The following is a 69,275-nucleotide window of genomic DNA, read 5'->3' on the forward strand; positions in this document are numbered from 1 at the left end:
TCTCATCCCCTCTCCTTTCCTTTTCTATTCCCCCCCCCCCCAACTGTTTGGCCTTACTCCCCCCCATCCTCCCTCTTCTCCCCTTCTATATTTCCCCTCTCCCCCCATTTGTCTCTCTACTCCCCGAACCCCCTTTCCCTTCCCCTCTCTCCTTCTGTCTCTCATCCCCTCTCCTTTCCTTTTCTATTCCCCCCCCCAACTGTTTGGCCTTACTCCCCCCCATCCTCCCTCTTCTCCCCCCTTCTATATTTCCCCTCTCCCCCCATTTGTCTCTCTACTCCCCGAACCCCCTTTCCCTTCCCCTCTCTCCTTCTGTCTCTCATCCCCTCTCCTTTCCTTTTCTATTCCCCCCCCCCCCCAACTGTTTGGCCTTACTCCCCCCCCCATCCTCCCTCTTCTCTCCCCTCTTCTATATTTCCCCTCTCCCCCCATTTGTCTCTACTCCCCGAACCCCCTTTCCCTTTCCCTCTCTCCTTCTGTCTCTCATCCCCTCTCCTTTCCTTTTCTATTCCCCCCCCAACTGTTTGGCCTTACTCCCCCCCATCCTCCCCCTTCTCCCCCCTTCTATATTTCCCCTCTCCCCCCATTTGTCTCTCTACTCCCCGAACCCCCTTTCCCTTCCCCTCTCTCCTTCTGTCTCTCATCCCCTCTCCTTTCCTTTTCTATTCCCCCCCCCCAACTGTTTGGCCTTACCCCCCCCCATCCCCCCTCTTCTCCCCCCTTCTATATTTCCCCTCTCCCCCCATTTGTCTCTCTACTCCCCGAACCCCCTTTCCCTTCCCCTCTCTCCTTCTGTCTCTCATCCCCTCTCCTTTCCTTTTCTATTCCCCCCCCCAACTGTTAGGCCTTACTCCCCCCCATCCTCCCCCTTCTCCCCCCTTCTATATTTCCCCTCTCCCCCCATTGGACTTGTCCAATGACAGTTCAGTGAAGTCCTGAATTTGGTCCCAATCAGAAACCCAATTAAGGGGGTCTCAGACCCGATTCTCACCCCCCCCTCTAACATGGCTATTTGCAGAGCTCTGTTGGAGGTTGCTGGTGTTACTGCCCCCTGCTGGACTTGGTCCCAGTACCTGTTGTGCTAAAGAGGCAGAAATGAAAAGTCTGTGTATTGAGGTTTTTTTCATTAGGGAAAAGGTTTACTTCCCCTTTAAACAATAACAAAGACATTGGGGAAAATAAAAACGAGAATCTTCTCTCCAAAGAGATTGATCGGCGCAGGTCGTACAAACGCTTTTACCCTCGCAGCCCCCATCACTCTCAGCGCCCGCGGAATGGGGGGGGGGAATATACCATTTTTAGGAGGTGGGAGGTCGGTCGCTCTCATTCTGTTCTGCCGCTCGGTACAAAAACAATTTATTGATCAGAAACAGAAACACAACAGAGAAGCTCAGCGAATCCGCCGTCTCCATTTACTCCCAGCACTTAGTCCCATACAGATAGATATTTCTATAGATTGTTCCGCAGGTCAGTGTAGGAGTCATTATCTGATGGAACATCCTTAGATCTTCTGCCTCAATTGGTCTCCCTCTGTGGAACTGGGGTCTTAAACAAAGGGCAAATATTCCTTTTTTTATTAAAAAAAAACCAAACAGTTTTTGTTAACCTTTTTTGTTTCTGTAACTCAAGCAGTGGGTGGGACTAGAACACTCTGATGGAAGCTTTAGGGGGAGGGGCAGGGAGTCTGTGACTCAAGCAGTGGGTGGGACTAGAACTCTCTGATGGAAGCTTTAGGGGGAGGGGCAGGGAGTCTGTAACTCAAGCAGTGGGTGGGACTAGAACACTCTGATGGAAGCTTTAGGGGGAGGGACAGGGAGTCTGTGACTCAAGCAGTGGGTGGGACTAGAACTCTCTGATGGAAGCTTTAGGGGGAGGGGCAGGGAGTCTGTAACTCAAGCATTGGGTGGGACTAGAACACTCTGATGGCAGCTTACAGGGGGAGGGGCAGGGAGTCTGTAACTCAAGCAGTGGGTGGGACTAGAACACTCTGATGGCAGCTTACAGGGGGAGGGGCAAGGAGTCTGTGGCTCAAGCAGTGGGTGGGACTAGAACACTCTGATGGAAGCTTTAGGGGGAGGGACAGGGAGTCTGTAACTCAAGCAGTGGGTGGGACTAGAACACTCTGATGGAAGCTTTATGGGGAGGGGCAGGGAGTCTGTAACTCAAGCAGTGGGTGGGACTAGAACACTCTGATGGAAGCTTACAGGGGGAGGGGCAGAGAGTCTGTAGCTCAAGCAGTGGGTGGGACTTGAACACTCTGATGGAAGCTTACAGGGGGAGGGGCAGGGAGTCTGTGACTCAAGCAGTGGGTGGGACTAGAACGCTCTGATGGATGCTTACAGGGGGAGGGGCAGGGAGTCTGTAACTCAAGCAGTGGGTGGGGCTAGAACACTCTGATGGAAGCTTACAGGGGGAGGGGCAGGGAGTCTGTAACTCAAGCAGTGGGTGGGGCTAGAAAGCTCTTATGGAAGCTTACAGGGGGAGGGGCAGGGAGTCTGTAACTCAAGCAGTGGGTGGGGCTAGAACACTCTGATGGAAGCTTACAGGGGGAGGGGCAGGGAGTCTGTAGCTCAAGCAGTGGGTGGGGCTAGAACACTCTGATGGAAGCTTACAGGGGGAGGGGCAGGGAGTCTGTAACTCAAGCAGTGGGTGGGGCTATAACACTCTGATGGAAGCTTACAGGGGGAGGGGCAGGGAGTCTGTAGCTCAAGCAGTGGGTGGGGCTAGAACACTCTGATGGAAGCTTACAGGGGGAGGGGCAGGGAGTCTGTAACTCAAGCAGTGGGTGGGGCTAGAACACTCTGAGAGAAGCTTACAGGGGGAGGGGCAGGGAGTCTGTAACTCAAGCAGTGGGTGGGGCTAGAACACTCTGATGGAAGCTTACAGGGGAGGGGCAGGGAGTCTGTAACTCAAGCAGTGGGTGGGACTAGAACACTCTGATGGCAGTTTACAGGGGGAGGGGCAGGGAGTCTGTGACTCAAGCAGTGGGTGGGACTAGAACACTCTGATTGCAGCTTACAGGGGGAGGGGCAGGGAGTCTGTAACTCAAGCAGTGGGTGGGACTAGAACACTCTGATGGCAGCTTACAGGGGGAGGGGCAGGGAGTCTGTAACTCAAGCAGTGGGTGGGACTAGAACACTCTGATTGCAGCTTACAGGGGGAGGGGCAGGGAGTCTGTAACTCAAGCAGTGGGTGGGACTAGAACACTCTGATTGCAGCTTACAGGGGGAGGGGCAGGGAGTCTGTAACTCAAGCAGTGGGTGGGACTAGAACACTCTGATGGAAGCTTACAGGGGGAGGGGCAGGGAGTCTGTAACTCAAGCAGTGGGTGGGACTAGAACACTCTGATTACAGCTTACAGGGGGAGGGGCAGGGAGTCTGTAACTCAAGCAGTGGGTGGGACTAGAACACTCTGATGGAAGCTTACAGGGGGAGGGGCAGGGAGTCTGTAACTCAAGCAGTGGGTGGGACTAGAATGCTCTGATGGAAGCTTACAGGGGGAGGGGCAGGGAGTCTGTAACTCAAGCAGTGGGTGGAGCTAGAACACTCTGATGGCAGCTTACAGGGGGAGGGGCAGGGAGTCTGTGGCTCAAGCAGTGGGTGGGACTAGAACACTCTGATGGCAGCTTACAGGGGAGGGGCAGGGAGTCTGTAACTCAAGCAGTGGGTGGGACTAGAACACTCTGATGGAAGCTTACAGGGGGAAGGACAGGGAGTCTGTAACTCAAGCAGTGGGTGGGACTAGAACACTCTGATGGAAGCTTACAGGGGGAGGGGCAGGGAGTCTGTAACTCAAGCAGTGGGTGGGACTAGCATGGCAGCTTATAACGGGGGGGCGGGGTCTGGGCAAGTTAGTACTTGAGACCCAAGGTGGTTCTGATACTGGTACAGGTTCTGCTCAGGGAGGGAAAGGGATCAGACCGTCGGCTCGTTGGAAGTCTGTGACTGACGCAGCTTTCAATCAAGATACTAAAATCGACAGAAACAATTACTTTCTCCAAGGGTGAAGGGGGGGGGGAGACATCTGGCCAATCAGATTCCTTGTGTACGTCGGATTTTATTATAAGGGCCATCAATAGCAGCTGGTATAGCTGGGGGGGTTCGTTAATTAGCAAAAGGCCCAAGAGCCCCCCTATATGTGACCTTCAGGCACGTGGGGAAATGTGTCGGCTCAGCAGCCAATGGGTTGTTCCAAGGGCATCACATTAGTGGGAGGAGAAAGCAAAGGCTCATGGGAAATGTACTGAGTCTATAGACATTTATTGGCTACTGGCTATAGGATAAAGCATCGGAGGTAAAGGGGAAGCGCAACCAAACACTGATTCTTGGGAAATAAAATCTAATTTTAAGCAGCTTCCCAATAACCATTCACTGTGTCTGTCCCTTTCCCTTCCCTGCACTGCTGGTTCTGACTCCTGATACAACTCCCCAATATCCATTCATTCCTCATTCTCACTGGGTTTATAGTTATGTGTAACTGTCACTGTGTCTGTCCCTTTCCCTTCCCTGCACTGCTGGTTCTGACTCCTGATACAACTCCCCGATACCCATTCATCCCTCATTCTCACTGGGTTTATAGTTATGTGTAACTGTCACTGTGTCTGTCCCTTTCCCTTCCCTGCACTGCTGGTTCTGACTCCTGATACAACTCCCCAATATCCATTCATCCCTCATTCTCACTGGGTTTATAGTTATGTGTAACTGTCACTGTGTCTGTCCCTTTCCCTTCCCTGCACTGCTGGTTCTGACTCCTGATACAACTCCCCAATATCCATTCATCCCTCATTCTCACTGGGTTTATAGTTATGTGTAACTGTCACTGTGTCTGTCCCTTTCCCTTCCCTGCACTGCTGGTTCTGACTCCTGATACAACTCCCCAATATCCATTCATCCCTCATTCTCACTGGGTTTATAGTTATGTGTAACTGTCACTGTGTCTGTCCCTTTCCCTTCCCTGCACTGCTGGTTCTGACTCCTGATACAACTCCCCAATACCCATTCATCCCTCATTCTCACTGGGTTTATAGTTATGTGTAACTGTCACTGTGTCTGTCCCTTTCCCTTCCCTGCACTGCTGGTTCTGACTCCTGATACAACTCCCCAATATCCATTCATTCCTCATTCTCACTGGGTTTATAGTTATGTGTAACTGTCACTGTGTCTGTCCCTTTCCCTTCCCTGCACTGCTGGTTCTGACTCCTGATACAACTCCCCAATATCCATTCATTCCTCATTCTCACTGGGTTTATAGTTATGTGTAACTGTCACTGTGTCTGTCCCTTTCCCTTCTCTGCACTGCTGGTTCTGACTCCTGATACAACTCCCCAATATCCATTCATTCCTCATTCTCACTGGGTTTATAGTTATGTGTAACTGTCACTGTGTCTGTCCCTTTCCCTTCTCTGCACTGCTGGTTCTGACTCCTGATACAACTCCCCAATATCCATTCATTCCTCATTCTCACTGGGTTTATAGTTATGTGTAACTGTCACTGTGTCTGTCCCTTTCCCTTCCCTGCACTGCTGGTTCTGACTCCTGATACAACTCCCCAATATCCATTCATTCCTCATTCTCACTGGGTTTATAGTTATGTGTAACTGTCACTGTCCCTTTCCCTTCCCTGCACTGCTGGTTCTGACTCCTGATACAACTCCCCAATATCCATTCATTCCTCATTCTCACTGGGTTTATAGTTATGTGTAACTGTCACTGTGTCTGTCCCTTTCCCTTCCCTGCACTGCTGGTTCTGACTCCTGATACAACTCCCCAATATCCATTAGAGAGAGAGGGGGGGAAGGACTAATGATCCAGTCGGACTATACTAATAATGTAATTAAGCAGTTAATAGAGCCACAGCCGGGGCAGTATATTGAGGGCAGCTGATTTCATTAACTAGCGAAAGCCCAGTCCCATTAGCGCAGAGACCCAGACGCACTTTCCCCCCAGTTCCGCTTTATTTCCGTTCTGACATTGAAATCCTGACAGAGGATGAGATCAAAGAACAATCAATCCCTTTAATCAATGGGGGAAATACAGTAGGAGAATGCGCTGCTGGGGCTCTACGGCCCGACAATGGCGACTATTGATGGCGTTTTGTGCCTGCGGGGGGGGGGGGGGGGGGGAGTGGCAATAATGGGATCTGTGGGGTAGGGGGTCATTAGAACGAGGGACCCTGCTGCTTTATAGCATCATTTAATTAATCCTCCAGCCCCAGCACTATGGCAACTCCAGCCTCCAGCACCGCGTCCTGAATTGGCCCCAAACTGCTCTGCTGGCGAACACGGGTTCAACTTGTATCTCCTTGTTATGCGCCGTGACACCAACTGGGGCAATAATGATAGAAACAAAATGGCTGCAGGCTGAGTTATACAGGGAACTCTGAGTATCACTCATGTATTATAAGGGATAATGTACCCCCTACTGTAAATGATAAGGATATTAGCAGTCACTGAGGGGTTCTGTGCCCATATAAAGGCACAAGGCTGCAGGCTGAGTTATACAGGGAACTCTGAGTATCACTCATGTATTATAAGGGATAATGTACCCCCTACTGTAAATGATAAGGATATTAGCAGTCACTGAGGGGTTCTGTGCCCCCTATATAAAGGCACAAGGCTGCAGGCTGAGTTATACAGGGAACTCTGAGTATCACTCATGTATTATAAGGGATAATGTACCCCCTACTGTAAATGATAAGGATATTAGCAGTCACTGAGGGGTTCTGTGCCCATATAAAGGCACAAGGCTGCAGGCTGAGTTATACAGGGAACTCTGAGTATCACTCATGTATTATAAGGGATAATGTACCCCCTACTGTAAATGATAAGGATATTAGCAGTCACTGAGGGGTTCTGTGCCCCCCATATAAAGGCACAAGGCTGCAGGCTGAGTTATACAGGGAACTCTGAGTATCACTCATGTATTATAAGGGATAATGTACCCCCTACTGTAAATGATAAGGATATTAGCAGTCACTGAGGGGTTCTGTGCCCCCCATATAAAGGCACAAGGCTGCAGGCTGAGTTATACAGGGAACTCCGAGTATCACTCATGTATTATAAGGGATAATGTACCCCCTACTGTAAATGATAAGGATATTAGCAGTCACTGAGGGGTTCTGTGCCCCCCATATAAAGGCACAAGGCTGCAGGCTGAGTTATACAGGGAACTCTGAGTATCACTCATGTATTATAAGGGATAATGTACCCCCTACTGTAAATGATAAGGATATTAGCAGTCACTGAGGGGTTCTGTGCCCCCCATATAAAGGCACAAGGCTGCAGGCTGAGTTATACAGGGAACTCTGAGTATCACTCATGTATTATAAGGGATAATGTACCCCCTACTGTAAATGATAAGGATATTAGCAGTCACTGAGGGGTTCTGTGCCCCCCATATAAAGGCACAAGGCTGCAGGCTGAGTTATACAGGGAACTCTGAGTATCACTCATGTATTATAAGGGATACTGTACCCCCTACTGTAAATGATAAGGATATTAGACACCATGTCACCGACACCAGAAAACAAGCAGAAAACATTCATAATCTTTAATTTCACACCAGTAATAAAATTGCATTACATTTTCATAAAATAAATGTTCCGGTTTATATACATAAAACAGACTGTACAGGAGCTTTCCGGAGCCCACCCCCGCGGACCCTCACAGACAGACAGGCGAATGCAGTGCTCAGCTAAGCGCTCACAACTGTACATCGTCGATAGCAACTGCTTGTGTTGTACGGGGAGGGGGGGTACTACATTGTATACAGTCCTCTGGGGAGGGGGGGCCGAGAAGTTAAAAAAATATTGCAGGCAAAGCCGACAGAACATCCATTCCTTTGCGCTTCCGCCGGGCCCGAGCCCCTGTGCTATTGGACTTGGGAGTCAAAACTTCCATTCAACTGGCCCTCCTCATAGTCCATCTGGCACAGAATCATGTTGTTCTTCAGGAAAAACTTGTCCCCAACGCAAAATCTGAAAGAGAATCAAAGGGTAAATAAATACAGGAGCCACATCCCTCAGGAGTCAGAACCAGCAGTGCAGGGAAGGGAAAGGGACAGACACAGTGACAGTTACACATAACTATAAACCCAGTGAGAATGAGGGATGAATGGATATTGGGGAGTTGTATCAGGAGTCAGAACCAGCAGTGCAGGGAAGGGAAAGGGACAGACACAGTGACAGTTACACATAACTATAAACCCAGTGAGAATGAGGAATGAATGGATATTGGGGAGTTGTATCAGGAGTCAGAACCAGCAGTGCAGGGAAGGGAAAGGGACAGTGACAGTTACACATAACTATAAACCCAGTGAGAATGAGGAATGAATGGATATTGGGGAGTTGTATCAGGAGTCAGAACCAGCAGTGCAGGGAAGGGAAAGGGACAGACACAGTGACAGTTACACATAACTATAAACCCAGTGAGAATGAGGGATGAATGGGTATTGGGGAGTTGTATCAGGAGTCAGAACCAGCAGTGCAGGGAAGGGAAAGGGACAGACACAGTGACAGTTACACATAACTATAAACCCAGTGAGAATGAGGGATGAATGGGTATTGGGGAGTTGTATCAGGAGTCAGAACCAGCAGTGCAGGGAAGGGAAAGGGACAGACACAGTGACAGTTACACATAACTATAAACCCAGTGAGAATGAGGAATGAATGGATATTGGGGAGTTGTATCAGGAGTCAGAACCAGCAGTGCAGGGAAGGGAAAGGGACAGACACAGTGACAGTTACACATAACTATAAACCCAGTGAGAATGAGGGATGAATGGATATTGGGGAGTTGTATCAGGAGTCAGAACCAGCAGTGCAGGGAAGGGAAAGGGACAGACACAGTGACATTCTCACTGGGTTTATAGTTATGTGTAACTGTCACTGTGTCTGTCCCTTTCCCTTCCCTGCACTGCTGGTTCTGACTCCTGATACAACTCCCCAATATCCATTCATCCCTCATTCTCACTGGGTTTATAGTTATGTGTAACTGTCACTGTGTCTGTCCCTTTCCCTTCCCTGCACTGCTGGTTCTGACTCCTGATACAACTCCCCAATATCCATTCATTCCTCATTCTCACTGGGTTTATAGTTATGTGTAACTGTCACTGTGTCTGTCCCTTTCCCTTCCCTGCACTGCTGGTTCTGACTCCTGATACAACTCCCCAATATCCATTCATTCCTCATTCTCACTGGGTTTATAGTTATGTGTAACTGAGGAATGAATGGATATTGGGGAGTTGTATCAGGAGTCAGAACCAGCAGTGCAGGGAAGGGAAAGGGACAGACACAGTGACAGTTACACATAACTATAAACCCAGTGAGAATGAGGAATGAATGGATATTGGGGAGTTGTATCAGGAGTCAGAGACACCAGTGTCAATCAATGTACCGGCCACTAGGTGTCACTGTAGCTCTAAAGTGCAGCAAAGCAATACAACAAGCAGATTGATTTGTATATCTTTATGTTGATTGAACAGTGTGTGTTTGGAGCTTGGTACTCATATTTTTGAAATACTTAATGGCCTATCATTCAATAATCCATAATAATTATGGCAAAATGCTCTGTTATACATATAGCTAGAATCTCAGCCATAAAGCAGGGCAGGACTGCTGCTTACAATGGGGGGATCAGATAGGATCTGTGCCACTGTGACAGAATGCTCTGTTATACAGATAGCTAGAATCTCAGCCATAAAGCAGGGCAGGACTGCTGCTTACAATGGGGGGATCAGATAGGATCTGTGCCACTGTGACAGAATGCTCTGTTATACAGATAGCTAGAATCTCAGCCATAAAGCAGGGCAGGACTGCTGCTTACAATGGGGGGATCAGATAGGATCTGTGCCACTGTGACAGAATGCTCTGTTATACAGATAGCTAGAATCTCAGCCATAAAGCAGGGCAGTACCCATGATTCTACGTGAGTCACATGGTATAACTGAATGAGTGAAGGTGACACTTGGGCCCCCGGGTCTCACCGCTGGTTACAGAGCTGACAGGCGAAACAGTCGAGGTGATACACATTATCTCGGGCTCTCATCACCATCTCAAACGCAGGGATCAGTTTACTGCAAGCGGCACAATTTCCCGTGGTGCCAAACAGCCTGTAGAGAGAGACGTATTGGTGAGGAATCATTTTAATTAAATAGAGCGTGGACTAATTACATGTAATTAGCTAAATCAAATATTGCACTTTGTGCAAATATTCAAGGCCAAATTAAAGGGAAACAGTCACTATAATCCATTTCTCCTTCTGCCGAGTCAGGAATGTGATGTTCCCCCCGATATCCCCCCCCCCTCTACTTCTGTCTCTCATCCCCTCTCCTTTCCTTTTCTATTCCCCCCCCCCCAACTGTTTGGCCTTACTCCCCCCCATCCTCCCTCTTCCCCCCCCTTCTATATTTCCCCTCTCCCCCCATTTGTCTCTCTACTCCCCGAACCCCCTTTCCCTTCCCCTCTCTCCTTCTGTCTCTCATCCCCTCTCCTTTCCTTTTCTATTCCCCCCCCCAACTGTTTGGCCTTACTCCCCCCATCCTCCCTCTTCTCCCCCCTTCTATATTTCCCCTCTCCCCCCATTTGTCTCTCTACTCCCCGAACCCCCTTTCCCTTCCTGGAATGCCACGGGGGGGCTGTAAGGTGCCACAGACAGTCACTATTTATTGGGCTGGGGGGGGGCTGTTTGTGCCTCTGGGTACTGGGAATGCCAGGGGGGCTGTAAGGTGCCACAGACAGTCACTATTTATTGGGCTGGGGGGGGCTGTTTGTGCCTCTGGGTACTGGGAATGCCGGGGCTGTAAGGTGCCACAGACAGTCACTATTTATTGGGCTGGGGGGGCTGTTTGTGCCTCTGGGTACTGGGAATGCCAGGGTGGCTGTAAGGTGCCACAGACAGTCACTATTTATTGGGCTGGGGGGGGGGGCTGTTTGTGCCTCTGGGTACTGGGAATGCCGGGGGGGCTGTAAGGTGCCACAGACAGTCACTATTTATTGGGCTGGGGGGCTGTTTGTGCCTCTGGGTACTGGGAATGCCAGGGTGGCTGTAAGGTGCCACAGACAGTCACTATTTATTGGGCTGGGGGGGGGGCTGTTTGTGCCTCTGGGTACTGGGAATGCCGGGGGGCTGTAAGGTGCCACAGACAGTCACTATTTATTGGGCTGGGGGGGGGGGCTGTTTGTGCCTCTGGGTACTGGGAATGCCAGGGTGGCTGTAAGGTGCCACAGACAGTCACTATTTATTGGGCTGGGGGGGGGGGCTGTTTGTGCCTCTGGGTACTGGGAATGCCGGGGGGGCTGTAAGGTGCCACAGACAGTCACTATTTATTGGGCTGGGGGGGGGCTGTTTGTGCCTCTGGGTACTGGGAATGCCAGGGGGCTGTAAGGTGCCACAGACAGTCACTATTTATTGGGCTGGGGGGGGCTGTTTGTGCCTCTGGGTACTGGGAATGCCAGGGGGGCTGTAAGGTGCCACAGACAGTCACTATTTATTGGGCTGGGGGGCTGTTTGTGCCTCTGGGTACTGGGAATGCCAGGGGGCTGTAAGGTGCCACAGACAGTCACTATTTATTGGGCTGGGGGGGCTGTTTGTGCCTCTGGGTACTGGGAATGCCAGGGTGGCTGTAAGGTGCCACAGACAGTCACTATTTATTGGGCTGGGGGGGCTGTTTGTGCCTCTGGGTACTGGGAATGCCAGGGGGGCTGTAAGGTGCCACAGACAGTCACTATTTATTGGGCTGGGGGGGGCTGTTTGTGCCTCTGGGTACTGGGAATGCCAGGGGGGCTGTAAGGTGCCACAGACAGTCACTATTTATTGGGCTGGGGGGGCTGTTTGTGCCTCTGGGTACTGGGAATGCCAGGGGGGCTGTAAGGTGCCACAGACAGTCACTATTTATTGGGCTGGGGGGGGGCTGTTTGTACCTCTGGGTACTGGGAATGCCAGGGTGGCTGTAAGGTGCCACAGACAGTCACTATTTATTGGGCTGGGGGGGCTGTTTGTGCCTCTGGGTACTGGGAATGCCAGGGGGGCTGTAAGGTGCCACAGACAGTCACTATTTATTGGGCTGGGGGGGCTGTTTGTGCCTCTGGTACTGGGAATGCCAGGGGGGCTGTAAGGTGCCACAGACAGTCACTATTTATTGGGCTGGGGGGGGGCTGTTTGTACCTCTGGGTACTGGGAATGCCGGGGGGGCTGTAAGGTGCCACAGACAGTCACTATTTATTGGGCTGGGGGGGGGCTGTTTGTGCCTCTGGGTACTGGGAATGCCAGGGGGGCTGTAAGGTGCCACAGACAGTCACTATTTATTGGGCTGGGGGGGCTGTTTGTGCCTCTGGGTACTGGGAATGCCAGGGTGGCTGTAAGGTGCCACAGACAGTCACTATTTATTGGGCTGGGGGGGCTGTTTGTGCCTCTGGGTACTGGGAATGCCAGGGGGGCTGTAAGGTGCCACAGACAGTCACTATTTATTGGGCTGGGGGGGGGCTGTTTGTGCCTCTGGGTACTGGGAATGCCAGGGGGGCTGTAAGGTGCCACAGACAGTCACTATTTATTGGGCTGGGGGGGGGGGGCTGTTTGTGCCTCTGGGTACTGGGAATGCCGGGGGGGCTGTAAGGTGCCACAGACAGTCACTATTTATTGGGCTGGGGGGGGGGGCTGTAAGATATTACAATTATAAAGGTAAAAACCTGCAAATGAGGCAGAAAATAGCAGCGATGTTGCTGTATAAAGAGAAATAATAAATGGAAGATGAACCCATTAGTGGGGGCCGTCTCTATACTGAGCCTCTGCCTGATAAATGGGCTCCGTCTGATTCTCTTCTACCTCTGGGGGCAGCAATATGGCGGCCAACCCCCCCCCCCCCCCCCCACGGGATCATTTCTTAAGGACACAAGTAATATTGCTAAATTCCCACTCCCCTCCCAGCCCCCCGTAATTCTATTATCTGGCACCAAATGGATCGCTGAGCAGATTTAGACGGGAAAAAAAAAAACAATTTTATAAATGTTTTTACATTCTGGGCCCCGAGCAGCTTCTCTCCTCGTAGTTATTGTTTCTGTCTCAAATCATTGTGGGAGAAATGAATCTGAGTCTCCAAAATGTGAGCGGATAAGGGACGGGATTGTCATATTAAAGAGCTTTTATTTGTGTCTGAAAGTCTGTTATACAGATAGCTGGAATGTCAGCCATAAAGCAGGGCAGGACTGCTGCTTACAATGGGGGGATCAGATAGGATCTGTGCCACTGTGACAGAATGCTCTGTTATACAGATAGCTAGAATCTCAGCCATAAAGCAGGGCAGGACTGCTGCTTACAATGGGGGGGGGGGATCAGATAGGATCTGTGCCACTGTGACAGAATGCTCTGTTATACAGATAGCTAGAATCTCAGCCATAAAGCAGGGCAGGACTGCTGCTTACAATGGGGGGATCAGATAGGATCTGTGCCACTGTGACAGAATGCTCTGTTATACAGATAGCTAGAATCTCAGCCATAAAGCAGGGCAGGACTGCTGCTTACAATGGGGGGATCAGATAGGATCTGTGCCACTGTGACAGAATGCTCTGTTATACAGATAGCTAGAATCTCAGCCATAAAGCAGGGCAGGACTGCTGCTTACAATGGGGGGGACAGATAGGATCTGTGCCACTGTGACAGAATGCTCTGTTATACAGATAGCTAGAATCTCAGCCATAAAGCAGGGCAGGACTGCTGCTTACAATGGGGGGGATCAGATAGGATCTGTGCCACTGTGACAGAATGCTCTGTTATACAGATAGCTAGAATCTCAGCCATAAAGCAGGGCACGACTGCTGCTTACAATGGGGGGATCAGATAGGATCTGTGCCACTGTGACAGAATGCTCTGTTATACAGATAGCTAGAATCTCAGCCATAAAGCAGGGCAGGACTGCTGCTTACAATGGGGGGGGATCAGATAGGATCTGTGCCACTGTGACAGAATGCTCTGTTATACAGATAGCTAGAATCTCAGCCATAAAGCAGGGCAGGACTGCTGCTTACAATGGGGGGGATAGGATCTGTGCCACTGTGACAGAATGCTCTGTTATACAGATAGCTAGAATCTCAGCCATAAAGCAGGGCAGGACTGCTGCTTACAATGGGGGGATCAGATAGGATCTGTGCCACTGTGACAGAATGCTCTGTTATACAGATAGCTAGAATCTCAGCCATAAAGCAGGGCAGGACTGCTGCTTACAATGGGGGGATCAGATAGGATCTGTGCCACTGTGACAGAATGCTCTGTTATACAGATAGCTAGAATCTCAGCCATAAAGCAGGGCAGGACTGCTGCTTACAATGGGGGGATCAGATAGGATCTGTGCCACTGTGACAGAATGCTCTGTTATACAGATAGCTAGAATCTCAGCCATAAAGCAGGGCAGGACTGCTGCTTACAATGGGGGGATCAGATAGGATCTGTGCCACTGTGACAGAATGCTCTGTTATACAGATAGCTAGAATCTCAGCCATAAAGCAGGGCAGGACTGCTGCTCATACCTCAGATAATCCCTGCGGCACAGGATGAGATTTGCTTTCGTATAGAGAGTAGATCCGACCTCCCCGAGGCGGCAGTCGCAGCAGGCGCATTTCAGACAGTCCTCGTGCCAGTATTTATCCAGCGCTTTGAGCAGGTAACGGTCCTTAATCTTGCGGTTGCACCCGGCGCAGCCTTTCTGTTTGCCCTTGGGCTGCACTGAGAGCATCGGGACCCCTGGGGGGGGGGGGGGGGGGGGGGGGAGAGAAGAACAAACAGAAAAATAAGTCCAATATTGTGTCACATACTGGGAAAAAAACAAAATATATATACAGTATTATTATCTGTTATAGAAATATGAAATAGTGAATAAGGGATATTTATCAGGGTGGGGGCCAAACACAGACTGAGGGGTGGGGGGGTGGGGGGGTTTTAAACAGAGTTTTGGCCAAAGGGGCAAATTAGGGGTACGGCTAAGCATGTACGGGGCTTCTTTCGATTGGGGCCCCATTGTGATTGGCCAGTGCCCTGATGACTAATGGGGATCATGGGGGAAAAGGACCTTGTAGTATCGGGCCCTATGATTAGTGATGGGGCCACAGCGATGCCATTGGGGGGTACAGGGGGCACCGCTGTCAGGGACCCAAGAGAAGTTTGGGGGCATTATGGGTGAGGTTGTTCCTACATGGGGGCCCCATTCTATGGTAGGAAGTTTCCTTGACCTATGGGTTAATAACTGGGGGCCCCTGGGGGGCGGAACCTGCTAACTTAACAGTATGGGGCCCCTTGACTCCTGATTGGCCAGAAATGATGGTCTAGTTGACCCAAGCCCTGGTCAGATATCTATTGAGAATGTGAGTAAATCCCATCAGGTGGGGGCCACGGCAGGCAGTTAATGTGTTCCCCACCCAATGGGGCCGCACAGGTTTCTATTCCAATCCATATGGGGCCTGAACCCTGCAGCTTTCAAATGGGGGTCACTGACCCCGGCAGCCAAACCCTATTGCTCTGTGAGGCTCCAGTTTTATTGTTACTTTTTATAACTTGTTTTTTCTATTCAGCCCCTCCCCTATTCATATACCTGTATCTCACCCAAACCACTCCCTGGTTGCTAAGGTAACTTGGACCCTAGCAACCAAATAGTTTCTAAGCTCCTGAACGGAAAATGAAATAACTAAAAAACTACAAGAAATAAAAAAATGAAGACCAATTGCAAACTGTCTCAGAGTATCACTCTCTAGGTCATACTAAATGTAAACTCAAAGGTGAACAACCCCCTTCAAAAGTACAATTGGTTCATCGTTTACATTGGGGGGGGGGGTGTGTGGCCCTTACATTCCCATGTGTGGCCCCTACATTCCTATGAGTTGCCCCTACATTCCTATGAGTTGCCCCTACATTCCTATGAGTTGCCCCTACATTCCTATGAGTTGCCCCTACATTCCTATGAGTTGCCCCTACATTCCTATGAGTTGCCCCTACATTCCTATGAGTTGCCCCTACATTCCTATGAGTTGCCCCTACATTCCTATGAGTTGCCCCTACATTCCTATAAGTTGCCCCTACATTCCTATGAGTTGCCCCTACATTCCTATAAGTTGCCCCTACATTCCTATGAGTTGCCCCTACATTCCTATGAGTTGCCCCTACATTCCTATGAGTTGCCCCTACATTCCTATGAGTTGCCCCTACATTCCTATAAGTTGCCCCTACATTCCTATGAGTTGCCCATACATTCCTATGAGTTGCCCCTACATTCCTATGAGTTGCCCCTACATTCCTATGAGTTGCCCCTACATTCCTATGAGTTGCCCCTACATTCCTATGAGTTGCCCCTACATTCCTTTAAGTTGCCCCTACATTCCTATAAGTTGCCCCTACATTCCTATGAGTTGCCCCTACATTCCTATGAGTTGCCCCTACATTCCTGAGTTGCCCCTACATTCCTATGAGTTGCCCATACATTCCTATGAGTTGCCCCTACATTCCTATGAGTTGCCCATACATTCCTATGAGTTGCCCCTACATTCCTATGAGTTGCCCCTACATTCCTAAGTTGCCCCTACATTCCTATAAGTTGCCCCTACATTCCTATGAGTTGCCCCTACATTCCTATGATTTGCCCCTACATTGCTATGATTTGCCCCTACATTCCTATGAGTTGCCCCTGACCAACATTGGCCTCAGACATTGGACACCCCCCCCTGCTGGAGAGGCAGAAGAAGAGAAAAGGGAAAGGGTCGGACGATAACAGAAGGAATAGGAGCCATTTACTGTGTTATTTCTCCCCCCCCCCCCCAAGCCTTCGCCCCCCTAATGATTATATAAAAGCCCCCCTTCACTTCTATACAAGCGCCTTCCAGCTGCTAAAGGGCAAATAAAGCGCAGTTAATGAGCGCACTTAGCGCTATCGCACTTGACATTTGGTAGATGGACTAAGAGCCGCCAGAGCGCAGACGGCGCTTCCCGGGGGGAGGAGGAGGGGGGATGCCCTACAGGAATATCGGCCGACCCGACTGCCCGGGGAACACATGACAAAGGCACAAGCAGCGACAAAACGATCCGCACGGAAGAAAACGCCGCGATTTGGCGCATTAAGAACCTAAAAGTTGCTTTTATTATTACTATAAACAGCGGCGGCGCAGTTAGTGAATCCCAACCCGGTAAGTGTCTCTGAGCCTCGGCCGCCAGTCCGCTAATGTGCTGAATTAATGTATTTGCGCTTAGGCGCATTAACAAGCGATAACTTTGATGTGTGGCCCTTTCCCATGAGCCTCTGGGAGACAAAGTTCTTTGGTTGCTACTCCTATGGGTGCTTGGTTATGTAAAGGGGAACTGAACCTAAATAGCGATCCCCCCCCCTCTGCTTGTACCCTAGTGGCCCTTCAGATCCGCCCCCTTGTAATGAGGACACGCCCACCTTCCACAAAGAAGGCTGTAGATTGGATAGGTCAGGGGGACTGGAGGAAAGTGGCTTATGGGTGGGGGGTGGGCCTGAGAAAGTTTTTTGGTGGGGGTGTGGCCTGGTTATGTGCAATAGGCAAAAACCCTGCCCATGACAAACACAAGCCCCACCCAATCTCCTGCAAGCTCCGCCTCTTTATCTGAATTAGGCACCCACATCTCTGGAGCCCCCCTCTGCATGGGACCCCTGATTGTAATACCCCCCATGGGGCCCCTGATTGTAATACCCCCTGTACCCCACATGGGGCCCCTGTTTCCCAATACAATAGGAGTGCAGTAAAATGTTTAGGCCCCCTCAATGAACAAGACCATGGCCATCCTCAAACCCCCTCAAAAGTCCCACCCCCCTCATAAGTCCCACCCCCCCCCCTCTGCAGCCACAGGGTCTGCTCCCTCTATAGTTACCCCACAGTAGCTGTGTGTGTAGCGGATTCCATCTCTATTCCCCACATTTAATGTATTAGGACAATTTCCCCTTTAAAGCTGGGACTGGCGCTGCCATAGTGTCTGAACGTTAGCAATAAAATTAGATTGCTAGCAAAAGGGCACAGCTGGGGGGGGGGACACAGGGCCCATTAAAAGAGTTGTTCACCTTTGAGTTAACTTTTAATAGAAAGTAGAGTAATATTCTGAGACAATTTGCAGTTGGTCTTCATTTTTTTTTATCATCAGGAGTTTTTTAATTATGTCAATAATTGATCAGCAGGTCTCCAGTTTCGTGTAATAACCATTATCTGGTTGCTAGGGTCCAAGTTACCTTAGCAACCAGGGAGAGGGACTGAATAGAAAAAGATTTCCATTTCCTTTTGGGTTTACATCCCCCTTTAAATCTTTTCGGGGAGAGTATTTTATACAAAGGCCCTTATGTGCCGACTCCAACGAGAATCTGAAACACAATCTGCTCAGCCGACATCAACGGAACATTATCGGGATTAATGGAGCCGAGAAACCGACTGTCACGACCAGAACTCTCCTAATGACTCCTGTAGTCACATTACCCCTAGTACGTCTACTTGGTGCAGAGCATCGCAGGGCAGGCAGTAACCCTTCCAACACTTTCCCCTGTCTCTGCCCCTATATATTAGGTACCTACCTAGTGCTACCAACCCCTATTTCTGTAGGGAAATGAGAGCAGGGCAGGCAGTAACCCTTCCAACACTTTCCCCTGTCTCTGCCCCTATATATTAGGTACCTACCTAGTGCTACCAACCCCTATTTCTGTAGGGAAATGAGAGCAGGGCAGGCAGTAACCCTTCCAACACTTTCCCCTGTCTCTGCCCCTATATATTAGGTACCTACCTAGTGCTACCAACCCCTATTTCTGTAGGGAAATGAGAGCAGGGCAGGCAGTAACCCTTCCAACACTTTCCCCTGTCTCTGCCCCTATATATTAGGTACCTACCTAGTGCTACCAACCCCTATTTCTGTAGGGAAATGAGAGCAGGGCAGGCAGTAACCCTTCCAACACTTTCCCCTGTCTCTGCCCCTATATATTAGGTACCTACCTAGTGCTACCAACCCCTATTTCTGTAGGGAAATGAGAGCAGGGCAGGCAGTAACCCTTCCAACACTTTCCCCTGTCTCTGCCCCTATATATTAGGTACCTACCTAGTGCTACCAACCCCTATTTCTGTAGGGAAATGAGAGCAGGGCAGGCAGTAACCCTTCCAACACTTTCCCCTGTCTCTGCCCCTATATATTAGGTACCTACCTAGTGCTACCAACCCCTATTTCTGTAGGGAAATGAGAGCAGGGCAGGCAGTAACCCTTCCAACACTTTCCCCTGTCTCTGCCCCAATATATTAGGTACCTACCTAGTGCTACCAACCCCTATTTCTGTAGGGAAATGAGAGCAGGGCAGGCAGTAACCCTTCCAACACTTTCCCCTGTCTCTGCCCCAATATATATATAAGCCAATGACAGTCTCCGGGTGCAGAAGTCGCTCTCCGCTGGCGTCACAGGCTTTTAACTGGAAAGTGAGGGGAATTAATTGGCTTAGGAATGGCCGGGGCGGCTGTTGGCTAATGAGGAGTCCATGCCGCAGGGCTCGGTGCCACTTATCGCATTACAGACGGGCGACTGGCGCGGCTGGGGGGGGCACATAAAGTCTCCGGGAAAAGCTCCTTATTAAAGGCTGGAGGCGGCTCAGCTCCCCCCGCATTTCATACCCAGTTAGGGGCCTGCGAGCGGGTAAGTGGGCTCCTTATTACCGGGGCTACAAACAGGCTCTAATGAGGGGAACGTCCCCGGCCGAACAAAGTGAGAGGCAGAAAAGCGACGGTTTTACATTCCCCGAGGGATCGGCGCCAAACCCGCCTTTACTTTCCCTTTATAAACGCTAATTGGTTGCTCTGCTGAGAATCTTTGCTTTAAATAAAAGAGCTAATTAGGTACAAAGGTCGGTCCCGCCCCCCCACTAAGTGCCCATAATTGGCTCATTCCCCCCAACACTTCTATATGAGATTTAACCGGAGCTGCCCTACTGGTTTGGGCTTTAAAGGGGAACTAACCCTTGTTTTTAGTTGACACTTGAACATCCATGAGCTACTCCTGGCCTCCAATTATAAGGCTACAGCTTCAGACCCCAAGAGACTTTATAATAGGGGTGTAAGTTATTATCCCATGGACCACAAGACATTGGGCACCGCTGGCCAAACCTTCCTAGAACCCCTTTTCCAAAACAAGGTCAAACCATTTATCTCAAAGATCCATTAACACTTACAGTACTGCTGGCCGGAGATGCCTGTGTGTGATTTAACTAGAAGAATGGGAGCGATAAGGAATATACTGATATATATATATATATATAAAGGGGAAATTGCACCACGGCCTTCTGTCTGTCAGTCAATAAAGGGGAGGTTCTGCAGCAGCTGAGAGTCAGGTGGTTGTTCAATTCTCTCCTGGAACTAAAGGGGTTAAATCACAGAGCCCCCCCCCCCCCCCCCAGATCAATTCCTGTACTTGTTATAATGGAATCAGACAAAGTAACTGGAAACACAAATCCTGTTTGCCCGTCGCACCTCAGTAATGTGCTTTTTGGAAGAAAGAGAGGAAACGAGGGCACATAATGGGCAGCCGAGGGGGCAGATGGGTATTAGAGTTGCCCGGGGGGCAGAGAGGTCACTAATGTACCGATTGGAAGGGCGTCCGGACACTCAACCTGATCCCTGGGGGGGGGGGATAAATATCTGCTGGTCCGGAGATAAACAGGCTCCACCCTCTTGTCTGTGGTGGGAGGGGCCACAGAGACTGCACCGGGCCCCTGGTGTCTATAGGGCCCCACAGGTGCATTTATTTCTGTTAGTTTTTATGGCAACAAATAGGGTAAGATTTGGGGTGAGTGACTAACTGCCCCCTCCTCTTACATCACTATGGTAAATATTTATATAATAATATGAACTTGTCCCAACTGTAACCTCCCCATGGGGAGAGGGGAGAGAGGGGAAGGGAAAGGGGGTTCGGGGAGTAGAGAGACAAATGGGGGGAGAGGGGAAATATAGAAGGGGGGAGAAGAGGGAGGATGGGGGGGGAGTAAGGCCAAACAGTTGGGGGGGAATAGAAAAGGAAAGGAGAGGGGATGAGAGACAGAAGGAGAGAGGGGAAGGGAAAGGGGGTTCGGGGAGTAGAGAGACAAATGGGGGGAGAGGGGAAATATAGAAGGGGGGAGAAGAGGGAGGATGGGGGGGGAGTAAGGCCAAACAGTTGGGGGGGGAATAGAAAAGGAAAGGAGAGGGGATGAGAGACAGAAGGAGAGAGGGGAAGGGAAAGGGGGTTCGGGGAGTAGAGAGACAAATGGGGGGAGAGGGGAAATATAGAAGGGGGGAGAAGAGGGAGGATGGGGGGGAGTAAGGCCAAACAGTTGGGGGGGGAAATAGAAAAGGAAAGGAGAGGGGATGAGAGACAGAAGGAGAGAGGGGAAGGGAAAGGGGGTTCGGGGAGTAGAGAGACAAATGGGGGGAGAGGGGAAATATAGAAGGGGGGAGAAGAGGGAGGATGGGGGGGAGTAAGGCCAAACAGTTGGGGGGGGGGGGAAGAGAAAAGGAAAGGAGAGGGGATGAGAGACAGAAGGAGAGAGGGGAAGGGAAAGGGGGTTCGGGGAGTAGAGAGACAAATGGGGGGAGAGGGGAAATATAGAAGGGGGGGAAGAGGGAGGATGGGGGGAGTAAGGCCAAACAGTTGGGGGGGGGGAATAGAAAAGGAAAGGAGAGGGGATGAGAGACAGAAGGAGAGAGGGGAAGGGAAAGGGGGTTCGGGGAGTAGAGAGACAAATGGGGGGAGAGGGGAAATATAGAAGGGGGGAGAAGAGGGAGGATGGGGGGGAGTAAGGCCAAACAGTTGGGGGGGGGAATAGAAAAGGAAAGGAGAGGGGATGAGAGACAGAAGGAGAGAGGGGAAGGGAAAGGGGGTTCGGGGAGTAGAGAGACAAATGGGGGGAGAGGGGAAATATAGAAGGGGGGAGAAGAGGGGGGATGGGGGGGAGTAAGGCCAAACAGTTGGGGGGGGAATAGAAAAGGAAAGGAGAGGGGATGAGAGACAGAAGGAGAGAGGGGAAGGGAAAGGGGGTTCGGGGAGTAGAGAGACAAATGGGGGGAGAGGGGAAATATAGAAGGGGGGAGAAGAGGGAGGATGGGGGGAGTAAGGCCAAACAGTTGGGGGGGGGGGGACACAATCTATTCTGTTTGCAAATCCAGTAAATAAAATCTCCCTTCCCCGGCGCCGGGTTCTGACGGCCCAGGGTGAGAGCATTGGGCTCATTAGAAATGACACTTTTGGGGAAACTATAAATTTCATTATTTCCTGTCATGGACCCGGCCGGGGGTTTATCTCCTTATGAATGGAGAGCGGCTCCTGTCAGAAAGTCTTTCGCTCGAATCCCATTACAGGCCGAGCCCTGGGCCGTCTCATGTTGGGAATTTAAAGGGGAAGTTCACCTGTGAGTTAACTTTCAGTAGGTTATACAATGGCCTACTCTTACCAACATTTCAATTGGTCCTTTTCTGCCTCTTTTAAGCTCTCATATGGGGGTCACTGTACATATGGTAGGAGGTGCCATAGTGTTTCCCTTAGACAGTACAGTATGGGGGTACAGCTTATTATATGCCCAGAACATTCCTTCTCTGTATATTTGTATTTATACATATGGGTAGGGGGTGCCATAGTGTTTCCCTTAGACAGTACAGTATGGGGGTACAGCTTATTGTGTGCCCAGAACATTCCCTCACTGTATATTTGTATTTATACATATGGGTAGGGGGTGCCATAGTGTTTCCCTTAGACAGTACAGTATGGGGGTACAGCTTATTGTGTGCCCAGAACATTCCCTCTCTGTATATTTGTATTTATACATATGGGTAGGGGGTGCCATAGTGTTTCCCTTAGACAGTACAGTATGGGGGTACAGCTTATTGTGTGCCCAGAACATTCCTTCTCTGTATATTTGTATTTATACATATGGGTAGGGGGTGCCATAGTGTTTCCCTTAGACAGTACAGTATGGGGGTACAGCTTATTGTGTGCCCAGAACATTCCTTCTCTGTATATTTGTATTTATACATATGGGTAGGAGGTGCCATAGTGTTTCCCTTAGACAGTACAGTATGGGGGTACAGCTTATTGTGTGCCCAGAACATTCCTTCTCTGTATATTTGTATTTATACATATGGGTAGGGGGTGCCATAGTGTTTCCCTTAGACAGTACAGTATGGGGGTACAGCTTATTGTGTGCCCAGAACATTCCTTCTCTGTATATTTGTATTTATACATATGGGTAGGGGGTGCCATAGTGTTTCCCTTAGACAGTACAGTATGGGGGTACAGCTTATTGTGTGCCCAGAACATGCCTTCTCTGTATATTTGTATTTATACATATGGGTAGGAGGTGCCATAGTGTTTCCCTTAGACAGTACAGTATGGGGGTACAGCTTATTGTGTGCCCAGAACATTCCTTCTCTGTATATTTGTATTTATACATATGGGTAGGAGGTGCCATAGTGTTTCCCTTAGACAGTACAGTATGGGGGTACAGCTTATTGTGTGCCCAGAACATTCCTTCTCTGTATATTTGTATTTATACATATGGGTAGGAGGTGCCATAGTGTTTCCCTTAGACAGTACAGTATGGGGGTACAGCTTATTGTGTGCCCAGAACATTCCTTCTCTGTATATTTGTATTTATACATATGGGTAGGAGGTGCCATAGTGTTTCCCTTAGACAGTACAGTATGGGGGTACAGCTTATTGTGTGCCCAGAACATTCCTTCTCTGTATATTTGTATTTATACATATGGGTAGGAGGTGCCATAGTGTTTCCCTTAGACAGTACAGTATGGGGGTACAGCTTATTGTGTGCCCAGAACATTCCTTCTCTGTATATTTGTATTTATACATATGGGTAGGAGGTGCCATAGTGCTTCCCTTCCCTGTGTTTATGGCAAAGCTTTTAGCCGACAGGCTGCCGGGTCACATGTTCCCATTAAAGAGACAGCGTCCCCCCTTTTTTCTCAAACAAATCCATTTGGGATGCATTTACCATTATCTAAGAATCAAACCGACATGATAATGCAGTTAATGTAGTGCCGCTCTCTATCCCGGCAGGAAATGTTTTAACCATTAACCAGTAATTACTATTTCACCCATGAAAACACAACGTGAGTCGCTATCGTATATAATCAGCTCGCTGTCTTAAGCCGAGAGCGTCTGGAGGAATAAAATAAAGGGGGGGGGGTGGAACGTTCTGCTCCAAAATGCAAAAAAATCAGGGAGCTCTAATAGATTGATGGGCCCCGGTTCTGCCGCAGCCCGTAATGGGCCGGTGAGGGCCCCGCTGCGCTCACTTAATGATTTCCCACTGGGCTTTAAGCACTGACAGAATCACCGTCGGTTCCGAGACTTCACTCAGAGTCTGTTGTAGTTACAGGGGCCCAAATGGATCAGGAGGGGGTAGCGGGGTACTGGCCCAGTCAGTGCAGGTATCCCAAAAAAAAAAATGGCTGTCCAGCCCCCCTTATCTATATGAGGGCTATCTAGCAAGCTACTCAGGCTCACTTACAGACTGGGCCGGCAGAAAACCCATTGGGCAACCCCAGAGCCAGACCCGATTTCCACCCTTCACTCCCCCAAGCATGGCAAAAGTTGAGGGGGTTGGGGGAAATAGGGATGCCAGTGGGTGGGCAGTGGGGGCCCCAGAGGGGGTGTGGGGGTAGCAGCCCTGGGAGGCCCCACCCCCCAGGCAACCCTGCCCACTTACATCTCCATGGGGCAGTTTTTTTGCCCTTTGCCATAAAATGACCCCCTCCTATGTTTTGGCTTCAGTACCTGCCAAGAGACCCGATGCACCCCAGTCTGGGAAATTTCCCATCAGCCCTTCTTATCCCCATATACAATTTCTGACAGGTACCCAGTTGGGCCCTAGGGCCTCAGCCCAACCCTGCTCACCTACATCTCCATGGGGCAGTTTTTTTGCCCTTTGCCCCCCAGCCTTAGTAGCCATAAAATGACCCCCTCCTATGTTTTGGCTTCGGTACCTGCCCAGAGACCCAATGTGCCCCAGTCTGGGAAATTTCCCATCAGCCCTTCTTATCCCTATATACAATTTCTGACAGGTACCCAGTTGGGCCCTAGGGCCTCAGTCCAACGCTGCTCACCTACATCTCCATGGGGCAGTTTTTTTGCCCTTTGCCCCCACCGCCTTAGTAGCCATAAATTACCCCTCCTATGTTTTGGCTTCAGTCCCTGCACCCCAGTCTGGGAAATTTCCCATCAGCCCCAGTCCAACCCTGCTCACCTACATTTCCATGGGGCAGTTTTTTTGCCCTATGTTTTGGCTTCAGTACCTGCCCAGAGTACCATAGGGGGTCCCGATGCACCCCAGTCTGGGAAATTTCCCATCAGCCCTTCTTATCCCCATATACAATTTCCGACAGGTACCCAGTTGGGCCCTAGGGCCCCAGTCCAACCCTGGCCATACAGTCCCGTCCATTCTCCTTATAGAAAACCCCAATAAATCCGCCCAAGTGTCATTTTGTTTCACTCGCTCATCTTATTCCTTCCCAAAAAAAAAAAAAAAAAAAAGGGAAAGCGCAATAATAATTGAAAAGCCGCATTAGCCGAGCCAATAATTCATGTGTGCAGTTAAACACTCAAATGGACTATGGCAGAATCTAATAAAGAATTTAGCATCGTTAAGTACATTTTATCTAATCCGCGGGCCGCGCCAGCTCATAGTGTAACGCGCGAACGCAATTATCTGAAATTACTCAGACGGAGGAAAATAATAAACAGTCGGATCTCCTTGAAGGGAAGGTTCCCCGGTAACGGCACAAGGAATTCGCTGAGAACTCAATCCCCGCGGCTGAAAGGAAGGGGGTTCGGCCGAGGGCTGTTCCTCCTCGACTGGGGCCTACAAACTGCAGGAATGCGCCAAGCCAAGGCCAAGCCAATCAGATCTTTCTCCCCCCTGTGGGGGTAAAACCTTCACCATCTGATTCGTTCTGCTTCCCTCCCAATAGGACTTGGGGTTTAAAGGGAGATGCCCCGGCCAGTCACTACGGCCATTATTGGCCAGTCCTGGTACCTTTGAGTTAACTCTTAGTATGATGTAGAGAGTGATATTCTGTGACAATTTGCAATTGGTCTTCATTTTTTATTATTTGTAGTTTTTTAATTATTTAGCTTTTTGTTCCGCAGCTCTCCAATTTGGAATTTCACCAGCTATCCGGTTGCTAGGGTCCAAATTACCTTAGTAACCAGGGAGTGGTTTTACAGAGAAACTGATGCATGCCTAGTACAGGGGCTGAATATAAAGATAAGGAATAAAAAGTAACAATAACAATAAAACTGGAGCCTCACAGAGCAATAGGGTTTGGCTGCCGGGGTCAGTGACCCCCATTTGAAAGCTGGAAAGAGGCTGAAGAAAAAGGCAAATAATTAAAAAACCATAGAAGATTAAAAAGGAAGACCAATTGAAAAGTTGCTTAGAATGAGTCTTCCCATAACATATTAAAAGTTAACTTAAAAGTTCTTAATAAGGACAGCCGCCAGGAATCATGGGACCCCATACTACTAAGTTAACTGGGGGGCCACGCTAATAGACCATTGGTCAGCTGGGCGTGAAATGATTGGCAAATAATTACGGCCACTGATTGGCTGATACTAATCAGAAGCTGAACATAGTAAAACAATCAGACAGGGTTGGCCGAATGCCTGCAGGGAACCCCAATAATCAGGGGTTCAGGTCAGGCCCTAGAGAGAATCTGACAAACTGTACTGACAGCCGGGAGGGGTCCTTTTTGTGCTTTATACTTCTATGGGCTCTAATATGGCATTAAAGGGGAACTTAACTCTAAACCATTTAGTACAATTCACACAGTTTATTCTATGCCAAAGGGGAAATGAAGGGAGAGTAAGAGGTCGTTGGAGAAGGGAAAGGGGGTTCGGGGAGTAGAGGGACAAATGGGGGGAGAGGGGAAATATAGAAGGGGGGAGAAGAGGGAGGATGGGGGGGAGTAAGGCCAAACAGTTGGGGGGGGGGGGATAGAAAAGGAAAGGAGAGGGGATGAGAGACAGAAGGAGAGAGGGGAAGGGAAAGGGGGTTCGGGGAGTAGAGAGACAAATGGGGGGAGAGGGGAAATATAGAAGGGGGGAGAAGAGGGAGGATGGGGGGAGTAAGGCCAAACAGTTGGGGGGGGGGAATAGAAAAGGAAAGGAGAGGGGATGAGAGACAGAAGGAGAGAGGGGAAGGGAAAGGGGGTTCGGGGAGTAGAGAGACAAATGGGGGGAGAGGGGAAATATAGAAGGGGGGGAGAGAAGAGGGAGGATGGGGGGGAGTAAGGCCAAACAGTTGGGGGGGGGAATAGAAAAGGAAAGGAGAGGGGATGAGAGACAGAAGGAGAGAGGGGAAGGGAAAGGGGGTTCGGGGAGTAGAGAGACAAATGGGGGGAGAGGGGAAATATAGAAGGGGGGAGAAGAGGGAGGATGGGGGGGGAGTAAGGCCAAACAGTTGGGGGGGGGGAATAGAAAAGGAAAGGAGAGGGGATGAGAGACAGAAGGAGAGAGGGGAAGGGAAAGGGGGTTCGGGGAGTAGAGAGACAAATGGGGGGAGAGGGGAAATATAGAAGGGGGGAGAAGAGGGAGGATGGGGGGGAGTAAGACCAAACAGTTGGGGGGGGGGGGGGGAATAGAAAAGGAAAGGAGAGGGGATGAGAGACAGAAGGAGAGAGGGGAAGGGAAAGGGGGTTCGGGGAGTAGAGAGACAAATGGGGGGAGAGGGGAAATATAGAAGGGGGGAGAAGAGGGAGGATGGGGGGGAGTAAGGCCAAACAGTTGGGGGGGGGGGAATAGAAAAGGAAAGGAGAGGGGATGAGAGACAGAAGGAGAGAGGGGAAGGGAAAGGGGGTTCGGGGAGTAGAGAGACAAATGGGGGGAGAGGGGAAATATAGAAGGGGGGAGAAGAGGGAGGATGGGGGGGAGTAAGACCAAACAGTTGGGGGGGGGGGGGGAATAGAAAAGGAAAGGAGAGGGGATGAGAGACAGAAGGAGAGAGGAGAAGGGAAAGGGGGTTCGGGGAGTAGAGAGACAAATGGGGGGAGATAATGAAAGGGAGAATGAGAAGGTAAAGACAGAGAGGGGAGGGGGGGGGAGGCAGTTAGTGGGGAACTACAAATCCCAGCAGCCACTGGAAGGGGGCCCCTTTCCTGCCCTGTTTATTCTGGGAGCATTTACAGAAAAGTGTGTAACTAACCTCTGTTTATGAAGCAAGGATGCATCTTGGTCGCGAGAGGCAAATTACGCAGACAACACGAGCCCTAAAAAGGAACAATACACTTTGGCCATTACTATTCCAACTGAAAGTATTCACAGAAATCTCACATACAGCAAAACGGTGAAAAAATCATCTGCAATGGGGCAAAACCCAAAAGTTCTGGTGCCGAGAGAACGTTCTCTGCTGGTCTCACAGTCTGAGGTAGGAATGAAAATTACATTAAAAGTGCAACTTTCCTTTTATTCTGAATTCACAGCAGTCCTGCCCTGCTTTATGGCTGAGATTCTAGCTATCTGTATAACAGAGCATTCTGTCACAGTGGCACAGATCCTATCTGATCCCCCCCCCATTGTAAGCAGCAGTCCTGCCCTGCTTTATGGCTGAGATTCTAGCTATCTGTATAACAGAGCATTCTGTCACAGTGGCACAGATCCTATCTGATCCCCCCATTGTAAGCAGCAGTCCTGCCCTGCTTTATGGCTGAGATTCTAGCTATCTGTATAACAGAGCATTCTGTCACAGTGGCACAGATCCTATCTGATCCCCCCCATTGTAAGCAGCAGTCCTGCCCTGCTTTATGGCTGAGATTCTAGCTATCTGTATAACAGAGCATTCTGTCACAGTGGCAGAGATCCTATCTGATCCCCCCATTGTAAGCAGCAGTCCTGCCCTGCTTTATGGCTGAGATTCTAGCTATCTGTATAACAGAGCATTCTGTCACAGTGGCACAGATCCTATCTGATCCCCCCCATTGTAAGCAGCAGTCCTGCCCTGCTTTATGGCTGAGATTCTAGCTATCTGTATAACAGAGCATTCTGTCACAGTGGCACAGATCCTAACTGATCCCCCCCCCCTGAACTATCTATGCACTCACATATACAATTTTATATACGGATACCAATGCCTTGTTATGCCAGACAGCCCTTTATTTGCTTTAGTAGACACTAAGTGCCACTGCCTAGAGTTACACAGTCTGTTATCCACAAATCCCCCCAACCCACTATCATTCCGTTTACACCTTGAGTATATGTTATTTCTATAAAAGTGCATAACCTTCAATTTATCAACATGGAACCTCATTTGCCAGTTTGCTGCCCAGTTCTCCAGCCCAAGCGGAACTCATAGTTTTGCCCAATTTGGGTCGGGTCGATCCAGTAACGATTCAGCAATAGAATTAAACAAGGAGACAAATGTATCCAGAAATAAAATCTAGGGATAAAGTGAGAATAAAGTTCTTTTTCATCTTGAGACTCTCCTCTCCGTGACCGGCCCTTTTGGTCGCGCTATGGGGGCCGCGGGGGTAACAGACGCCAGGAGACCAATAGAAGCGAATCCAATTGATCCGCAGAGTTCAAAGGCGACTCGTAGGTTTGACATAAACTCTCATCTCCTCCAAATAAAGGGAAAGAGGAGCCCCGGGAGCTCGAGATGAGGACGGTAAATTAATGAACAATAAAGAAATAAAGTGACTTCGGAGAGATCTGAGCGCCTCATTATAAGTGGGGGAAATAATTCCGAATCGGTCGCTTCCATCACGCTTGGCGGCAACAGCGTGAGGTTCTTCTTATTTCCCAAGGAAAGAGAATAGTGAGATCCAATTTGTACTAATAAAAGCCAATATGTCTTTGTGCCTGGATGATAGATAAACCCTGACCTGCATACGGCCGCAGCGGTTTGGGCAGGCTCTGAGCAGTAGGCAACGGTTGCCATGGGATTTTTAACAGCATGGGGGGGGGTAAAACCCAATTGGGTCAAAATGATTTGTAAATGATTTTATAGACATTTCTGAAGCCAACCAATTTTCCTAAATGTCCTGTACTTGGCCGGGCAGATCACGTGACTATGAGTTTTCGTCATGGAGATTTCAGCGGTTCTATCGGGAGTATCTGTCCCCGGGTCGGTTTTCGGCAGCTGCTACCGTTTAATTACTATGAAAGACGCCTAAAACCAGCGTTCATGGGGCTTATTACTGAAAGTAGGCCGCCGGCTTGGGGAATTGAGAGGAAATTCGCAGTTATATTTCTTTAGCGCTTGTTATCAAATGAGGGAAGGAAAGAGACATATTGTTTCAATTGCAACAGGAACAGGTTTGGTCGTGGTGGGGCCCCTGGAAGCCCTACTTTACTCCCTTCTTGCCCTACTGTCTCCATCTTGTCCTACTGTCTCCATCTTGCCCTACTTTACTCCCATCTTGCTCTACTGTCCCCATCTTGCCCTACTGTCCCCATCTTGCCCTACTTTACTCCCATCTTGCCCTACTGTCCCCATCTTGCCCTACTGTCTCCATCTTGTCCTACTGTCTCCATCTTGCCCTACTTTACTCCCATCTTGCTCTACTGTCCCCATCTTGCCCTACTGTCCCCATCTTGCCCTACTTTACTCCCATCTTGCCCTACTGTCCCCATCTTGCCCTACTGTCCCCATCTTGCCCTACTGTCCCCATCTTGCCCTACTGTCCCCATCTTGCCCTACTGTCCCCATCTTTTTGAACCATCTCCAACCTCTTCTGATGTCTACATATTCTCAGAGACATCATATTGCTCTACTGTCTCCATCTTGCCCAACTGTCTTCTTCTTCCCATACAGTCATAACTTGTCCTACTCTTTCCATCTGATGAGCCCCAAGGATTTGTAATTGTAAAAACCCAGCAGATGAGCTTTAGCCCATAGGATAAACCCATGTAAATGGGATTTTCTTGGAGCTCTTTGGGATTAGTTCCCAGAATACCTTTTTTACCATATTCTACTTTCTTTACCCCTTTGAGCTATCTTGAACTACTGCCTCCACCTTGTCTTTTTATGTCCACCTTGCCCTATGGTTACCCTACTGTTGCCCTGTGTTCTTATTGTTTCAGCTGAACCTGCCCCCACCTTGCCCAACCATCACACACTTGCCCTACTGTCCCCATCTTGCCCTACTGTCCCACCTTGCCCTACTGTCCCCATCTTGCCCTACTGTCCCACCTTACCCATCTGTTCCACCTTACCCATCTGTTCCACCTTGCCCTACTGTCCCCACCTTGCCCTACTGTCCCCACCTTGCCCTACTGTCCCCACCTTGCCCTACTGTCCCCACCTTGCCCTACGATACCTGATATTAGCCAGTCTTAATGCCCATAACTGCCATTAGGGGGGACCCACATACAGTTAATATGAGGGCTCATTGCGGTTATTCAGCTCTCAAACTGCAAAAAGATCACTGTTGGGTTCTAGTGTTCAGGTCTAAACACCTCCCATGATACATTGTGCCTAATTTGTGTATCACAAACCCGTCACCCCTTGCTCACTTGGGTTGGTAAGTAAATGTCAGCAAATCCCATTTCCCACCACTTCCATCAAACTGTATAGTTCGGAACATCCAATCTGCCACCTTCCAACTGCCAATAAACTACAAATCCCAGAATTCTTTGCTGCTAAAACAAGAACATAAACATTGGCCCATTCTGCACAGAGGCACCTACATGCCTTTCTGTCACATGATATCGTAATCGGTCCGAAAATATATTTAATGAGATTCTAATTGTTGCCATGGAAATGAACTTCCTATTTAAGTGCTATAAACGCCGAGCCGAGAGCCTCGGGAAATACAGTTATTTGGTGCTTAATAAGTTTAAAGTGGGGACTAATGGGCTCAGTGTGGGTTTATTCTTCTATTGGGAACATTCTGTTTTATGGTGGTCCGGCGGGGGGGGGGGGGGGGGGTATCCACGCAACACTGGTCGGCAGACAGTACAACACACGTATATATATATATATTATGTTTTCACATTGCAATAACACAAAAGGCTGATCGGCAATTACAAAACCATCTCAGTTCCCTCTGAAGGAATCGAATGATCTCTTTCCACTCTCCGTGCAGCAAAGTAATTGGAGTGCAATGGGCTGGCGCGCAACAACCCGGAGCTTTAACCCCCACCGACAGATTTTATTGGCATTTTCTTACAGACGGATTGGGGGTCATGTACTGTTCAGTGCACCGAGGGGGGATTTCTGGGTAAAGTTTAGCAATGAGCTCTCTAGGGTCTTCTGCTTGGTGCCCCAGCCATAAAGCAGGGCAGGACTGCTGCTTACAATGGGGGGGATCAGATAGGATCTGTGCCACTGTGACAGAATGCTCTGTTATACAGATAGCTAGAATCTCAGCCATAAAGCAGGGCAGGACTGCTGCTTACAATGGGGGGGATCAGATAGGATCTGTGCCACTGTGACAGAATGCTCTGTTATACAGATAGCTAGAATCTCAGCCATAAAGCAGGGCAGGACTGCTGCTTACAATGGGGGGGATCAGATAGGATCTGTGCCACTGTGACAGAATGTTCTGTTATACAGATAGCTAGAATCTCAGCCATAAAGCAGGGCAGGACTGCTGCTTACAATGGGGGGATCAGATAGGATCTGTGCCACTGTGACAGAATGCTCTGTTATACAGATAGCTAGAATCTCAGCCATAAAGCAGGGCAGGACTGCTGCTTACAATGGGGGGATCAGATAGGATCTGTGCCACTGTGACAGAATGCTCTGTTATACAGATAGCTAGAATCTCAGCCATAAAGCAGGGCAGGACTGCTGCTTACAATGGGGGGATCAGATAGGATCTGTGCCACTGTGACAGAATGCTCTGTTATACAGATAGCTAGAATCTCAGCCATAAAGCAGGGCAGGACTGCTGCTTACAATGGGGGGGATCAGATAGGATCTGTGCCACTGTGACAGATTGCTCTGTTATACAGATAGCTAGAATCTCAGCCATAAAGCAGGGCAGGACTGCTGCTTACATAATTATACAGGATAATTAATTTAACTTCTCCTTTAAACTTTCCCCGCTGCCCATAAGGTACCTGGAATCCCATAATAATTACAGCCCCACCGGTGGGCAATTCGGGTTCCAGTTAAAGCTCGGAGCCATCAGAACAAATGCACCTTGGGAATATTTACAGAAACCACTAATGATTTCTTCCCTCGCGTTTAATAAATTTACCTCTGGATCAATTTGTCCGTGATCGGAACGCGGGACATAAACGCTTCTGCCCGGAGCCGCAACACGGAACGTTTGGCCGCCGGTGATTTATGGCCGTGATTAACGACTCATAAACAATTTAAAATACAACTCTAATTAGTTTTTTTGGAGGAAAAAGGGGGAGACACGTGTTCCCATTCTGCTCTTTACTCCTCTCACTGCGCTCTTTTTAATTAAATCTGAATGTCACAATAAATTCCAAGTGTTTTATTGCCTCTCCGACTTACTGAGCTGTTAGTGCCAATGTCTGCATTGTGCGAGCCGGGGGGGGGTGGGAGACGCTATGGGTGGGGAACCATAGGAATGGTACTATGGGGCGAGAGGGCGGGAGTAGGGGCGAGATGGAGGCGGAAGGGCGAAAGGGAGGTGGAAGGGTGAGAGAGAGACGGTAGGGCGAGATGGGGACGGTAGGGCGAGATGGGGACGGTAGGGCAAGATGGAGACAGTAGGACAAGATGGAGACAGTAGGACAAGATGGAGTCAGTAGGCCAAGATGGAGTCAGTAGGCCAAGATGGAGTCAGTAGGCCAAGATGGGGACAGTAGGCCAAGATGGGGACAGTAGGCCAAGATGGGGACAGTAGGCCAAGATGGGGACAGTAGGCCAAGATGGAGACAGTAGGACAAGATGGAGACAGTAGGACAAGATGGAGACAGTAGGCCAAGATGGAGACAGTAGGACAAGATGGGGACAGTAGGCCAAGATGGGGACAGTAGGCCAAGATGGGGACAGTAGGCCAAGATGGGGACAGTAGGCCAAGATGGGGACAGTAGGCCAAGATGGAGACAGTAGGACAAGATGGAGACAGTAGGGCAAGATGGAGACAGTAGGGCAAGATGGAGTCGGTAGGGGCAAGATGACTGTAGTGCAGGGAATATTACTACCTGCCCACAGACACAGCACTTTATACATAACGCAGCGCCTGTTTATTCATTTTACCCTTCACTTCAATCTGAATGACAATTGGCTGCTCGCTGCCGCCACTCCGGACATTAAGTGGCCCATTATTCTGTGTAAGGAGCCCAATCAATGGCGCCGGTGTCGAACAGAGTTTAAATCAGCCCCAACCTCACTCTTCTTGGATGAATCTGTGTCCAGGGGCCCCGGTCTGGCGCTTTAGTCTGTGATTCTGACCATATAGAGGGAGATACAGGGGGGACCCTTTGTACTTTATTTTTTCTATTGTTGGTGGTTTTGTGGATTCTTGCAGTTTTAGACTGCCAACAGCTCTCTCTGAAGCTCTAACAGCCTGGTAGTAGCAGTCTAAAAATGCAAATATCTCTAATATTGAATGTAAATAGACAAAGTACTGAGAGAAGAACCCTAAGTCACTGTAAATATATTCATTTTTGGGTGTAGTTCCCCTTTAATTACGGAGGATACAGTATATACAGAAGTACCCTCAGTCCTGGGAATGAATGGGACTCTAGTGGGTGCCACCTGTACAGTATCGGCCCTGTCGCCCCCCCATTCCCAGCTGTAAACAGACAGTTAGTGGGTGGGAGGGGGGGGGCTCCTGGTTTAACACAGCGATTCCCATTATGGCGGCAGCTGCTGCCCCTTTACACAAAGGCTCTGGTAACTGGGGCCCATTCAGGACGGTTCTTTAGAATTTCACGGCTGTGATTGTGCCAAATGGAGACTTGGCCCCCCCCCCCAATCCATGTTACACTGTAACAATCTCCCCCACCAATGAACTGGCACCCCAGGGCTGGGGGGGGGCAGAGCCACAGACACGGAGCCCACCGTAGGATTTCAATGAGAGTATTTAGCGGCGGCCGAGGGGCGACAATAAGTGGGCAAATGTTTTTTTTTTTTTGCACTGGCACCCTTCCTACTCCCTGCACCCACACCCGCACCCTTCCTACCCCCTGCACCCACACCCACCCTCCTACTGGCACCCTTCCTACTCCCTGCACCCACACCCTCCCCCCTACTGGCACCCTTCCTACTCCCTGCACCTTTCCTACCCCCTGCACCCACACCCACCCTCCTACTGGCACCCTTCCTACTCCCTGTACCTTTCCTACCGCCTGCACCCACCCTCCTACTGGCACCCTTCCTACTCCCTGCACCCACACCCTCCCCCCTACTGGCACCCTTCCTACTCCCTGCACCTTTCCTACCCCCTGCACCCACACCCACCCTCCTACTGGCACCTTTCCTACCCCCTGCACCCACCCTCCTACTGGCACCCTTCCTACTCCCTGCACCCACACCCTCCCCCCTACTGGCACCCTTCCTACTCCCTGCACCTTTCCTACCCCCTGCACCCACACCCACCCTCCTACTGGCACCTTTCCTACTCCCTGCACCCACCCTCCTACTGGCACCCTTCCTACTCCCTGCACCCATACATACTGGCCAGGTGGGGGTTGATAACTTTTCTTGCAGGGGGAGATGGTGTTGGTGAATGAGCCCCTCAGTCCCAGCATGCCCTGGGGCCCCTGTGAGTGGCCAGTTCGGGCCCATTTTGCCATTTGTACAAGTCAGTGCTTGGGCTCATTCAGTTAAACCATGTGATACAAACCAAAAGAATGATGGGTAAGTGGGCGGGGCCTGTAACAAGACTCATAGGGGCGTGTGTTTTGCCTTCACTGATTCAGTTATACCATGTGACTTTGTGGGGCTCATTAATCACGGAGTTACTCGCCGCTCCCACAGACAGTCTCGCCGAGACGCGCACACACAGATGTCGTTTCTATATCGGAGACCTGCGAGTTTAATTTAGAATAAAACGCGGGGAAACGGGGGGTGAATAAAAATAAATAAACGCAAATGAAAGCGGCAACGGATTTGGGAAATTCTGAAACTAATCTGAGAGTGGAAATTAGAAATTCCCCTCGACTTAAAGAATAACACAAAAGAAATATTACTGTCCACTTTCTAAATCAATAGAACACGGCTCCGCCGCCGAATTACCATGGCAACGCCGGCGAAAAGAAGAAAGCAATTCTGATTATTTGAGAATAAAATCACAGCCTGCAGCCCGGGTTTTATTACTGCGCTTGATAGATCGGCGCCGCGTATTTATCTGAAATATTGTTTCCAAATCACTCGGCCCCCGAACATCACTATAAACCCAGTGAGAATGAGGAATGAATGGGTATTGGGGAGTTGTATCAGGAGTCAGAACCAGCAGTGCAGGGAAGGGAAAGGGACAGACACAGTGACAGTTACACATAACTATAAACCCAGTGAGAATGAGGGATGAATGGGTATTGGGGAGTTATATCAGGAGTCAGAACCAGCAGTGCAGGGAAGGGAAAGGGACAGACACAGTGACAGTTACACATAACTATAAACCCAGTGAGAATGAGGAATGAATGGGTATTGGGGAGTTGTATCAGGAGTCAGAACCAGCAGTGCAGGGAAGGGAAAGGGACAGACACAGTGACAGTTACACATAACTATAAACCCAGTGAGAATGAGGAATGAATGGGTATTGGGGAGTTGTATCAGGAGTCAGAACCAGCAGTGCTTGGAACTGGATGCAGCCTGTTAAACAACACTAAAGTACTTTGCACTACTCTGTGGTTGCCTTTGGCCCCAGTATCTTCCCGCCCTCCTGCAAGTGGATTGTACCTTTATACACTCACAGGACAGGAGAAAAAAAAAATACAGACAAAGACAACTAAATTAAAAAAGGAATCTTGTTATAAAAAGACAGGCTGGGGCTGTACGGTGAAATTCTCAGTCAATTTGCAATTGGTTTTTCCATCTGGTAGGACACTGTATAACATGCTAACGGTTAACATCAGCATGCTCAGTGTATATTATATATATATATATATATATATATATATATATAAAATGCTGCTCATACAGGGGGGTGTCACACAGCGCTGCAGGGGTACCAGAGGGGCTCATTGCCCAAATAACCCAGACAAACCCCCCCCCCCCATCAAACCCAGCTGGGGCTTTGTCTCTGCCCCCCGGCGCACAAAGGGTGAAGCTTTTAGGGAAGAGGCGGCAGGTGATGGAGCCCTAATGCACCTAAAGAGCACTCAGCGCCGTGCCGGTAATTGGGCCGGTACTTAATGCAGTATTGAGCGCATTACATGCTCCCGTGCATCCTCTCCCGCTAATGCCAATTGCATCACCCCTCACACTCGCCCCAGCGCTGCTAAAAGCAATCCCCGGCCATGAATCATATGGGAAACTTTCAGCCGGGCGGCGGCGGCGGCCAAAGGAGGCAATTTACTGTCGGGTTAATCTCGGTACATTAGCGAGCGGCGCGGCCAGGGAGGCATTTATGTGCCACTCGCTTCAGTCTTTATTGCTCTGTGTGGGCAAATGGAAGGGCACCGACACAAACACAGGGGCAGCGGGCACATCGTCCTACCCACCATGCCAGGGATAGAGGGGGCACAGTGTCCTACCCACCATGCCAGGGATAGAGGGGGCACAGTGTCCTACCCACCATGCCAGGGATAGAGGGGGCACAGTGTCCTACCCACCATGCCAGGGATAGAGGGGCACAGTGTCCTACCCACCATGCCAGGGATAGAGGGGGCACAGTGTCCTACCCACCATGCCAGGGATAGAGGGGGCACAGTGTCCTACCCACCATGCCAGGGATAGAGGGGGCACAGTGTCCTACCCGCCATGCCAGGGATAGAGGGAGCACAGTGTCCTACCCGCCATGCCAGGGATAGAGGGGGCACAGTGTCCTACCCGCCATGCCAGGGATAGAGGGGGCACAGTGTCCTACCCGCCATGCCAGGGATAGAGGGGGCACAGTGTCCTACCCGCCATGCCAGGGATAGAGGGGGCACAGTGTCCTACCCACCATGCCAGGGATAGAGGGGCACAGTGTCCTACCCACCATGCCAGGGATGGAGGGGCACAGTGTCCTACCCACCATGCCAGGGATAGAGGGGGCACAGTGTCCTACCCGCCATGCCAGGGATAGAGGGGGCACAGTGTCCTACCCGCCATGCCAGGGATAGAGGGGGCACAGTGTCCTACCCGCCATGCCAAGGATTGAGGGGGCACAGTGTCCTACCCGCCATGCCAGGGATAGAGGGGGCACAGTGTCCTACCCGCCATGCCAGGGATAGGGGGGCACAGCTTCCTACCCACCATGCCAGGGATAGAGGGGGCACAGTGTCATACCCACCATGCCAGGGATAGAGGGGGCACAGAGTCCTACCCGCCATGCCAGGGATAGAGGGGGCACAGTGTCCTACCCGCCATGCCAGGGATAGAGGGGGCACAGTGTCCTACCCGCCATGCCAAGGATTGAGGGGGCACAGTGTCCTAGCCGCCATGCCAGGGATAGAGGGGGCACAGTGTCCTAGCCGCCATGCCAGGGATAGGGGGGCACAGCTTCCTACCCACCATGCCAGGGATAGAGGGGCGCAGCGTCCTACCCACCATGCCAAGGATTGAGGGGGCACAGTGTCCTACCCGCCATGCCAAGGATAGAGGGGTGCAGCGTCCTAACCGCCATGCCAGGGATAGAGGGGCGCAGCGTCCTACCCACCATGCCAAGGATTGAGGGGGCACAGTGTCCTACCAGCCATGCCAAGGATTGAGGGGGCACAGTGTCCTACCCGCCATGCCAAGGATTGAGGGGCGCAGTGTCCTACCCGCCATGCCAAGGATAGGGGGGCACAGCGTCCTACCCACCATGCCAAGGATTAGGGGGGCACAGCGTCCTACCCACCATGCCAAGGATTGAGGGGGCACAGTGTCCTACCCGCCATGCCAAGGATTGAGGGGGCACAGTGTCCTACCCGCCATGCCAGGGATAGGGGGGCACAACGTCCTACCCACCATGCCAGGGATAGGGGGGCGCAGCGTCCTACCCACCATGCCAAGGATTGAGGGGGCACAGTGTCCTACCCGCCATGCCAAGGATTGAGGGGGCACAGTGTCCTACCCGCCATGCCAAGGATTGAGGGGGCACAGTGTCCTACCCGCCATGCCAAGGATTGAGGGGGCACAGTGTCCTACCCGCCATGCCAAGGATTGAGGGGGCACAGCGTCCTACCCGCCGTGCCAAGGATTGAGGGCCCCAGTGGCACAGTTTATAGGGGGCGTGAAGTCCCCACGGCTACAGCAAAGGCAGAGGGGGGCAAATTGCTTGGACAACTGGGATTAAAAATGTCTTTGAGGGGCGGGGGGGGGGCAATGGGGTAGTTTGCTCACTGCCAGCACAGTATGAAAAGTGCAATTGCCAAGCTTTCTACCCACAATGCAACATCCCCCCCCCCCCCCCCCCCAAAAAAAATTCCAGAGTAAATGCAGTGGCCAAGGGGGCTATGTGTTTGGCACGTGATCAGGGTTAGACTGGGCCGACAGGACACCGGGAAAGAACCCAGAACCAATCCCCACCACAAAGTATTGGGGTTCCGCCCAGGACACTGGGGGGCAGTAGGGGCCCTTACACCCCAGTCTGACCCTGATCCATCAAGATTCTGTGAATCAGGTGCAATTATACTGAAAATGCCCCCAGTCTCGTTGACCTTTAATGAACAAGAAATTTTCCCCCCCCAACTGCACCTGCACTCAGGAACGACCCCCCTATTAAACAAACCCCCCCCTTATGGAACTCCCAACCATTTCTAATTAACAAGAGCCTGGAATGGTGAAGCTTTACTTGCCCTTTAAATATGATCACACCGATCTGAAAAGCGAAGGGTAAATATCCCAAACCCACTGACGTCCAATAGCCCTGCTGGTTCTGATATGTATCAGGAGTCAGAACCAGCAGTGCAGGGAAGGGAAAGGGACAGACACAGTGACAGTTACACATAACTATAAACCCAGTGAGAATGAGGAATGAATGGGTATTGGGGAGTTGTATCAGGAGTCAGAACCAGCAGTGCAGGGAAGGGAAAGGGACAGACACAGTGACAGTTACACATAACTATAAACCCAGTGAGAATGAGGAATGAATGGATATTGGGGAGTTGTATCAGGAGTCAGAACCAGCAGTGCAGGGAAGGGAAAGGGACAGACACAGTGACAGTTACACATAACTATAAACCCAGTGAGAATGAGGAATGAATGGATATTGGGGAGTTGTATCAGGAGTCAGAACCAGCAGTGCAGGGAAGGGAAAGGGACAGACACAGTGACAGTTGGGGGTAGGTTCTGCTTACCCCCCCTGGGGCATTTCTAATGAATCTGACAGGTAAATGCCCCACAGCTAAACATGAAGTTCAGGTTTCTGACAGATTTCCGAGGCTCTGGGCAAATAAAATCACAGGAAAGCGACTCTGGGCCCTAAACCTATAAAAAGGTTTTTATGAAGAGAGAGCGTTGCCGGCGGATCGATACATGGATACGGAGCGCCTGTGTAACTACACTCACTGCTATTTCTGACTCAAGTGCTTTTTATTGTACGGAAGGAAGTGCCGCTTGATTCGCTGCCCTCACAGGTATGTAAGTGGGTCCGACAGTGCCCGGGGGGGTCCAACAGAACCGCCTGAGCTTGCCCTTTGTACCCTCACATTTCAACTGTAAAGGGGAAGTAAAATTTACAAAAAAAAAAAAAAATAGAATATTCTTAGGTTTAAACCATAACCATATACTTACAGCTTATTGGCTACTGCAATATTAGTCATAGGCAGCCAATCACTCATGTTCCAGTCAGACAGTGCCCCCCCCGGTCATGCAGTAATTGGGAAGTAACTTGGGGGCGGTTTTTATAGGGTCGGGGGTGACAGAACACCAGGAAGAAACCCAGTGAGCCCTGTCGACCCAGAGCCAATCACAGCCAGCGCTTCCCCCCAACTGTGGCAAAAGTATGTGGGGGTCCCAGAGGGGCCGTGGGGTAGCAACCCTGGTGGGCCTCATACATCCCAGTCTGACCCTGCGCATGTTACATTGTAATAAATGCCTGGTTGCTAGGATCATTAAGCCTAGCAACCAGTCATCTCTATACTAAACTAGAAAGCTCTGGTGAAACCATAAATCCAAGTGCAAATCCGCTCAGATTTTTTATACCTTCAAGGTGTATTTCCCCTTTACAATGACTCCCCTGCCATTACAGGGGCTGCACGGCGCCCCAAACCTCTCGGGGGTCCGGATTGGACGCTCCTTCCATTTAAGGGAAAGCGATGACATTTCTAGTTAATACCAAAAAGTAATTTTTCTTGTGCGGTGACATAAAACCAATTACAGGAGCAGAGCTCAATACCGGCTGATAGTTATTTAACTACTCGGCCAATTCCCCACTGTCATCCGTCACTTTAAATCACCGGGAAGGGGGGGGGGGGGGGGAAGTCTGCTGCACAGTCTGAAGGGCACTGTAATATTATAGGGGGGGGGGGGTTCAGCCTCCTGGTGCTGAGTTGTAGTTCAACAACTCAGCACAATTCAGCAGGAACAGCCCACTAAGTTTGCTCATAGCCTGTACAAAGAGATACCATAAAACTATGGCACATAGGGATTCCCCTGTACTAAGCACAATTCAGCAGGAACAGCCCCTAAGTTTGCTCATAGCCTGTACAAAGAGATACCATAAAACTATGGCACATAGGGATTCCCCTGTACTAAGCACAATTCAGCAGGAACAGCCCCTAAGTTTGCTCATAGCCTGTACAGAGAGATACCATAAAACTATGGCACATAGGGATTCCCCTGTACTAAGCACAATTCAGCAGGAACAGCCCCCTAAGTTTGCTCATAGCCTGTACAGAGAGATACCATAAAACTATGGCACATAGGGATTCCCCTGTACTAAGCACAATTCAGCAGGAACAGCCCCTAAGTTTGCTCATAGCCTGTACAGAGAGATACCATAAAACTATGGCACATAGGGATTCCCCTGTACTAAGCACAATTCAGCAGGAACAGCCCCCTAAGTTTGCCCATAGCCTGTACAGAGAGATACCATAAAACTATGGCACATAGGGATTCCCCTGTACTAAGCACAATTCAGCAGGAACAGCCCCTTATATTTGCTCACAGCCAATCATGCAGTCAAACTAAATCACATGGGGCCGGCTAGAATAGCTCACATGACTAGACCAACCTGTAGCCAATCAGACAATTAGAATGTTCCCAGGCCAAGACCACCTGTAACTGGTCAGGACATGATTACAGAAGAGGGGGGTAGATACAGGGAACAGCTTCCCAGCTGAGGCAGTGGAGCCAATACATAAAAAACCGATTCAAACTCAGTTTCTACTCACTACACAATTCTAACTGCCCCCCCCCCTTGGTGCAGGAGTGAGAACCGGCAGTGCAGGGAATACAAACAGCTCAGAAATAAACACATTTACAAGTGACAGGAAAACCTGCACCAATGAGGAATGAGTTGGAGTCGGAGGGGGGGGGGGCAGTTTTGGGGGGCAGTTTCCCTTTACAGCAGTGTCGGGTTCATCCATATTCATTGGCTGGGGGACTTGCATATAAATGACTTACCATCCTCCTTCTCTAACACCATCATCTCAGGGTCGGGGGGGGTGGGGGACCCCAGAGACCCCTCCTGCTCCAGAAGCTGCCGGGGTCGGGTTGTACCGGTCCCTGGGAACCCAAATGACACAATGTAGCCGGGTCGCCGACTCTCCCCAATGAGCTCCTTGCTCCGGTCTAGAACACCAACCCCCCCCCCGCTTGGGACACTTGGGGTCTCCCCGACTTCAGTAATTCAAAGTCAGATGAGCGGAACCATCATGGGCCGGGGGGGGGATCTCCTTGTTTGGGGGGGGCTGCTGTTAGAAGGCTTTCCATTGGGTAATAATACAAATAGACGGCAAGGGGGTCTCTTTCTAACAGGCAAAGCCCCCCTAACTCTTCATTATTCTTCCAATGGAGCCGGCGACACGGACGACAGAGACGCACCCCCCTCCGACAGACGCAGCGACCCCCCGGCGCTTCCTTACTTTGTAACAATGTAGCGGAGAGGATTCGGGGTTTTTCCTTCCCAAATTGTCCGACCGGAACGGTTCGATCCACCCCCGGAGCGACTGATCGCCGGTACCCAGGGGAGAAATCGTATTTATTCGGCCCCCCGACACCTCCTTTCTATTCAGCCGAACCGGAGACGCAGCTACATTGTCTCTGTCGCTGCCGCCGCTGCCTTTCTCTGTCCCTCCGCTTTGTACTCCTGCCCCCAAATAAACGCACAGATTTCCCACAGACCCTTTTATTCTCCTGTCACGGTTTCATGGGCAATTTAAAAGCCTTTCGGCTCATTAGCGCCACCTGCAGCTCAGTCTGCGCAACCGCAACGCAAATTACAGGGGAGAATTACTGCGACCTGTCTGCCGGCTGCACTGGGGCCCTGAGGAGCGGCGACTCAGCTGAGACACACGGTGGGGGTGGGGGTGGGGGTGGGGGGGGGGTCGTTATTCACTTGTTAAAAACAAGAAGCGGGGCCCTTTGTTAAAGGGGAAGTTAACCTTGACAATTAAGATTAATTGGAAGATAATTTGCAGTTGGTCGTCGTTCTATGTGTTATTAAACATGTTTGTCTTTACATGGCTGTAAGCGTTGACATGTTGACAACTGGTTGCTAGGGGTTAATTTACCTAGCAACCAGGCAGCAGCATGAGAGTGTAAGCTCTTTGGGGCAGGGCTCTCTTCCCCTCCTGTATCGGTTATTGATTGCTTTATATGTTACTCCTTGTAGAGTGTAAGCTCTTTTGGGCAGGGCTCCCTTCCCCTCCTGTATCGGTTATTGATTGCTTTATATGTTACTCCTTGTAGAGTGTAAGCTCTTTTGGGCAGGGCTCCCTTCCCCTCCTGTATCGGTTACTGATTGCTTTATATGTTACTCCTTGTAGAGTGTAAGCTCTTTTGGGCAGGGCTCCCTTCCCCTCCTGTATCGGTTACTGATTGCTGTATATGTTACTCCTTGTAGAGTGTAAGCTCTTTTGGGCAGGGCTCCCTTCCCCTCCTGTATCGGTTACTGATTGCTGTATATGTTACTCCTTGTAGAGTGTAAGCTCTTTTGGGCAGGGCTCTCTTCCCCTCCTGTATCGGTTATTGATTGCTTTATATGTTACTCCTTGTAGAGTGTAAGCTCTTTTGGGCAGGGCTCCCTTCCCCTCCTGTATCGGTTATTGATTGCTTTATATGTTACTCCTTGTAGAGTGTAAGCTCTTTTGGGCAGGGCTCCCTTCCCCTCCTGTATCGGTTACTGATTGCTTTATATGTTACTCCTTGTAGAGTGTAAGCTCTTTTGGGCAGGGCTCCCTTCCCCTCCTGTATCGGTTACTGATTGCTTTATATGTTAATCCTTGTAGATTGTAAGCTCTTTGGGGCAGGGCTCCCTTCCCCTCTTGTATCGGTTACTGATTGCTTTATATGTTACTCCTTGTAGAGTGTAAGCTCTTTTGGGCAGGGCTCCCTTCCCCTCCTGTATCGGTTACTGATTGCTTTATATGTTACTCCTTGTAGAGTGTAAGCTCTTTTGGGCAGGGCTCTCTTCCCCTCCTGTATCGGTTACTGATTGCTTTATATGTTACTCCTTGTAGAGTGTAAGCTCTTTTGGGCAGGGCTCTCTTCCCCTCCTGTATCGGTTACTGATTGCTTTATATGTTACTCCTTGTAGAGTGTAAGCTCTTTTGGGCAGGGCTCCCTTCCCCTCCTGTATCGGTTATTGATTGCTTTATATGTTACTCCTTGTAGAGTGTAAGCTCTTTTGGGCAGGGCTCCCTTCCCCTCCTGTATCGGTTATTGATTGCTTTATATGTTTCTCCTTGTAGAGTGTAAGCTCTTTTGGGCAGGGCTCCCTTCCCCTCCTGTATCGGTTATTGATTGCTTTATATGTTACTCCTTGTAGAGTGTAAGCTCTTTTGGGCAGGGCTCCCTTCCCCTCCTGTATCGGTTATTGATTGCTTTATATGTTACTCCTTGTAGAGTGTAAGCTCTTTTGGGCAGGGCTCCCTTCCCCTCTTGTATCGGTTACTGATTGCTTTATATGTTACTCCTTGTAGAGTGTAAGCTCTTTTGGGCAGGGCTCCCTTCCCCTCCTGTATCGGTTATTGATTGCTTTATATGTTTCTCCTTGTAGAGTGTAAGCTCTTTTGGGCAGGGCTCCCTTCCCCTCCTGTATCGGTTATTGATTGCTTTATATGTTACTCCTTGTAGAGTGTAAGCTCTTTTGGGCAGGGCTCCCTTCCCCTCCTGTATCGGTTATTGATTGCTTTATATGTTTCTCCTTGTAGAGTGTAAGCTCTTTTGGGCAGGGCTCCCTTCCCCTCCTGTATCGGTTATTGATTGCTTTATATGTTACTCCTTGTAGAGTGTAAGCTCTTTTGGGCAGGGCTCCCTTCCCCTCTTGTATCGGTTACTGATTGCTTTATATGTTACTCCTTGTAGAGTGTAAGCTCTTTGGGGCAGGGCTCTCTTCCCCTCCTGTATCGGTTATTGATTGCTTTATATGTTTCTCCTTGTAGATTGTAAGCTCTTTGGGGCAGGGCTCCCTTCCCCTCCTGTATCGGTTACTGATTGCTTTATATGTTACTCCTTGTAGAGTGTAAGCTCTTTGGGGCAGGGCTCTCTTCCCCTCCTGTATCGGTTATTGATTGCTTTATATGTTACTCTGTATGTCCAATGTATGTAACCCACTTATTGTACAGCGCTGCGGGGTATGTTGGCGCTTTTAAATAAATGTTAATAATAATAATAATAATACCCTAGCAACCAGGCAGCAGCAAGGCATAATTGCCCTAGCAACCAGGCAGCAGTTTTAGTAGCAGATGAGTAGGAAAGAGCCTGAAGGGAAATATAATAATAATAATTAAAAAAAAGAATAATAATTAAAATGAAAGTCTTTTGGTGACTTTTGGTTGCCTAGGTCAGTGATCCCCCTGGCAACCAGTCTGATAATGGGAAAACCATGGGGAAAAAAACACGACCAACTGAACAGTTGCTTGGGATGGGTATGTCGCTAATATACAAAGGTAACATTTGGGCAATAAAAATAAATGGGCAATCCAGCGGGTGTGCTTGGGTATTGTAGAACTACATCTCCCAGAATCCTATTGAAAGAGCGCTGTGTACCCCCCCCCCCCCCCCCCCCCGGTGCCCCCCTGTGATTGGAGGGTTGGGACCCTGAGGCGCCGGAGCAGAAACTAATTTATTTGGCAAATTTTATTTTATTTAAAAAAAGACCCCAGAGCAGCCGCGCAGACCCCCCCTCTTTATAAATATAACCGCCAATCATTCATGTAGGAACACAAATCAATAAGAACATAAGGACCTGCTTATTAACCCCTTCCCTGCTTGGTGACACTCAAATTCCCCATTCTTGCCTATAGTGCAGCCTTGTGATTGGTTCTCACTGTTCCGTCCCATAATGCCTAGCGACCGGGCGCAGTTTTAGGGTGCACAAGACGAGGGAATTCTGCTCCCCCCAAGTCTAAGCCACAAACAGGAATTATCCATCAAAGAAAGTTTACAATAAATTCTGCTTCGTGTCCCCTCCTTCTGCCGAAATGTGATTTCCCCTGAAAAATGGATTCTTGCCGCGGCCGCAGGGGCGTAAATTATACGGTTTCATCAGAAGTGAGAGGTGGGTGAGATATGGGCTGTACAGCCGCTACCTTAAACTCCTGCGGGGAAAGTCTGCAATTCCACCTTAAATGACTTACCCAGTGCCGTGCCATGTATATACTTCTGGTTAGTGTACCTACCTACTGTGTGTGCCTCCCCTATATACTGTATTAGGTACCTACCTAGTGCTACCAACCCCTATTTCTGTAGGGAAATGAGAGCAGGGCAGGCAGTAACCCTTCCAACACTTTCCCCTGTCTCTGCCCCTATATATTAGGTACCTACCTAGTGCTACCAACCCCTATTTCTGTAGGGAAATGAGAGCAGGGCAGGCAGTAACCCTTCCAACACTTTCCCCTGTCTCTGCCCCTATATATTAGGTACCTACCTAGTGCTACCAACCCCTATTTCTGTAGGGAAATGAGAGCAGGGCAGGCAGTAACCCTTCCAACACTTTCCCCTGTCTCTGCCCCTATATATTAGGTACCTACCTAGTGCTACCAACCCCTATTTCTGTAGGGAAATGAGAGCAGGGCAGGCAGTAACCCTTCCAACACTTTCCCCTGTCTCTGCCCCTATATATTAGGTACCTACCTAGTGCTACCAACCCCTATTTCTGTAGGGAAATGAGAGCAGGGCAGGCAGTAACCCTTCCAACACTTTCCCCTGTCTCTGTCCCTATATATTAGGTACCTACCTAGTGCTACCAACCCCTATTTCTGTAGGGAAATGAGAGCAGGGCAGGCAGTAACCCTTCCAACACTTTCCCCTGTCTCTGTCCCTATATATTAGGTACCTACCTAGTGCTACCAACCCCTATTTCTGTAGGGAAATGAGAGCAGGGCAGGCAGTAACCCTTCCAACACTTTCCCCTGTCTCTGCCCCTATATATTAGGTACCTACCTAGTGCTACCAACCCCTATTTCTGTAGGGAAATGAGAGCAGAGCAGGGAAATCAGTTGCACAGAGCAATGCATTTAGCTTAATTTCCTAAATTAACTCATAATTGCCCCCCCTATACTGGGCCTGTCTGTATGTGAGTGGGTGCCGGCGTATGAGCACGGGAGAGATATACAGCGCCCATACCTTATTTTAATTAGTTTTCCCTTATCCTGGCTCTAACGGCTATGAAACCACTTTCATTTGGAATGGCTAATCCTCTCGTCCTTGAGCGACTCACTGCCCAATATATCATCCGACACTCACAGTCCTTCCCTTCTCTGCTGAAAAAGTTCCACAATTGTCTCTATGGAGATTGCATTGTGTGAGAGAGAGAGCCCTCATCATTATCCTGGTGTTGCTGGTGTTTTTTGGACTGTGTATATATAAGAATTGCAATTGGCACTGTATTTATCCTGCTGTGGGTTCTGGGGTATTATACATGGAATTGGCACTGTATTTATCCTGCTGTGGGTTCTGGGGTATTATACATGGAATTGGCACTGTATTTATCCCGCTGTGGGTTCTGGGGTATTATACATGGAATTGGCACTGTATTTATCCTGCTGTGGGTTCTGGGTATTTATACATGGAATTGGCACTGTATTTATCCTGCTGTGGGTTCTGGGTATTATACATGGAATTGGCACTGTATTTACCTGGCTGTGGGTTCTGGGGTATTATACATGGAATTGGCACTGTATTTATCCTGCTGTGGGTTCTGGGGTATATACATTGGAATTGGCACTGTATTTATCCTGCTGTGGGTTCTGGGGTATTATACATGGAATTGGCACTGTATTTATCCTGCTGTGGGTTCTGGGGTATTATACATGGAATTGGGCACTGTATTTATCCTGCTTGTGGGTTCTGGGGTATTATACATGGAATTGGCACTGTATTTATCCTGCTGTGGGTTCTGGGGTATTATACATGGAATTGGCATGTATTTATCCTGCTGTGGGTTCTGGGGTATTATACTGGAATTGGCACTGTATTTATCCTGCTGTGGGTTCTGGGGTATTATACATGGAATTGGCACTGTATTTATCCTGCTGTGGGTTCTGGGGTATATACATGGAATTGGCACTGTATTATCCCGTGTGGGTTCTGGGGTATTATACATGGAATTGGCACTGTATTTATCTGCTGTGGGTTCTGGGGTATTATACATGGAATTGGCACTGTATTTATCCCGCTGTGGGTTCTGGGGTATTATACATGGAATTGGCACTGTATTTATCCCGCTGTGGGTTCTGGGGTATTATACATGGAATTGGCACTGTATTTATCCCGCTGTGGGTTCTGGGGTATTAACATGGAATTGGCACTGTATTTATCCCGCTGTGGGTTCTGGGGTATTATACATGGAATTGGCACTGTATTTATCCCGCTGTGGGTTCTGGGGTATTATACATGGAATTGGCACTGTATTTATCTGCTGTGGAGTTCTGGGGTATTATACATGGAATTGGCACTGTATTTATCCTGCTGTGGGTTCTGGGGTATTATACATGGAATTGGCACTGTATTTATCCTGCTGTGGGTTCTGGGGTATTATACATGGAATTGGCACTGTATTTATCCTGCTGTGGGTTCTGGGGTATTATATATGGAATTGGCACTGTATTTATCCTGCTGTGGGTTCTGGGTATTATACATGGAATTGGCACTGTATTTATCCTGCTGTGGGTTCTGGGGTATTATACATGGAATTGGCACTGTATTTATCCCGCTGTGGGTTCTGGGGTATTATACATGGAATTGGCACTGTATTTATCCTGCTGTGGGTTCTGGGGTATTATACATGGAATTGGCACTGTATTTATCCTGCTGTGGGTTCTGGGGTATTATACATGGAATTGGCACTGTATTTATCCTGCTGTGGGTTCTGGGGTATTATACATGGAATTGGCACTGTATTTATCCTGCTGTGGGTTCTGGGGTATTATACATGGAATTGGCACTGTATTTATCCTGCTGTGGGTTCTGGGGTATTATACATGGAATTGGCGCTGTATTTATCCTGCTGTGGGTTCTGGGGTATTATACATGGAATTGGCACTGTATTTATCCCGCTGTGGGGTTCTGCGGTATTATACATGGAATTGGCACTGTATTTATCCCGCTGTGGGTTCTGGGGTATTATACATGGAATTGGCACTGTATTATCCTGCTGTGGGTTCTGGGGTATTATACATGGAATTGGCACTGTATTTATCCTGCTGTGGGTTCTGGGTATTATACATGGAATTGGCACTGTATTTATCCCGCTGTGGGTTCTGGGGTATTATACATGGAATTGGCACTGTATTTATCCCGCTGTGGGTTCTGGGGTATTATACATGGAATTGGCACTGTATTTATCCTGCTGTGGGTTCTGGGGTATTATACATGGAATTGGCACTGTATTTATCCTGCTGTGGGTTCTGGGGTATTATATATGGAATTGGCACTGTATTTATCCTGCTGTGGGTTCTGGGGTATTATACATGGAATTGGCACTGTATTTATCCTGCTGTGGGTTCTGGGGTATTATACATGGAATTGGCACTGTATTTATCCTGCTGTGGGTTCTGGGGTATTATATATGGAATTAGTCTACACAAATACAAAAATCCCTCTGTGCCTATGGGTCGGCACCCGGTGTGGTTCACTCTACATGATGGAGTTGGATATGGGGCAATTACCCAGCTCTTAGACAAGTGATATTAAACAGGGGCCATTGTACATATTATTACACCCCTCCCCCCCCCCCCCCCCCCCCGGGACTTTATGACTCTACATTTCCTCTCTTTTGTAGCGGAAGACAATACAAGGCAATAAATCCCAAATCATTGCTAATTCTCCCTAATTACCCACTCTGCAGCTGGGTGGCCAAAATAAAGGGTGCCTGGCCTTCTATATAAGGGATAAAGGGTGCCAGGCCTTCTATATAAGGGATAAAGGGTGCCTGGCCTTCTATATAAGGGATAAAGGGTGCCTGGCCTTCTATATAAGGGATAAAGGGTGCCTGGCCTTCTATATAAGGGATAAAGGGTGCCTGGCCTTCTATATAAGGGATAAAGGGTGCCTGGCCTTCTATATAAGGGATAAAGGGTGCCTGGCCTTCTATATAAGGGATAAAGGGTGCCAGGCCTTCTATATAAGGGATAAAGGGTGCCAGGCCTTCTATATAAGGGGATAAAGGGTGCCTGGCCTTCTATATAAGGGATAAAGGGTGCCTGGCCTTCTATATAAGGGATAAAGGGTGCCAGGCCTTCTATATAAGGGATAAAGGGTGCCAGGCCTTCTATATAAGGGATAAAGGGTGCCTGGCCTTCTATATAAGGGATAAAGGGTGCCTGGCCTTCTATATAAGGGATAAAGGGTGCCTGGCCTTCTATATAAGGGATAAAGGGTGCCTGGCCTTCTATATAAGGGATAAAGGGTGCCAGGCCTTCTATATAAGGGATAAAGGGTGCCTGGCCTTCTATATAAGGGATAAAGGGTGCCAGGCCTTCTATATAAGGGATAAAGGGTGCCTGGCCTTCTATATAAGGGATAAAGGGTGCCTGACCTTCTATATAAGGGATAAAGGGTGCCTGACCTTCTATATAAGGGATAAAGGGTGCCAGGCCTTCTATATACGGGTGCTGGGTCCAACTTGCCGGCTCTGGTTTAGGGGAGGGGGGATTTAAATGAATAAAGGGGAAGAAATAAAACTGACAAAATGACTGACCCAACATGTGTGAGTCTTGTTCAGAGACTCCCTGCTGCTCCGCTGACAATCAGCGCGGAAAGTTCCGTAGCGTAGCCTTTAGCTGGAGACGCAGAGCAGCTCATGATTAAAAGGGGCGCTTTAAGCAGAAATGTATTGATCAGCAAGGGCCGCGCCGTGCCTTTAAGGCATCTCATCTCGCTGTAATGAAAAATATGATACATAAAACAGAATCTCCAATTAGGGCTGCGGTGTCACTTGGGCGAGGGAGCTGCCATGTGCGGAGAACTTTCCCTTTAGATCTGTCTGTGATTGGCCGGCAAGAGGGGAAGGAGATGATTAGGATAAACAGCCCCTCTGGTTCCTCAGGGAACATCACAAATGGACCTGTCTGCGGGGGCTTCTTATATGGGGTTACCTGGGATGATGGGTTAAGGGCCAATCCAGAAGTAATGACCCTGCTCTCAATTTAATAACTGGGGACATGTAGGAAAAGAATCAAGCTCTGCAGGGTTGCCCTACTGTCTCCATCACTGTCTCCATCTTGCCCTAATGTCTCCATCTTGCCCTACTGTCTCCATCACTGTCTCCATCTTGCCCTAATGTCTCCATCTTGCCCTACTGTCTCCATCACTGTCTCCATCTTGCCCTACTGTCTCCATCTTGGCCTACTGTCTCCATCTTGCCCTACTGTCTCCATCTTGCCCTACTGTCTCCATCTTGTACTAATGTCTTCATCTTGCCTTACTGTCTCCATCTTGCCCTACTGTCTCCATCTTGTCCTACTGTCTCCATCTTGCCCTACTGTCTCCATCACTGTCTCCATCTTGCCCTACTGTCTCCATCACTGTCTCCATCTTGCCCTACTGTCTCCATCACTGTCTCCATCTTGGCCTACTGTCTCCATCTTGCCCTACTGTCTCCATCACTGTCTCCATCTTGCCCTAATGTCTCCATCTTGCCCTACTGTCTCCATCACTGTCTCCATCTTGCCCTAATGTCTCCATCTTGCCCTACTGTCTCCATCACTGTCTCCATCTTGCCCTACTGTCTCCATCTTGGCCTACTGTCTCCATCTTGCCCTACTGTCTCCATCTTGCCCTACTGTCTCCATCTTGCCCTACTGTCTCCATCTTGTACTAATGTCTTCATCTTGCCTTACTGTCTCCATCTTGCCCTACTGTCTCCATCTTGTCCTACTGTCTCCATCTTGCCCTACTGTCTCCATCACTGTCTCCATCTTGCCCTACTGTCTCCATCACTGTCTCCATCTTGCCCTACTGTCTCCATCACTGTCTCCATCTTGGCCTACTGTCTCCATCTTGCCCTACTGTCTCCATCACTGTCTCCATCTTGGCCTACTGTCTCCATCTTGCCCTACTTTCTCCATCACTGTCTCCATCTTGCCCTACTGTCTCCATCACTGTCTCCATCTTGGCCTACTGTCTCCATCTTGCCCTACTGTCTCCATCACTGTCTCCATCTTGGCCTACTGTCTCCATCTTGCCCTACTTTCTCCATCACTGTCTCCATCTTACCCTACTGTCTCCATCACTGTCTCCATCTTGCCCTACTGTCTCCATCACTGTCTCCATCTTGCCCTACTGTCTCCATCTTGCCCTACTGTCTCCATCACTGTCTCCATCACTGTCTCCATCTTGCCCTACTGTCTCCATCTTGCCCTACTGTCTCCATCACTGTCTCCATCTTGCCCTACTGTCTCCATCACTGTCTCCATCTTGCCCTACTGTCTCCATCTTTTTCTACTGTCTCCATCTTGCCCTACTGTCTCCATCTTGCCCTACTGTCTCCATCACTGTCTCCATCTTGCCCTACTGTCTCCATCTTGCCCTACTGTCTCCATCACTGTCTCCATCTTGCCCAACTGTATCCATCTTGCCCTACTGTCTCCATCACTGTATCCATCTTGACCTACTGTCTCCATCTTGCCCTACTGTCTCCATCACTGTCTCCATCTTGCCCTACTGTCTCTATCACTGTCTCCATCTTGCCCTACTGTCTCCATCTTTTCCTACTGTCTCAATCTTGCCCTACTGTCTCCATCTTGTCCTACTGTCTCCATCTTGCCCTACTGTCTCCATCTTTTCCTACTGTCTCCATCTTGCCCTACTGTCTCCATCTTGCCCTACTGTCTCCATCTTTTCCTACTGTCTCCATCTTGCCCTACTGTCTCCATCCTGCCCTACTGTCTCCATCTTGCCCTACTGTCTCCATCTTGCCCAACTGTATCCATCTTGCCCTACTGTCTCCATCTTGTCCTACTGTCTCCATCTTGTCCTACTGTCTCCATCTTGCCCTACTGTCTCCATCTTGCCCTACTGTCTCCATCTTTTCCTACTGTCTCCATCTTGCCCAACTGTCTCCATCTTGCCCTACTGTCTCCATCTTGCCCTACTTTCTCCATCTTGCCCTACTGTCTTCATCTTGCCCTACTGTCTTCATCTTGCCCTACTGTCTCCATTTTGCCCTATTGCCTCCATCCTGCCCTACTGTCTCCATCTTGCCCTACTGTCTCCATCTTGCCCTACTGTCTCAATCTTGCTCTACTGTCTCCATCTTGCCCTACTGTCTCCATCTTGCCCTACTGTCTCCATCACTGTATCCATCTTGCCCTACTGTCTCCATCACTGTCTCCATCTTGCCCTACTGTCTCCATCTTGCCCTACTGTCTCCATCTTTTCCTACTGTCTCCATCTTGCCCTACTGTCTCCATCTTGCCCTACTGTCTCCATCTTTTCCTACTGTCTCCATCTTGCCCTACTGTCTCCATCTTGCCCAACTGTATCCATCTTGCCCTACTGTCTCCATCTTGCCCTACTGTCTCCATCTTGCCCTACTGTCTCCATCACTGTCTCCATCTTGCCCTACTGTCTCCATCTTGCCCTACTGTCTCCATCTTTTCCTACTGTCTCCATCTTTTCCTACTGTCTCCATCTTGCCCTACTGTCTCCATCTTGCCCTACTGTCTCCATCTTGCCCTACTGTCTCCATCTTGCCCTACTGTCTCCATCTTGCCCAACTGTATCCATCTTGCCCTACTGTCTCCATCTTGCCCTACTGTCTCCATCTTGCCCTACTGTCTCCATTTTGCCCTATTGCCCCCATCCTGCCCTGCTGTTCTCCTTGGCTGCTTCCTTCTTGCTGAATCCCTTCCTTTTAATTGGCCTCTTTCCTAAATTTACAGCATAGAAACCCCTGTTCCCTGTCACCTCTAGAGTGCAAGCTCTTTGGAGCCGTGTGTTCCCTTCCATGATGGTGTATTAGTTATATTATTGGCTTTTCCCTCGTTGTGGCACAGCCCTATGGAAACTGCTCAGTGCAATACAACATACTGAATCATAACAATTGCGCTGGATGTTGCGTCACTAGGTGATTTTATATAGATATATAGATATATTATTGGACACTGTATCTGAGGGGGATAAAGCGCATACAAGTTCAAGCCTATATTTATATTGATCCATAGGGGGACAAAAGGCATTAAAACCAATATACAGTAGAGGTCTATAGAGCTCCATATTGTAGAACATCACTGCTATGAGACAAATGTATCTCTTTGGAATGCATGAGCATGAGCCTACTAAGCTTACAATCTAATTCCACAACTACAGACGCAGACATTATTCCCACTTCCCTTGGGTCACTTTGATCAGGAGCCACTTAACCAACCAATGGATCATTGCTAGGAAGCCCGAGGTCCCCGAAGAGACCTATAAAGACACGGGGACATGGTTGTCCAACTCTATAGTGTTACAGCAAGTGATTCTTTAGGGGGTTCTGCTCACCCACATATCTGTAGGTCCATACGGATCAATGACGAGTTCAACTTATCCGTAACAATCACTGCAAATTGTATAACATGGATGAATCTACCCCGAGGAGGTCAGTGATTCCAAGCTGAGTGCGTCCAAATACGACATTTTCTACACACAAGCCAATTCATTGGTCTTGTCTCAAAAAGGCTGAACTTTTTGGCCAAATATCTCTTTCTTTCAAACCAAATAGTACTTGGGTGATTCTTTCCCTTAGCGAGAATTCATTTTAGCAACACCAAGAACGTTCCCCTGGAACGGGGAGATTATTTTTACCAATAGACAGACCCCAAGTTCCTATCAACGTTAGGTATGTGCGTGAATTCCTATAGACCCCTATGTGAATTCCTATAGACCCCCACCCAAGGGTTTGTATTCTTAGGATACAGATAAGGGGGCAGTAGATACCTCGAAGCAAAGCACCCCATGCCTCCACCGACCAATTTACCCCATCTGGAGCTCAATGAGTTTGACTGGAGCTTCCATTTATCTCCATCCTGACAGTTAGGGGACCTAAAATGACAGTTAGAAGACCTTTAAAATTACTATAAAATAATATTATTACTTAGTCTTCACCATTTTTGTCATCATTACTGGAAATGAAGATGGTCACCAGTGACCAATATAGTGAAGACCCTTATACCTCAGTCTATAGGGTGGATTCCTAATGACGGTCAGAGAAGCGATGTATCACAATTCTACTCGGTCTTGGTATCTCCATCCTGACAGTTAGGAGACCTTTATAATGACTATAAAATAATATTATTACGTAGTCTTTACCATTTCTGTCATCATTACTGGAAATGAAGATGGTCACCAGTGACCAATATAGTGAAGAACCTTATATCTCAGTCTATAGGGTGGATTCCTAATGACGGTCAGAGAAGCGATGTATCACAATTCTACTCGGTCTTGGTATCTCCATCCTGACAGTTAGGAGACCATTAAAATGACTATAAAATAATATTATTACTTAGTATTCACCATTTTTGTCATCATTACTAGAAATGGCGATGGTCACCGGTCTACAGTAGTGACCAATATAGTGAAGACCCTTATCCCTTAGTCTATAGGGTTGTTTCCTAATGATGGTCAGAGAAGCGATGTATCACAATTCTACTCGGTCTTGGTATCTCCATCCTGACAGATAGGAGACCTTTATTTGACCAAAATATCTCGTTCTTTCAAAAGAAATAATACTTGGGTGATTCTGTCCCTTAGCGAGAATTCATTTGAGCGACGCCAAGAACAGGGGCAGTAGATACCACAAAGCAAAGAACCCCATGCCTCCACCAACCAATTTACCCTATCTAGAGCTCAATGAGTTTGACTGGAGCTTCCATTTATCTCCATCCTGACAGTTAGGGGACCTAAAATGACTATAAAATAATATTATTACTTAGTCTTCACAATTTTTGTCATCATTACTGGAAATGAAGATGGTCACCGGTCTACAGTAGTGACCAATATAGTGAAGACCCTTATACCTCAGTCTATAGGGTTGTCTCCTAATGACGGTTAGAGAAGCAAAGTATCACAATTCTACTCGGTCTTGGTATCTCCAACCTGACAGTTGGGAGACCATTAAAATGACTATAAAGTGACTATACAGTAGTGACCAATATAGTGAAGACCCTTATACCTTAGTCTATAGGGTTGTTTCCTAATGACGGTCAGAGAAGCGATGTATCACAATTCTACTCGGTCTTGGTATCTCCATCCTTGGTACACCCCATGCTTCTACCAACCAATTTACCCCATCTAGAGCTCAATGAATTTTGTCGGACTTCCATTTATCTCCAACCTGACAGTTAGGGAACCTTTAAAATGACTATAAAATAATATTATTACTTAGTCTTCACCATTTTTGTCATCATTACTGGAAATGACGATGGTCACCGGTCTACAGTAGTGACCAATATAGTGAAGACCCTTATCCCTTAGTCTATAGGGTTGTTTCCTAGTGAAGTGATGTATCACAATTCTACTCAGTCTTGGTATCTTTTTATTTTTATAGTACCCCGATTTAGGGTTGTTTTGGGGCAAGAACTATTTGAGAACGTTGGGGAATCAGAAGCAAATTTGATACCACGTTTCCAGGTACCCAAATCCTCAGGTCTCTATTTCACACTAAACAGCATGGAAGTCCATTGTTTTGAGGTCACCACCAGTAAAGAATGAAATCATAGCAATGTAGAACCCATCAAAAGCCACGGTGGCAGGGGCACCAAGACTTGGTGGAAGGAATTAGGGTCCCATTTAGCTTTACAAACACTAGAAAAAAGAGGAAAAGTCTGAAGTTCTCCAGATGAACCCGTCCCACCACCTATGTCTATTCCATTCCAATGTGGAATAAACGTTCTTGACTCTATTTAGGAAATAACAAAATAGGGACTCTTCCAAATACCCCTTGAGGTAAATAGGGGGGGGGCAAAGCTTTAAACATCTAGATGAGTGGGGGGAGTCCTTCCGAGGCACAACTTTACTCTCTGGGAATGAGATATCACCAGGGATCTGGTTATACAAACACAACACAATAGCTCCGAGTGTGGCAGTCGGCTATCAGGACACCAGTAATTGTTCTCTTCTTGAAAGGGATGACAGACATCTGTCCGGCCATTAAAAGGAATTAGTGGACAAAAAGGCAGCACTTTGTGGAAGGAGCAGCCATGACAGAGGGAGAGAGCTCTCAGCGACATTGATACCACTCAGGGCTTTCTAAAGTGACAGCAACACCCATTCCCAACAGCTGCTTGGGGGGGACCAATTGACCACTCACTCACACTGGCATTGTTAACCCTTTATTTTGCCTGATGAGTAGTGTCTCTTGAGTCTGGTCGGGGGTGGGGGGGTCACGCATAATAACCAAACGAGCAACCTCAACTTTCCTCACTCTATAAGAGAAGACCATTTCCACTTTGGCCCCCAACGCATGGATACAAAGGAGATATTCTGGTCATTCTTCCCTTACTGGGTTCTGTGGGTACTGACCCATATGGGCTGCCCATTCCCTACCATACTCAGCAGATCCCTGTGTATATTCTAGTCTTTCCTTACTGGGTTCTGTGGGTACTGACCCATATGGGCTGCCCATTCCCTACCATACTCAGCAGATCCCTGTGTATATTCTAGTCTTTCCTTACTGGGTTCTGTGGGTACTGACCCATCTGGGCTGCACATTCCCTACAATACTCAGCAGATCCCTGTGTATATTCTAGTCTTCCCTTACTGGGTTCTGTGGGTACTGACCCATATGGGCTGCCCATTCCCTACCATACTCAGCAGATCCCTGTGTATATTCTAGTCTTCCCTTACTGGGTTCTGTGGGTACTGACCCATCTGGGCTGCCCATTCCCTACCATACTCAGCAGATCCCTGTGTATATTCTAGTCTTCCCTTACTGGGTTCCGTGGGTACTGACCCATCTGGGCTGCCCATTCCCTACCATACTCAGCAGATCCCTGTGTATATTCTAGTCTTCCCTTACTGGGTTCTGTGGGTACTGACCCATCTGGGCTGCCCATTCCCTACCATACTCAGCAGATCCCTGTGTATATTCTAGCCATTCTTCCCTTACTGGGTTCCGTGGGTACTGACCCATATGAGCTGCCCATTCCCTACCATATTGATGTCTCTGTCCTACTGAGCTCTAGGTTCCTACGATGATTCCTCATACCTGGGAGACCCATAAGCCTATCCTTGCTGGTTCCTTGCCGGTACCACTTCTCCTGGTTCCAGTTCACCACGCCGTGCCCAATACTACTCTACGCTAGCCGCGACTTTTGAAAAATAAGCCAAATAATAGGTCAAGAACGACTTGGCTTCCAGCAAACTCTATTGCTCTTCAGAAACCTTCAGGGATCCCAAACTTCTACCCCGCCATTAATGCCCTTCACCAACGCCCTATGGAAAGTTAATTAGCTTGATTGGACCCGGGAAGGGGGGTTCTGTCCTGAGGACCCGGGGCCCATTCTGCGGGCTATTAACTCTCACCATAAAACAAGCGTTGAGCAGTAAAACAATGAGAAGCCGTGGGATATGCCCGGGGAATACAGATGTGAAAGTCACGGAGAGCGGTAGGAGACCTCCTGACCACAGAGGAGACTGCAGTGACACCAATGAGCGAGAGTGCCCCCCTTGTGGGTGAGCCGTGGGCACCTGTACCTGTATACACACATATATATCTATAAGAACCAGGACTTACCCTCCTCCTTGTCCAACACCATCGTCCCAGACGCCGAAGGGACTTGGAGTGCAGACGCTCCTCCGCTCGTAGCCTCCACCGCACGTTTTTTGGGGAATCCGCCGGCGCTCTCCTATGCAGTCGCTCGTCTTTATCCGGTCCTATTCGCACCAGCGGTTGACTTTCCCCCTGAACGGCATCGGTTAAGGGGGGTGACGAAAAAGCAAAAAAAATTCCTCCGGGGCAACGGCACCGGGCACAATCCTCGTAATGGCAAAGGCTGCTTGGAGTCTGTCTCTTCCCAGGCTGGAATGATATAAACGGGGAGTCTCGGCGGTGGTGGTGGTGGAGCCTCTCGGCTTGTCGAGTGCTTTTCCCTTGAATTCACTTTAAATCTAAAATGATATCCAGCGAGCAGAGACGGGGGGACGGCTGCTGAGCGCTCTCGCTGCCTCTCTCGCTCTGTCTCTCTCAATTTATGTGCCTTCTGCCGCCGAAGCAACGCATTTCCCAGAGACCCTAAGATTCCCCTGTTAATTAAATCAATTCATTATGCTCAGATCTGATTAGCAGCCCTTCCCCCCCTCCTTTGAATCAATTATTCAATACACAAACATAATTGGCTGAGCCAGAGGTGTCTAAGTATTAGCTTATTTAACTCCAAGGACACTAATTATCCCTCGGGCGAGAGAACTTTTCTCATTAATTCTGACAAAACACAAAAGCACAGCCGGCCTGTGTGTGTGAGTGTGTGTGTGAGTGCGTGTGTGTGTGTGTGTAAAGGGGCGAGGGGAGGGGCCCCGTGATGACACCAGCACCCCCCGGCCAATGGGACAAAGCCGTCTCTTTTCTTACAGAAAAAAAAAAAAAAGAAAAAGGGAAAACATAAAGGCACAGAAATAAAGGACACGTCCTAAAGAGGCTGCTAATGGAACATTATTGGCTTGGCGGGCGTAACTTGCCCTTTAAATTCCTCATTTAACCCCTTGCCTGGCCCCCTGCCTGGCAAATAAATTGTTTTACATTTATTAAAAGGGTTTATTTTGGGCACGTTCCATCTGGCCTGCGGAGCTTGCAATTGAAGAGAATGTTTATCCTATACAGGTATAGGACCCTTTATCCAGAATGCTCAGGACCAAGGGTATTCCGGATAAGGGATCTTTCCGTAATTTGGATCTCCATACCTTAAGTCTACTAAAGAATCAATAAAACATATTGGATTGTTTTGCATCCAATAAGCATTATTTATATTTCAGATGATTTATTAATTTATTATTACAGAGAAAAGGGAATCATTTAACCATTAAATAAACCCAATAGGGCTGTTCTGCCCCAATAAGGGGTAATTATATCTTAGTTGGGATCAAGTACAGATACTGTTTTATTATTACAGAGAAAAGGGAATCATTTAACCATTAAATAAACCCAATAGGGCTGTTCTGCCCCAATAAGGGGTAATTATATCTTAGTTGGGATCAAGTACAGGTACTGTTTTATTATTACAGAGAAAAGGGAATCATTTAACCATGAAATAAACCCAATAGGGCTGTTCTGCCCCCAATAAGGGGTAATTATATCTTAGTTGGGATCAAGTACAGGTACTGTTTTATTATTACAGAGAAAAGGGAATCATTTAACCATGAAATAAACCCAATAGGGCTGTTCTGCCCCCAATAAGGGGTAATTATATCTTAGTTGGGATCAAGTACAGGTACTGTTTTATTATTACAGAGAAAAGGGAATCATTTAACCATGAAATAAACCCAATAGGGCTGTTCTGCCCCAATAAGGGGTAATTATATCTTAGTTGGGATCAAGTACAGGTACTGTTTTATTATTACAGAGAAAAGGGAATCATTTAACCATTAAATAAACCCAATAGGACTGTTCTGCCCCAATAAGGGGTAATTATATCTTAGTTGGGATCAAGTACAGGTACTGTTTTATTATTACAGAGAAAAGGGAATCATTTAACCATGAAATAAACCCAATAGGGCTGTTCTGCCCCCAATAAGGGGTAATTATATCTTAGTTGGGATCAAGTACAGGTACTGTTTTATTATTACAGAGAAAAGGGAATCATTTAACCATTAATTAAACCCAATAGGGCTGTTCTGCCCCCAATAAGGGGTAATTATATCTTAGTTGGGATCAAGTACAGGTACTGTTTTATTATTACAGAGAAAAAGGATTTAAAATTCTGAATTATTTGATTCAAATGGAGTCTATGGGAGACAGGCTTTCTGTAATTTGGAGCTTTCTGGATAACAGGTTTCCAGATAAGGGATCCCATACCTGTACTTATATAAATTATTCTGCCTTATGCTTTGTCTTTACACGAGTGGGTGCTGCCATGCTGGTGGCGGTTGGGGCTATAGACGCCCATGAAACAGTGACCTCTGCTGGACATAGACTAAACTTATAAACTAATCCAAATCAGCCCATGTGATTGGGGTTTATGAATTATAATCCATTTGCTAGCCCGGAAGCCAATAAACATATCAGCCTGATCTTATCTACTACTTGGCTGGCCAATAATATGCTTGTTTGATTGGTGACCTCATCAAAGAAGTGGCAAACCAAAATGGAGGCCCAGACTGTCATTAAATGGGCAACCCTTCTAGTAGAAATAAAGCCGGCCATATACAGGTCAACATTGCCAACGTGGCCACTCCAGACCTATTGGTTTGACTAGAGGGCTAAAAAGATGACTTGCCCAGCGGTCAACTTGATATTTACTGGCCAAGTTTGATCACTTCATTATAAAAGGATCATATTAGACCATTTATGTAGGTTCTTCCATGGGTTCTTCATAAGCCCCAATTATAATCTGTTTGCTAGCCTAGAAGCCAAATAACCATATCTGCCAGATCTTACCTAATACCTGACTGTGTGACCTCATCAAAGAAGTGGGAAGCCAAAATGGGGGCCCAGACTGCCATTAAAACCCTAGAAATAAAGCCGGCCATATACAGGTCAACATTGCCAACGTGGCCTCTCCAGACCTATTGGCTTGACTAGGCTAAATGATGACTTGCCCAGGGATCATCTGGATATTTACTGGCCAAGTTTGATCATTTCATTATACAAGGATCATATTAGAAGGTTCTTTCCTAGGGTTCCCAATTATTATCTATCTGCTAGCCTAGGAGCCTACTACCTGGGTTGGCCAATTGGGAAGGGAGATGCTCATGTGTTTGGTGCCCTCGCCAAGGATCCCTGTATGCCCGGCCTATGCCGAATCTTTTCACCATCTGCAAATGTAGTTTTATTTGCCCTTTTTTCCCTCCATGTTCTTGGTGCCAATAAAGAAACAGATGAATCTGGGCCTGTGCGTCCCCTAAAGCCTGGTGGATGGCGGGGCCCTGTGCGCGGGGGCTACCGGGGATTTGCTCTTTCTCTTACCTCGGGCTATGGGATTCCTGATCCATTAATCCCGGCAGCTTTATGAATCAAGAGCCCAATATTAGCTTTGCTCCCTAGAAATCTATTTCTTATTGTTTGTCTGGGTTTTTATGGGTTTGCCTTTGACTCCAGACTTCGGAGAGATGTGGGTTTTTTGCAATTCGGGAGCCGTCTCATTATTTTTCCTTTTGTCCTCCGTTCACGCTTCCAAAAAAAAAAAATGTTTTTTTTTTTTGAATGCGCAGTAATTTTTCTTAATCTGCCCGTGGATTCGCTGCGCGGTCCCTGACATTAGAGAAGAGAGAGTTTTTGGCAATGGCGAGTCTTATCTTGAAAGCGCACCTTGCGAGGAGCAGCAATGGAGGCAACGGCGCGCCGGGTGGTTGCCAAGAGAGCTGGAGGCTTGTGCCGTGTTGGCAGCGAGACCATTCCACGTTACACGGGCGGGGGGGAGCAAATTCTGATGGGGGGGTTGGATTTGGGACCCGAGCGGATTCTACAGAAATGTCAACCTTGGGGGCTTAATTTGATGTGCAAATATTTTTTATTATAAGGCAACTGCACAGGATCTTCTTCCCACTCATTTATAGAAGAATAGAAATAAAGATCAACTACTGAAACACTAGATCAGACTCGCTGTCCCAATGGAGCTTTGGCAGGGCTGCCAGGGGGGCAAATAGGAGCCCGAATTGCAATGAAAGGGCAGAGATTTACACCAAAGGGGTGAGTTTGGGGATATCTGGGGAGGGATTGGGCAGATCGAGGCCGTAGCCAGGAAGGCATTTGGGTATCTCTGATCCTGATCCCTTGTACAGACAGACAGTAGGGTCCATTTCCCTCATTCAGCACCATCTAGGGCAAGATGGAGACAGTAGGGCAAGATGGAGACAGTAGGGCAAGATGGAGACAGTAGGGCAAGATGGAGACAGTAGGGCAAGATGGAGACAGTAGGGCAAGATGGAAACAGTAGGGCAAGATGGAGACAGTAGGACAAGATGGAGACAGTAGGGCAAGATGAAGACTGTAGGGCAAGATGGAGACAGTAGGGCAAGATGGGGACAGTAGGGCAAGATGGAGACAGTAGGGCAAGATGGAGACAGTAGGGCAAGATGAAGACTGTAGGGCAAGATGGAGACAGTAGGGCAAGATGGAGACAGTAGGACAAGATGGAGACAGTAGGGCAAGATGAAGACTGTAGGGCAAGATGGAGACAGTAGGGCAAGATGGGGACAGTAGGGCAAGATGGAGACAGTAGGGCAAGATGGGAACAGTAGGGCAAGATGGAGACAGTAGGGCAAGATGGAGACAGTAGGGCAAGATGGAGGCAGTAGGGCAAGGTGGAGACAGTAGGGCAAGATGGTAATAGTACGACAAGATGGAGACAGAAGGGCAAGATGGAGACAGTAGGGCAAGATGGAGACAGTAGGACGAGAGAGCAGGGCAAGATGGAGACAGTAGGGCAAGATGGAGACAGTAGGGCAAGATGGGGACAGTAGGGTAAGATGGAGACAGTAGGGCAAGATGGGGACAGTAGGGCAAGATGGAGACAGTAGGGCAAGATGGGGACAGTAGGGCAAGATGGAGACAGTAGGGCAAGATGGGGACATTAGGGCAAGATGGAGACAGTAGGACAAGATTGAGACAGTAGGGCAAGATGGAGACAGTAGGGCAAGATGGGGACAGTAGGGCAAGATGGAGACAGTAGGGCAAGATGGAGACAGTAGGACAAGATGGAGACAGTAGGGCAAGATGGAGACAGTAGGGCAAGATGGAGACAGTAGGACAAGATGGGGACAGTAGGGCAAGATGGGGACAGTAGGGCAAGATGGAGACAGTAGGGCAAGATGGGGACAGTAGGGCAAGATGGAGACAGTAGGGCAAGATGGAGACAGTAGGACAAGATGGAGACAGCAGGGCAAGATGGAGACAGTAGGGCAAGATGGAGACAGCAGGGCAAGATGGAGACAGTAGGACAAGATGGGGACAGTAGGGCAAGATGGAGACAGTAGGACAAGATGGGCATATTAATATTATATCTATGTTGCCTGTCAAGAACAACACCCAGCAAAGTTGATCTCACCATTAATATAGGAAGGGGTTCCTTACTGTAAGGACAGTCAGGTTATGGGGTTCCCTACCAAGAGAGGGGGAATGAGTGATACATTGGGGGTGGGGAGGAAAGGGGATCTCACCATCAGCATAGGAAGGGGTTGTTAACTGTAAAGCCAGTCAGGTTATGGGTTTCCCTTCCAACAGGGCATGCTGGGAGTTGTAGTGCCACAGCAGCTGGGAGTAGAGCAGTTAATAGTGGGTTTGTGCTTATATAGGTCAGGCAGGTGATCTGGTTGGCGGGCGTCTCACCGGATTTGGGGCTATATCGCTAGTTTCCAGCTAATTTCCCAGTGTAATACATTCATCATCTCATTACACGGCGGCTGAATCAGCAGAAATAACATCTCATTGCGTGTGAGGCGCGTCCTCCGTTATTAGCGCCCAAATTACCCGTTCTACTGGCGGATTCGAAGACAAAGGGGCCCAATCTATAGCACCCATCCCTCCCATTAATGTCAGCGCCTGATTAAACCCCTGTCACTCGCTCAGTTATATCTCTGACCCCTTCAGCATCTGTAAATACCCCATTGTTCCCTGCGCCGCGGCCTGTCTCCCCCGCGCTGATTGATTGCCCCGCTATTTACATACGAACAATTCCGCTATTCAGCCTCGTTATATGGCTCCGACATGTTCCCTCATTGGCCCCTCCTACTGTAACGAGCACAAGTGCAATTAGGCCTAGAGATAAATCAAACCTTTAATTTGTGAACAAAAATACAGAACAATGCACCTGTGCCGGCACCTACCTACCTACCTACCTACCCTACCGGCACCCTTCCAGCACTCTCCCCTGTCTCTGCCCCTATATATTAGGTACCTACCTAGTGCTACCAACCCCTATTTCTGTAGGGAAATGAGAGCAGGGCAGGCAGTAACCCTTCCAACACTTTCCCCTGTCTCTGCCCCTATATATTTAGGGTACCTACCTAGTGGCGACCAACCCCTATTTCCTGTATAGGGAAATTGAGAGCAAGGGCAGGCAGTAACCCTTCCAACACTTTCCCCTGTTCTCTGGCCCCGATATATTAGGTAACCTACCTAGTGCTACCAACCCTATTTCTGTAGGGAAATGAGAGCAGGGCAGGCAGTAACCCTTTCCCAACACTTTCCCCTGTCTCTGCCCCTATGATATTAGGTACCTACCTAGTGCTACCAAACCCCCTATTTCTGTAGGGAAATTGAGAGCAGGGCAGGCAGTAACCCTGGCCAACCAACTTTCCCCTGTCTCTGCCCCTATATATTAGGGTACCCTAGCCTAGTGCTGAGCCCAACCCCTATTTCTGTAGGGAAATGAGAGCAGGCAGGCAGTTAACACTTCCAACACTTTCCCCTGTCTCTGCCCTTTATATTAGGTACCTACCTAGTGCTACCAACCCCTATTTCTGTAGGGAAATGATGAAGGGGGGGGGGGGCGGGGGGCAGGGCAGGCATAACCCTTCCAACCCCTATCCCCTGTGCTCTGCCCTATATATTAGGTACCTACCTAGATGCTACCAAACCCCTATTTCTGTTAGGGAAGTGAGAAGGCAGGGCAGGCCAGTAACCCTTCCAACACTTTCCCCCTGTCTCTGCCCCTAATATATTAGGTACCTACCTAGGCTACCAACCCCTATTTCTGTTAGGGAAATGAGAGCAGAGCAGGGCAGTAACCCTTCCAACACTTTCCCCTGGTCTCTGCCCCTATATATTTAGGTACCATACCTAGTGCTACCCAACCCCTAGTTCTGTAGGGGAAAATGAAGAGCAGGGCAGGCAGTAAACCCTGTCCAACACTTTCCCCTGTCTTCTGCCCCTTATATATTAGGTACCTTACCTAGATTGCTACCAACCCCTCATTTCTGTAGGGAAATGAGAGCAGGGCAGGCAGTAACCCTTCCAACACTTTCCCCTGTCTCTGCCCCTATATATTAGGTACCTACCTAGTGCTACCAACCCCTATTTCTGTAGGGAAATGAGAGCAGGGCAGGCAGTAACCCTTCCAACACTTTCCCCTGTCTCTGCCCCTATATATTAGGTACCTACCTAGTGCTACCAACCCCTATTTCTGTAGGGAAATGAGAGCAGGGCAGGCAGTAACCCTTCCAACACTTTCCCCTGTCTCTGCCCCTATATATTAGGTACCTACCTAGTGCTACCAACCCCTATTTCTGTAGGGAAATGAGAGCAGGGCAGGCAGTAACCCTTCCAACACTTTCCCCTGTCTCTGCCCCTATATATTAGGTACCTACCTAGTGCTACCAACCCCTATTTCTGTAGGGAAATGAGAGCAGGGCAGGCAGTAACCCTTCCAACACTTTCCCCTGTCTCTGCCCCTATATATTAGGTACCTACCTAGTGCTACCAACCCCTATTTCTGTAGGGAAATGAGAGCAGGGCAGGCAGTAACCCTTCCAACCCCTTCCCCTGTCTCTGCCCCTATATATTAGGTACCTACCTAGTGCTACCAACCCCTATTTCTGTAGGGAAATGAGAGCAGGGCAGGCAGTAACCCTTCCAACACTTTCCCCTGTCTCTGCCCCTATATATTAGGTACCTACCTAGTGCTACCAACCCCTATTTCTGTAGGGAAATGAGAGCAGAGCAGGCAGTAACCCTTCCAACACTTTCCCCTGTCTCTGCCCCTATATATTAGGTACCTACCTAGTGCTACCAACCCCTATTTCTGTAGGGAAATGAGAGCAGGGCAGGCAGTAACCCTTCCAACACTTTCCCCTGTCTCTGCCCCTATATATTAGGTACCTACCTAGTGCTACCAACCCCTATTTCTGTAGGGAAATGAGAGCAGGGCAGGCAGTAACCCTTCCAACACTTTCCCCTGTCTCTGCCCCTATATATTAGGTACCTACCTAGTGCTACCAACCCCTATTTCTGTAGGGAAATGAGAGCAGGGCAGGCAGTAACCCTTCCAACACTTTCCCCTGTCTCTGCCCCTATATATTAGGTACCTACCTAGTGCTACCAACCCCTATTTCTGTAGGGAATGAGAGCAGGGCAGGCAGTAACCCTTCCAACACTTTCCCCTGTCTCTGCCCCTATATATTAGGTACCTACCTAGTGCTACCAACCCCTATTTCTGTAGGGAAATGAGAGCAGGGCAGGCAGTAACCCTTCCAACACTTTCCCCTGTCTCTGCCCCTATATATTAGGTACCTACCTAGTGCTACCAACCCCTATTTCTGTAGGGGTTGCTGGGAGTTGTAGTTCCCTAATACCAGGAGGGCTGCACGTTTTGGCCCTGGGCTGTGGCACAATTACAGACACATTTAAGTCAGTGTATTATAACTGGAACCAAAGGTTGAGCTTTTCCGTTTCCTATAAATCTCTGCATTTCCCCTGTCTCTCCTTTATTCCTCCCTAATAATGGAATTCCATTTTCTTAATTGTTTTAGAGTAATAAAGATTTTGCTTAAGGAATTTCTACCGGAAGTTAATGCCTTCCCTCTAATGCAATGATTTAATTCTGGGAGCCAAAGTGCTATTTTTAAATAGATTTAACGTCCATTTATATTTCCTTAATCAAAGAGTACAGTATGGGGGTACAGCTTATTGTGTGCCCAGAACATTCCTTCTCTGTATATTTGTATTTATACATATGGGTAGGGGGTGCCATAGTGTTTCCCTTAGACAGTACAGTATGGGGGTACAGCTTATTGTGTGCCCAGAACATTCCCTCTCTGTATATTTGTATTTATACATATGGGGAGAGGGTGCCATAGTGTTTCCCTTAGACAGTACAGTATGGGGGTACAGCTTATTGTGTGCCCAGAACATTCCTTCTCTGTATATTTGTATTTATACATATGGGTAGGGGGTGCCATAGTGTTTCCCTTAGACAGTACAGTATGGGGGTACAGCTTATTGTGTGCCCAGAACATTCCCTCTCTGTATATTTGTATTTATACATATGGGGAGAGGGTGCCATAGTGTTTCCCTTAGACAGTACAGTATGGGGGTACAGCTTATTGTGTGCCCAGAACATTCCTTCTCTGTATATTTGTATTTATACATATGGGTAGGGGGTGCCATAGTGTTTCCCTTAGACAGTACAGTATGGGGGTACAGCTTATTGTGTGCCCAGAACATTCCTTCTCTGTATATTTGTATTTATACATATGGGTAGGGGGTGCCATAGTGTTTCCCTTAGACAGTACAGTATGGGGGTACAGCTTATTGTGTGCCCAGAACATTCCTTCTCTGTATATTTGTATTTATACATATGGGTAGGAGGTGCCATAGTGTTTCCCTTAGACAGTACAGTATGGGGGTACAGCTTATTGTGTGCCCAGAACATTCCTTCTCTGTATATTTGTATTTATACATATGGGTAGGAGGTGCCATAGTGTTTCCCTTAGACAGTACAGTATGGGGGTACAGCTTATTGTGTGCCCAGAACATTCCTTCTCTGTATATT

General features: G+C 48.7%; 1 protein-coding gene across 6 annotated transcripts; it reads right to left on the bottom strand.

Moving 5' to 3' along the window:
- Positions 1–7,533: 7,533 nt before the first annotated feature.
- lmo1 (LIM domain only 1) lies at positions 7,534–60,071 on the bottom strand. Of its 6 annotated transcripts, none has more exons than XM_031899822.1 (5): positions 59,369–60,067; positions 28,195–28,258; positions 14,516–14,729; positions 9,982–10,107; positions 7,534–7,975 (listed from the first exon to the last, which is right to left on the bottom strand). In XM_031899822.1, the coding sequence occupies exons 2-5, from the start codon at positions 28,217–28,219 to the stop codon at positions 7,870–7,872; spliced, it is 471 nt and encodes a 156-aa protein (XP_031755682.1). In that variant the 5' UTR covers positions 28,220–28,258; positions 59,369–60,067; the 3' UTR covers positions 7,534–7,869.
- Positions 60,072–69,275: the final 9,204 nt, after the last annotated feature.

Source organism: Xenopus tropicalis, chromosome 4 (genome assembly GCF_000004195.4).
Source record: "Xenopus tropicalis strain Nigerian chromosome 4, UCB_Xtro_10.0, whole genome shotgun sequence".
Lineage (NCBI taxonomy): Eukaryota > Metazoa > Chordata > Amphibia > Anura > Pipidae > Xenopus > Xenopus tropicalis.

Coding starts and splice junctions, on each gene's coding strand:
- lmo1 (XM_031899820.1), bottom strand. Junction 10,108..14,515: donor TGCCGCAGGGATTATCTGAG/GTATGAGCAGCA, acceptor CTCTCTCTACAG/GCTGTTTGGCACCACGGGAA. Junction 7,976..9,981: donor TGTCAGCTCTGTAACCAGCG/GTGAGACCCGGG, acceptor ATTCTCTTTCAG/ATTTTGCGTTGGGGACAAGT.